Raw genomic sequence first — 71,359 nt, 5'->3', positions numbered from 1 at the left:
ATCTATTTGCCATGAAGTGATGGGACTGGATGCCATGATCTTCGTTTTCTGAATGTTGAGTTTTAAGCCAACATTTACTCTCCTCTTTTACTTTCATCAAGAGGCTCTTTAGTTCTTCTTCACTTTCTGCCATAAGGGTGGTGTCATCTGCATATCTGAGGTTATTGATACTCCCGGCAATCTTGATTCCAGCTTGTGCTTCATGCAGCCCAGCGTTTCTCATGCTGTACCCTGCATATAAGTTAAATAAGTAGGGTGACAATATACGGCCTTGACGTACTCCTTTTCCTATTTGGAACCAGTCTGTTGTTCCATGTCCAGTTCTAACTGTTGCTTCCTGACCTGCATACAGATTTCTCAAGAGGCAGGTCAGGTGATCTGGTATTCCCGTCTCTGTCAGAATTTTCCAGAGTTTCCTGTGGTCCACACATTCAAAGGCTTTGGCATAGTCAATAAAGCAGAAATAGATGTTTTTCTGAACTCTCTTGCTTCTTCGATGATCCAGCGGATGTTGGCATTTTGTTCGCTGGTTCCTCTGCCTTTTCTGAAATGAACTAGAACGTCTGGAAGTTCATGGTTCACGTATTCCTGAAGCCTGGCTTGGAGAATTATAAGCATCACTTTACTAACGTGTGAAAGTGAAAGTGAAGTCACTCAGTTGTGTCTGACTCTTCACGACCCCATGGACCCTACCAGGCTCCTCTGTCCATGGAATTTTCCAGGCAAGAGTACTGGAGTAGGTTGCCATTTCATGTGAGATGATTGCAATTGTGTGGTAGTTTGAGCATTCTTTCACATTGCCTTCCTTTGGGATTGGAATGAAAACTGACCTTTTCCAGTCCTGTGGCCACTGCTGAGTTTTCCAAATTTGCTGGCATATTGAGTGTCACAGCATCATCTTTCAGGATTTGACATAGCTCAACTGGAATTCCATCACCTCCACTAGCTTTGTTCATAGTGATGCTTTATAAGGCCCACTTGACTCCACATTCCAGGATGTCTGGCTCTAGGTGAGTGATCACGCCATCATGATTATCTGGGTTGTGAAGATCTTTTTTGTACAGTTCTTCTGTGTTTTCTTGCCACCTCTTCTTAATATCTTCTGTTTCTTTTAGGTACATATCACTTCTGTCCTTTATTGAGCCCATCTTTGCATGAAATGTTCCCATGGTACCTCTAATTTTCTTGAAGAGATCACTAGTCTTTCCCATTCTGTTGTTTTCCTCTATTTCTTTGCATTGATCTCTGAGGAAGGCTTTATCATCTGCCTTCCTATTATTTGGAACTCTGCATTCAAATGGGTATATTTTTCCTTTTCTCCTTTGCTTTTCACTTCCTTTCTTTTCATAGCTATTTGTAAGGCCTCTCCAGACAGCCATTTTGCTTTCTTGCATTTATTTTTCTTGGGGATGGTCTTGATCCCTCTCTCCTGTACAATGTCATGAACCTCAGGCACTTTGTCTGTCAGATCTAGTCCCTTACATCTATTTCTCACTTCCACTGTATAATCATAAGGGATATGATTTAGGTGATAACTGAATGGTCTAGTGGTTTTCTCCACTTTCTTCAATTTCAGTCTGAATTCAGCAATAAGGAGTTCATGATCTGAGTCACAGTCAGCTCCTGGTCTTGTTTTTGCTGACTGTATAGAGCTTCTCCATCTTTGGCTGCAAAGAATATAATAAATCTGATGTCGGTGTCGACCATCTGGTGCTGTCCATGTATAGAGTCTTCTCTTGTGTTGCTGGAAGAGGGTGTTTGCTATGACCAGTGCATTCTCTTGGCAGAATTCTATTAGCCTTTGCCCTGCTTCATTCAGTTACTCCAAGGCCAAATTTGTCTGTTATTCCAGGTATTTCTTGACTTCCTACTTTTGCATTCCAGTCCCCTATAATGAAAAGGGCATCTTTTTGGGGTTTTAGTTCTAGAAGGTCTTGTAGGTCTTCATAGAACTGTTCAGCTTTGATTTCTTCAGCATTACTGGTCAGGGCATAGACTTGGATTACCATGATATTGAATGGTTTCCCTTGGAAACAAACAGAGATCATTCTGTCATTTTTGAGATTATATCCAAGTACCGCATTTTGGACTCTTTTGTTGACTATGATGGCTACTCCATTTCTTCTAAGGGATTCCTGCTCACAGTAGTAGATATAATGGTCATCTGAGTTAAATTCACCCATTCCAGTCCATCTTAGTCCGCTGATTCTTAGAATGTCGATGTTCACTCTGTCATCTCCTGTTTGACCACTTCCAACTTGTCTTGATTCATGGACCTAACATTCCAGGTTCCTAGGCAATATTGCTTTTTACAGTATCAAACCTAGCTTCCATCACCAGTCCCATCCACAACTGGGTGTTGTTTTTGCTTTGGCTCCATCCCTTCATTCTTTCTGGAGTTATTTCTCCACTGATCTCCAATAGCATATTGGGTACCTACCAACCTGGGGAGTTCATCTTTCAGTGTCCTATCTTTTTGCCTTTCCATACTGTTCATGGGGTTCTCAAGGCAAGAATACTGAAGTGGTTTGCCATTCCCTTCTCCAGTGGACTACATTCTGTCAGACCTTTCCACCATGACCTGTCCATCTTGGGTGGCCCCACACAGCATGGCTTAGTTTCATTGAATTAGACAAAGCTGTGGTTCATGTGATCAGATTATCCTGTTGTCTGTGATTGTGGTTTCAGTCTGTATGCCCTCTGATGCCCTCTCTTAGTGCCTACCATCTTAAATCCTAAAGGAAATCAGTCATGAATATTCATTGGAAGGAATAATACTGAAGCTGAAGCTCCAATATTTTGGCCACCTTATGGGAATGATGCTGGTAAAGATTGAAGGCAGGAGGAGATGCGGATGACAGAGGACAAGATGGTTGGATGGCATCACTAAGTCAATGGACATGAGTTTGAGTAAGCTTTGGGAGCTGCTGATGGACAGGGAAGCCTGGCTTGCTTCAGTCCATGGGGTCACAAAGAGTCAGACAAGACTGAGCGACTGAGCAACAAGGAATCCATGGTATGCAAGAAGCAGTTTCTGTAATCATTCCTTTAGTAAAGGACAATTTGACTGTTTACAACTTTTTTGCTATTACAAATAAAGCTTCAATGATATTCCTGTTTGCTTTCAATATACTTAAATCATTATATTTGAAGTGTATCAAGCATGTGATACAGTTGAGTCATTTTTTTTAAATTCACTCTTCCACTTTCTGTCATCTATTTGATGTATGTAGACCATGTGGCTTAATGTGATTATGTAAATGTTGGAACTTGAGTCTGACAATTTTTTAAAACATAATTTGCTTTTCAGAGCAGTTTCAGATTCACAGCAAAACGTAGAGGGAGGTACAGAGATTTTTTTATGTATGAGTAAAAGCATACAGTATTTCTATTTCTGACTTATTTCACTTAGCAGAATATCCTCAAGGTCCATCCATGTTGTCTCCACATTTTTTTTTATCCAGTCATCCACTGATGAACATTTAGGTTGTTTTCATGTCTTGGCTCTTGTAAATAATGCTATGATGAACATATGAGTCCACATATATTTTCAAATTAGTGTTTTCATGTTCTTTGGATGGGCTTCCCAGGTGGCATTAGTGGTAAAGAACCCCCCTAACAATGCAGGAGTCACAATAGACAAAGGTTCAATCCCTGGGTCAGGAAGATCCCTGGGAGGAGGGCATGCAACCCACTCCAGTATTCTTGCTTGGAGAATCCCATGAACAGTTCAAAGGGTTGCAAAGAGCTGGACATGACTGAAGTGACTCCCCATGAACCCATTGTCTGGATAAGCCATAGTTTATGTATTCATTTACCTACTGAAGTATACCTTGGTTGCATTCAAGTTTTGATGATTAAGAGTAAACATCTATGTGCAGATTTTTTGTGGACAGAAGTTTTCTTTTTTTTTATTTTTAATTTTTTTTTAGAAGTTTTCGATTACTTTGAGTAAACACCAATGAGTATGATTGCTGGATTGTGTGATTAGGAGTATAGTTTTGTAAGAAACCTCCAAAATGTCTTCCAAAGTGGTTGTACCATCTTGCATTCCCACTGGCAATGAATAAGAGTTTCTGTTGCTCCATATTCTCACCAGCAGTTGATGTTATCGGTGTTTCAGAATTTATCAATTCTAATGATATACAGTGATATCTAATTATTGCTTTCATTTATATTTCTCTGGTGACATATGAGGTAGAGCATCTTTTCATATGCTTATTTCCATCTGTAACTCTTTATTGCTGAGGTATCTGTTCAGATCTTTAAACCATTTCTTAATCAAGTTGTGAATTTTCTTGCTGCTGAATTTTAAGAGTTCTTTGTATATTTTAGATAACAATTCTTCATCAGTTATGAACTATTGGAAAAACCATAGCTTTGACTATCCAGCCCTTTGTCAGCAAAGTAATGTCTCTGCTTTTTAATACTCTGTCTACGTTTGTCATAGCTTTTCTTCCAAGGAACAAGCATCTTTTAATTTCATGGCTGCAGTCACTGTCCACAGTGATTTTGGAGCCCAAGAAAATTAAGTCTGTCATGTTTCCATTATTTCCCCATCTAGTTGCCACGAAGTGATGGGATCAGATGCCATCATCATAGTTTTCTGAATGTTGAGTTTTAAGCCAACTTTTTCACTCTCCTCCTTCACCTTCATCGATAAGCTCTTTAGGTCTTCTTCACTTTCTGCCATTAGAGTGGTGTCATCCACATGTCTGACGTTGTTGATATTTCTCCTGGCAGTCTTGATTCTAGCTTGTGAGTCTTCTAGCCTGGCATTTTGCGTAATGTACTCTGCATATAAGGGTGACAATGCATAGCTTTAACGTTCTCCTTTCCCAATTTGGAACCAATCTGTGGTTCCATGTCCAGTTCTAACTGTTGTTTCTTGACCTGCAAACAGGTTTCTCAGGAGGCAGCTAAGGTGGTCTTGTATTCCTATCTCTTTAAGAATTTTCTACAGTTTGTTGTGACCCACACAGTCAAAGGAGTACGTCAAGGCTGTATATTGTCACCCTGCTTATTTACCTTATATGAAGAGTACATCATGAGAAATGCTGGACTGGAAGAAGCACAAGCTGGAATCAAGATTGCAAGGAGAAATATCAATAACCTCAGATATGCAGATGACACCACCGTTATGGCAGAAAGTGAAGAGGAACTAAAAAGCCTCTTGATGAAAGCGAAAGTGGAGAGTGAAAATGTTGGCTTAAAGCTCAACATTCAGAACATGAAGATCATGGCATCTGGTCCCATCACTTCATAGGAAATAGATGGGGAAACAGTAGAAACAGTGTCATACTTTATTTTTTTTGTCTCCAAAATCACTGCAGATGGTGACTGCAGCCATGAAATTAAAAGACGCTTACTCCTTGGAAGAAAAGTTATGACCAACCTAGATAGCATATTCAAAAGCAGAGACATTACTTTGCCGACTAAGGTCCGTCTAGTCAAGGCTATGGTTTTTCCTGTGGTCATGTATGGATGTGAGAGTTGGACTGTGAAGAAGGCTGAGTGCTAAAGAATTGATGCTTTTGAACTGTGGTGCTGGAGAAGACTTGAGAGTCCCTTGGACTGCAAGGAGATCCAACCAGTCCATTCTGAAGGAGATCAACCCTGGGATTTCTTTGGAAGGAATGATGCTAAAGCTGAAGCTCTAGTACTTTGGCCACCTCATATGAAGAGTTGACTCATTGGAAAAGACTCTGATGCTGGGAGGGATTGGGGGTGGGAGGAGAAGGGGACGACCAAGGATGAGATGGCTGGATGGCATCACTGACTCGATGGACGTGAGTCTGAGTGAACTCCAGGAGATGGTGATGGACAGGGAGGCCTGGCGTGCTGCGATTCATGGGGTCGCAAAGAGCTGGACACGACTGAGTGACTGAACTGAACTGAACACAGTCAAAGGCTTCAGCAGTCAATTAAGCAGATATAGATGTTTTTCTGAAACTCTCTTGCTTTATCTATGATCCAGTGGATGTTGGCAACTTAATATCTGTTTCCTCTGCCTTTTCCAAATCCAGCTTGTACACCTGGAAGTTCTCGGTTCACGCACTATTGAGGCCTAGCTTGAAGGATTGATGGGAGCCAGCATAAGGAGTCCCGCCCATGGCAAAGGTCATGAGGTTAAGGGGTCCAACAGGCAAAGGCGAGTCCGGCCTTAAGGGAGCCTCTCTGGATTTTCTCAAGCATCTACCCCCAAAACCAGAGTCTGCCTCCCATACTGCATTATGCTTTTCGCTTACACTTCTGACATTAACAGGGGGCTGTCCCCCCACCACCTTTTTCTGGAAAAAGTTAATTTAGAGCTTTTAGATAAGTCTCCTGGGCATAATAAGAGTATTGAAATCCAAAAACCCCTCTGATGGCTTTCTAGCCTGCCTACAGGACTCTTACAGCTGCACATGTGATTGTTTGCGGCCTCCTGACCACGAGAGGCACAGGAAGCCCAAAACATCCTAGGAATGTAGGGGCTTCTGAGGAGTCAAAATCATTAGAATAAAACTGATTAAAGTTTTCATTGATGAGCCAATACTTGCTGCCAAATTTTCATATCTTTTATTTGTTGATATAGTTGGTATATAGAAAAAAAAAGATGTAGCAACATAGATCTTTGAGTTAAGTACCTTCTTTGTTATAACCCACTGCACCTTTGTTCTATAAGGATGCAATGTTAGTGCTTCGAGGGTGATGCAGATTAAAGAAAAACACTTCAGGGGAAATGAGATTAACATTCATTAAGGAAGAGATCCATAAAGTGTTAACAGGCCTCTTGGCCAGAAGATAATGTAAATCACCTGATACCTTTCGTATACAAAAAGATATACAGAAAGGGTCAGGACTGCTGCCCCTGCATGAATGACTCTATCTTCCATTATGTAAAACTTAGGGTATATAAACACCTTTTAAAAATAAAGTTATGGAAAAAAAATAAAGTTATGGGGTTTTTGCACAAGCTTGGCCTCCCCTGTGTCAACTCTCTCTCTCTCTCTTTCTCCCTCTCCCTCCCTCTCTTTTTCAGGCTGAATTCCCATCTGGAGTGTGGAAGCTCACCACGTATACTTATTTGCCCTGGCTTCTAAGACCCACAGGAGAGGAAGCCCAAGGTGGAGCACCCTCCGCTATTCAAGCTGGTGCTGGTGGCCTACATAGGTGGTGCAAGTTCCTTGTCTTGGAACTTTATTGGTTTTCCACGTAAACCAAGTTATCCAGCCTCTTTTCTCCACTAATTTTCCTACTACACTATTCTTTCCTAATCTCTCTTTATATTTCTAATTAAATAATTCTTTCCTAAGACGCCAACTCTATCCACCCTTCGAATTCCCTGGATCCACCAGGGCTGGACCCCAGCAAAGGATTTTAAGCATTACCTTGCTAGCATGTGAAATAAGCACAATTGTCTGGTAGTCTGAACATTCTTTGGCACTGCCTTTGGGATTGGAATGAAAACTGACCTTTTCCAGTCCTGTGGTCACTGCTGAGTTTTCCAAATTTGCTGGCATATTGAGTGCAGCACCTTCACAGCTTCATCTTTTAGGATTTGAAATAGCTCAGCTGGAGTTCCATCACCTCTCCTAGCTTTGTTTGTAGTGATGCTTCCTAAGGCCCACTTAACTTCACACTCCAGGATTCCTGGTTCTAGGTGAGTGATCACAACATCATGGTTATCCGGGTCATTAAATGGCACTGTGTTTTAAATTTCTAACTCCATCTGGGTCTGGTGATTTCTGTTTGGAACAGTTTTTAGTTAATTGTAACAAATGTACTATGTAGTGTGGGATATGGATTGTGTCGGAGCTTGTGCATGTGGGGCAAATTGTATGTGGGAACTCACCGAACTTTCCATTCAGTCTTGCTGTGAACCTAAAACTGTTCTAAAAATAGTTTATTTTAAAAAGAAACTCTTATTTTATCAACATCATAATCCTCATTTCTGAGTAATTCCAGTGATTAAATATTTCCTCTCTCATCAAATCTTTTATATTTATTCTTTTCAAAAAGTTAGGATTTTTCCTACAGAGAAAATAATTTTTATTATATAAATTTCAGATGCACAGCATTATAGTTCAACATCTATATATGGTATAGAGTAATCAACACAAGTCTAATTACCATCTCCCTGTACAATTGACCTTCATCCATTTCACCCACCTCCAATTCCCTTCCCCTCTGGTAATTTGTTCTGTGCATCTATGCATTTGTTTTTGTTTTGTTTGTTCATTGGTTTTGTTTTGTTTAGATTTTACATATGAGTAAAATCATACAGTATTTCTCTTTCTCTTTCTGACTTATTTCACTTAGCATAATATCCTCAAGGTCCAGCCATGTTGTCTCCACATCTTTTTTATCCAGCCATCCATTGATGAAAACTTAGGTTGTTTTCATGTCTTGACTCTTGTAAATAATGCTATGATGAACATATGATTCCATATATATTTTCAAATTAGTGTTTTTATGTTCTTCGGATGGGCTTCCCAAGTGGCGCTAGTGGTAAGAACCCACCTGCCAATGCAGGAGACATAAGAGACACAGGTTCCATCCCTGAGGTAGGAAGAGACCCTGGAGGAGAGCGTGGCAATCCACTCTAGTATTCTTGCCTGGAGAATTCCATGGACAGAGGGGCCTGGTAGGCTACAGTCCAAATGGTCGCAAAGAGTCAGACATGACTGAAGTGACTTAGCAGTTTCTTTGGATAAATATCCAGAAGTGAAAGCTGAGTTACATGGTAATTCTAGTCTTAATTTTTAAAGGAATTTCTGTACTGTTTTCCAAAGTGGTTGCACCAATTTACATTCCCACCAACAGTGTGAAAATGTTTCCTTTTCTTTAATTCCTCTCCAACATTTGTTATTCCTTATCTTTTTTTTAATTTTTATTTTTACTTTATTTTAATTACAATACTGTATTGGTTTTGCCATACATTGACATGAATCCACCATGGGTGTACATGCGTTCCCAAACATGAACCCCCCCTTCCACCTCCCTCCCCCTAACATCTCTCTGGGTCATCCCCATGCACCAGCCCCAAGCATGCTGTATCCTAACCATTCTAACAGGTGTGAGGTGATGTCTCATTTTAGTTTTGATAATTAGTGATGTTTTGATAATTAGTGATGTTGAACATATTTTCATGTGCCTGTCACCATGTGCATGTTTGTCATCTTTGGAAAAATGTCTATTCAGATCCTCTGCCCATTTTAAAATCAGGTAGCTTGTCTTTTGTTGCTGTTGAGTTACATGAGTTCTTCATATATTTTAGATATTAACCTTTATCTGATATATCTTTTGCAAAAACCTTCTCCCACTAGATAGGTTGGCTTTTCACTTTAATGATTTCCTTCATTACGCAGAAGATTTTTTATCTTTTGTAGTGGGGTGCTCTCAATTTTTAATTGAAGTGTAGTTAATTTATGGTACTTTTTCCTTTTTCTTTCTTTTCCTTTTTTAAAATTAATTTTTATTGGAGTGTAGTTGATTTACAATGTTGTGTTATTTTCTGCTGTATAGCAAAGTGAATCAGTCATATATATTCATATATCCACTCTTTTTTAGATTCTTTGCCCATATAGATCACTACACAGTATTGAGTAGAGTTCCCTGTACTATACAGGGGGTTCTTATTAATTATCTATTTTATATATAGTAGTGTTATTATATGTCAATCCCAATCTTTCAATTTATCCCTCCCCCTACCTTCTTCTTTGCAACCATAAGTTTGTTTTCTGTATCTGTGACTTTATTCCTGTTCTGTAAATAAGTTCATTTGTACCATTTCTTTAGATTGTACATCTAGGTGATGTGTGTATGTGTGTGTGTGCATGCGCACTCAGTTGTGTCCCACTCTTTGTGACCCATGGACTGTCACAGGCTGCCAGGCTACCAGTCTCCCCTGTCCATGGAATTTTCTAGGCAAGCATATTAGAGTGGGTTGCCATTTCCTATTCCAAGGGGACTGCCTGACCCAGGTATCAAACTCACATCTCTTGTGTCTCCTGCATTGGCAGGTGGGTTCTTTACCAATGGAACCACTGGGAATCCCTCCATCTAAGTGATATAATATGATATTTGTCTTTCTTTAACTTCATTCAGTATAACAATTTCTAAGACCATTCATGTCAATGCAAATGGATTTATTTTATTCTTTTTATGGCTGAGTAATATTCCATTGGATAAATGCACCACATATTCTTTATCTATTCATCTGTTGATGAATAATTATGTTACTTAGATATCCTGGCTATTGCAAATAGTGCTGCTATAAACATTAGGTGCACATAACTTTTTGAATTATGGTTTTCTCTGCATATTTGCAGTAATGGGATTGCTCAGTCATGTGGTAGCTCTATTTTTAGGTCTTTAAGGAACCTCCAAATATTTGGAAAGGTGTATGTTAAGGCTATATATTGTCACCCCATTTATTTAACTCATATGCAGAGTACATCATGCAAAATGCCAGGCTGGATGATTCACAAGCTGGAATCAAGATTTCTGAGAGAAGTATCAGTGACCTCAGATATGCAGATGAAACCACCCTTATGGCAAAAAGCGAAGAGGAACTAAAGAGGCTCTTGATGAAGGTAAAAGAGGAGAGTGAAAAGGTTGGCTTAAAACTCAACATTCAAAAAACAAAGATCATGGCATCCAGTCCCGTCACTTCATGGCAAATAGATAGGGAAACAATGCAAACAGTGACAAACTTTATTTCCTTGGGCTCCAAAATCACTGAGGACAGTGACTGCAGTCAGGAAATTAAAAGACACCTGTCCCTTGGAAAAAAAGCTATGACAAACCTGTGAAAGTGAAAGTGTTAGTCACTCAGTTGTGTCTGCCTCTTGGCAACCCCACAGACTGTAGCCCACCAGGCTCCTCTCTCCATGGGATTCTCCAGGTGAGACTACTGGAGTGGCTTGCCATTCCCATCTCCAAGAGATCTTCCCAACCCAGGGATTGAACCTAGGTCTATCATATTGCAGGCAGATTTTTTACCATCTGAGCCACCAGGGAAGCCCATGACAAACCTAGACAGCATATTAAAAAGCAGAGACTTGACTTTGCCAACAAAAGCCCATCTAGTCAAAGCTATGATTTTTCCAGATGGACGTGAGTCTGAGTGAACTCCGGGAGATGGTGATGAACAGGGAGGCCTGGCGTGCTGCAGTTCATGGGGTCGCAAAGAGTTGGACATGACTGAGCGACTGAACTGAACTGAACATGTACAGATGTGAGAGCTGGACCATAAAGAAGGCTTAGCGACAAAGAATTAATGCAGCTCATGCAGCTCAATATCAGAAAAACCAAAAACCCAATCAAAAAAATGGGCAAAAGAACTGAAAAGATATTTCTCCAAAGAAGATATACAAATGGCTAATAAACACATGAAAAGATGCTCAACATCACTCATTATTAGAGAAATGCAAATCAAAACTACAATGAGGTATCATCTCACACCAGTCAGAATCAGTTCAGTTCAGTCACTCAGTCATGTCCAACTCTTTTGCGACCCCATGAACCACAGCACGCCAGGCCTGCCTGTCCATCACCAACTCCCGGAGTCCACCCAAACCCATGTCCATTGAGTCAGTGATGCCATCCAACCATCTTATCCTCTGTCGCCCCCTTCTCCTGCCTTCAATCTTTCCCAGCATGAGGGTCTTTTCCAATGACTCAGCTCTTCACATCAGGTGGCCAAAGTATTGGACTTTCAGCTTCAACACCAGTCCTTCCAATAAACACCCAGGACTGATCTCCTTTAGGATGGACTGGTTGGATCTCCTTGCAGTCCAAGGGACTCTCAAGAGTCTTCTCCAACACCACAGTTCAAAAGCATCAATTCTTCGGTGCTCAGCTTTCTTCACAGTCCAACTCTCACATCCATACATGACCACTGGAAAAACCATAGCTTTGACTAGACAGACCTTTGTTTTATGGCAAAGTAATGTCTCTGCTTTTTATTATGCTATCTAAGTTGGTCATAACATTCCTTCCAAGGAGTAAGCGTCTTTTAATCTCATGGCTGCAGTCACCATCTGCAGTGATTTTGGAGACCCCCAAAATAAAGTCTGCTACTGTTTCCTCTGTTTCCCCATCTATTTCCCATGAAGTGATGTGACTGGATGTCATGATCTTAGTTTTCTGAATGTTGAGCTTTAAGCCAACATTTTCCACTCTCCTCTTTCATTTTCATCAAGAGGCTCTTTAGTTCTTTGCTTTCTGCCATAAGGGTGGTGTCATCAGCATATCTGAGGTTATTGATACTTCTTCCGGCAATCTTGATTCCAGCTTGTGCTTCATCCAGCCCAGCGTTTCTCATGATGTACTCTGCATAGAAGTTAAATAAGCAGGGTGACAATATACAGCCTTGAAGTACTCCTTTCCCGATTTGTAACCGCTGTGTTGTTCCATGTCCAGTTCTAACTGTTGCTTCCTGACCTGCATACATATTTCTCAAGAGGCAGGTCAAGTGGTTTGGTATTCTCATCTCTTTAAGAATTTTCCACAGTTTATTGTGATTCACACAGTCAAAGGCCTTGGCATAGTCAATAAAGCAGAAGTAGATGTTTTTCTGGAACTCTATTTGCTTTTTCAATAATTCAATGGATGTTGGCAATTTGATCTCTGGTTCCTCTTCCTGATCTAAAACTCATAATAAGCCTCACTTCATAATAAGCCTCAAAATCAGGTAGTATAATTTCATCCATATTTCTTCCCTCTTTTAGTTTTTTAGCTATGGAGGTTCTATCTATTTCCATATGAAAGTTAGAATCAAACTGCCAATTTATACTTAAAAGTTTTTTGGTTTTTAGTTGGGAATTGCATTAAGCTAGCAATGAATTTGGAAAGAATTTATGTGTTAACAATATTTAATATTCTAATCCTTGTATAAGACATCTACCTGGACTTCCCTGGTGGTCCAGTTGTTAAGACTCCATACTTCCATTGCAATGGGTGTGGGTGGGATTCCTGGTGCAGCCAAAAAAAAAAAAGGATATTTAGTTTATTAATTTAAATTGTATATTAGTTTAATTAACTTATGTCTGCATCATCTGCAATGTTTTGTAGTATTCAGGGTATAGATCTACATATTTTTTGGATTTATCTCTAAACATTTCATACTTTCTAAAGCTATTTTAAATTGCATTGTTGTTTATTTCAATTTCCAAATATTTAGAATAAACCACTAAAAAAAAAAAAATAGAATGTCTAGCTTCCAAACTAGTAGGAGGGGGAAGGAATTTTAAAAAAAATTTTTAAAGAACTTCGAATAGACGACAAGAAAGAAGGACAAAGATGCATAGAAAGAGCAAGCCCAAAATAAATAGGATGGTAGCAAGAAATCCAGATATACCAATAATTACAATAAATGGAAACAGAAGAAAGGCAGAGAGCAGCGGTTTCTCCCTCGGCAAAAGCCGTGCCACTCCAGCCCCGGTCTGTCATTCTATAGTGTGCTAAGTCCTAAATCAATGTCCCTGGACACTGCTGCATGCTTGCAGGTGCCTGTGATAGATCTATGAAGGCCAGGCTGTGGGACCTGATCCCCGAAACTTGCCTCATACCTTATTCTGACTTCCACAAGCAGAAGGGGTAGAAGAACATCTCTCTTCCCTGCTCTGGGCTCAGCCTACTTGAGCCCATGATCTCCCAGGGTCCTGCCACCTTGGAAAGCCTGCTCACGAGAAGGCAGATGAACTGGGTTATATAGGCCCTCAGGTATGCCTCATGGCTGTCAGGGCACCTTTCAAGAATTTAGAGGGCAGAAGGGACACAGGTTTAGTCATGGACTTTATACTTTATTTGAAGCCTCGCTCCTTAACTGTTCTTATGATTCTTCCTGTGTCAAGTAGCAGATTTTCAATACATTTTAGTTAAACAAATGGATGAATGAATGTAACTTCAGCCTCCACTGTCTCTATTTTGCCAAATAAAGTGGAGAGCTTGCAGTCCTTTCTTCATTGCATAATTCTGCAAAATACGACGGTGATGGCCAGAAATCGAAATCACAAAACTTGGCAGATGGTGTCCCTAGAAATGCATAATTTGCACTGTAAACTGAGCCCACAGTGCTGGAGATAGGAAGCAAAGTTTCTGCAGGAAAGCCTGGGAAGACACATGAGGCAACCGTCTCGATAAGAGGGAGCCTCTTCCTGAGGGTAAGGCCACCTTAGGGGAGAGAAGTGGCAACATTTATATCTCCCCGGCACCTCCTCACTTTTAGTCACCTGATTGCCTCTGCCACTAAGGCTCTTGCCGGCCAGCACCCCTGCCCTACAGCAATCTGTCCAAGGAGGGACTCCTCTGCTTTCCCAACTGACCCTCTCAGCAGCCCCTATATATCCAAGCCCACCAGAAGCCCCCTGCCCTCCCTACGGTTACTAGTTTGCAACTGATGCCTGAACCCTGACTCCCACTTCCAAGTCAGGAGCACAAGCCCACCTGGAAGATGATGGCAGGCTAGGATCTCTGCCCACTGTGTCTCAGCTGGTGCCAAGTAAGCCCATGGGGCTGGGGCTCAGTTCTCTGAGCTGTCCCTAGTGGGGAGGGCTGTGCAAGAGCCTCACATCCATAGCCTGTATCGTTTTTGCTCTCCATACAGTCATTAGACAGATCTTAACTAAAAAAATAAATTAGATAAGATTTCTTTCCTGCTTAAACCTTCCAGTGGCTCCCTGCTTTCCTCAGAGTAAGTTCCAAATCGCTTTCCCTGGCTCACAGGGTCCTGCACACTGAGGATGTTGGCCCCATAGCCAGCCTTGCATCTTGCCACTCTCCCCACTTGTTTACAATCTGAGGCCAAGGGTCCTCTCACCCCTCAAGCAAGGCTCTTACCTGCCATGCTGGGGGCCTCTAGGGACACAACCTTTGTATCCTTGAGCTTCTGTGGCTTGTGAGAGCAACCTGGTGCAGGCACTCCACCCTTCTGATGACTCAGTTGTGGAATTTGGGGGCAATGCCTCCTGTAGCTTCACTTCTCCTGGTGTTTGGCTAAGAAGCCGATAAGGCTGTGTGGGTCTCAGCCCAGTCTGCAGGACCTGAGGAGCTGAGAATGAGAAGTGTAGAAAACCTGAGAGCTGCAAGCTATTGACAGATCCCTCAGGGCCCTCCAAAGACTTCCTTGTAGCAGGCATCCTTCTCTGATGTCCCATGAGGCAGTTGTGTTGCACAGTTCATCTGTCCCAAATACCGGCTCGCTCATCAGGTTGCAGGACAATGAAGAGATGCTGTTGATTTCCTGTTGGTCCCCTGCCAGGATTCATGGGCACCTTTTTCCCTGACAAGGTATTCTCAAATCAAGAAGGTGCCTCCTCCTTTCCCTCCAATGTTTCCAATTGTGGTAAAATATACATAACATAAAATTTGCTATCATGACTGTTGTTAAGTGTCACATTATTGTTCAGCCATTACCACCATCCACTTCCAGAACTCTTTTCATCTTGCAAAATTGAAAGTCTGTTCCCATTAAACACTAATTCCCCACACCCTCCCCCATCCCCTGAAAACACCATTCTACTTTTCTGTCTCGATGAACTTGACTACTGTAGGGACCTCATAGAAGTAAAATTATATTGCATTTGTCCTTTGGGGCTTGGCTTCTTTCAATGAGTATAAAGTCCTCAAAGTTCATCCATGTTGTAGCAGATGTTAGAATTTCCTTCCCTTTAAGACTGAGTACTATTTCATTGTATTTATATATCACATTTTGTTTATCCAGTTATCCATTGATAGACACTAGAGTTAATTTCACCTCTTGGTTAATTATGAATAGTTCTGCTAAGAACACGAGTGTGCAAATATCTCTTTAAGACCCTGCTTCCAATTCTTTGGGATATGTACCCAAAGAGAAATTGCTGGATCAGTATGATATTTCTCCACATTCTTGCCAACACTTGTTATTTTCTGTTGTTTTTTTAAATAGTTGCCATCCTAATGGATATGAGGTGGAATCTCATTGTGGTTTTGATTTGCATTTCTCTAATGACTAGTAAGCTACCCCGCGTCCGAGGTCAGTGGAGGCTGGGAGGAGGTACCCCGCATCTGAGGCCAGGGGCGGTGACCCTGAGGAGCCACCCCAGGCCGGAGGCCAGAGGCGGCAGCTGGGAGGAGCCACCCACGCCCGAGGCCAGGGCTGGCGGCCAGGAGGAGCAACATGAGGAGCGGTGGCTGCGCAGGCACAGGAGGGCCTAGAGGAGCTATCCCACGTTGAAGGTCAGGAACGGCGGTGGTAAGGAGATACACCTCGTCCAAGGTAAGGAGCAGTGGCTGTGCTTTGCTGGAGCAGCCGTGAAGAGATACCCCACACCTAAGGAAAGAGAAAGCCAAGTAAAATGGTAGGTGTTGCAAGAGGGCATCAGAGGGCAGACACACTGAAACCATACTCACAGAAACTAGTCAATCTAACCACATTAGGACCACAGCCTTGTCTAATTCAATGAAACTAAGCCATGCCCACGGGGCAACCCAAGATGGGTGGGTCATGGTGGAGAGGTCTGACAGAATGTGGTCCACTGGAGAAGGGAATGGCAAGCCACTTCAGTATTCTTGCCTTGAGAACCCCATGAACAGTATGAAAAGGCAAAATGATAGGATACCAAAAGAGGAACTTCCCAGGTCATTAGGTGCCCAGTATGCTACTGGAGATCAATGGGGAAATAACTGCAGAAAGAATGAAGAGATGGAGTCAAAGTAAAAACAATACCCAGCTTTGGATGTGACTGGTGATAGAAGCAAGATTCGATGTTGTAAAGAGCAACATTGCATAGGAACCTGGAATGTCAGTTCCATGAATCAAGGCAAATTGGAAGTGCTCAAACAAGAGATGGCAAGGGTGAATGTCGACATTCTAGGAATCAGAGAACTAAAATGGACTGGAATGGGTGGATTTAACTCAGATAACCATTATATCTACTACTGCGGGCAGGAATCCCTCAAAAGGAATGAAGTAGCCATCATGGTCAACAAGAGAGTCCGAAATGCAGTACTTGGATGCAATCTCAAAAACGACAGAATGATCTCTGTTCATCTCCAAGGAAAACCATTCAATATCACAGTTATCCAAGTCTATGCCCCAACCAGTAATGCTGAAGAAGCTGAAGTTGAATGGTTTTATGAAGACCTACAAGACCTTTTAGAACTAACACCTTAAAAAGATGTCCCTTTCATTATAGGGGACTGGAATGCAAAAGTAGGAAGTCAAGAAACACATGGAGTAACAGGCAAATTTGGCCTTGGAATGTGGAATGAAGCAGGGCAAAGACTAAGAGTTTTGCCAAGAAAATGCACTGGTCAGAGCAAACACCCTCTTCAAACAACACAAGAGAAGACTCTACACATGGACATCACCAGATGGTCAACACCAAAATCAGATTGATTATATTCTTTGCCGCCAAAGATGGAGAAGCTTTATACAGTCAACAAAAACAAGACCAGGAGCTGACTGTGGCTCAGATCATGAAATCCTTATTACCAAATTCAGACTCAAATTGAAGAAAGTAGGGAAAACCACTAGACCATTCAGGTATGACCTAAATCAAATCCCTTATGATTCTACAGTGGAAGTGAGAAATAGATTTAAGGGCCTAGATCTGATAGAGTGCGTGATGAACTATGGAATGAGGTTCATGGCATTGTACAGGAGACAGAGATCAAGGCCATCCCCATGGAAAAGAAATGGAAAAAAGCAAAATGGCTGTCTGGGGAGGCCTTACAAATAGCTGTGAAAAGAAGAGAGACAAAAAGCAAAGGAGAAAAGGAAAGATATAAGCATCTGAATGCAGAGTTCCAAAGAATAGCAAGAAGAGATAAGAAAGCCTTCTTCAGCGATCAATGCAAAGAAATAGAGGAAAACAACAGAATGGGAAAGACTAGAGATCTCTTCAAGAAAATTAGAGATACCAAAGAACATTTCATGCAAAGATAGGCTCGATAAAGGACAGAAATGGTATGGACCTAACAGAAACAGAAGATATTAAGAAGAGGTGGAAGAATACACAGAAGAACTGTAAAAAAAAAAAAAAAAAAAAATCTTCACGACCCAGATAATCATGATGATGTGATCACTAATCTAGAGCCAGACATCTTGGAATGTGAAGTCAAGTGGGCCTTAGAAAGCATCACTACAAACAAAGCTAGTGGAGGTAATGGAATTCCAGTTGAGCGGTTTCAAATCCTGAAAGATGATGCTGTGAAAGTGCTGCACTCAATATGCCAGCAAATTTGGAAAACTCAGCAATGGCCACAGGATTGGAAAAGGTCAGTTTTCATTCCAATTCCAAAGAAAGGCAATGCAAAAGAATGCTCAAACTGCTGCACAATTGCACTCATCTCACATGCTAGTAAAGTAATGCTCAAAATTCTCCAAGCCAGGCTTCAGCAATACGTGAACCGTGAACTCCCTGATGTTCAAGCTGGTTTTAGAAAAGGCAGAGGAACCAGAGATCAAATTGCCAACATCTGCTGGATCATCAAAAAAGCAAGAGAGTTCCAGAAAAACATCTATTTCTGCTTTATTGACTATGCCAAAACCTTTGACTGTGTGGATCACAATAAACTGTGGAAAATTCTGAAAGAGATGGGAATACCAGAGCACCTGACCTGCCTCTTGAGAAATCTGTATGCAGGTCAGGAAGCAACAGTTAGAACTGGGCATGGAACAACAGACTGGTTCCAAATAGGAAAAGGAGTATGTCAAGGTTGTATATTGTCACCCTGCTTATTAAACTTATATGCAGAGCACATCATGAGAAACGCTGGACTGGAAGAAGCACAAGCTGGAATCAAGATTGCCGGGTGAAATATCAATAACCTCAGATATGCAGATGACACCACCCTTATGGCTGAAAGTGAAGAGGAGCTAAAAAGCCTCTTGATGAAAGTGAAAGAGGAGAGTGAAAAAGTTGGCTTAAAGCTCAACATTCAGAAAACAAAGATCATGGCATCTTGTCCCATCACTTCATAGGAAATAGATGGGGAAACGGTGGAAACAGTGTCAGACTTTATTTTGGGGGGCTCCAAAATCATTGCAGATGTTGACTGCAGCCATGAAATTAAAAGATGCTTACTCCTTGGAAGAAAAGTTATGACCAACTTAGATAGCATATTCAAAAGCAGAGACATTACTTTGCCGACTAATGTCCATCTAGTCAAGGCTATGGTTTTCCCTGTGGTCATGTATGGATGTGAGAGTTGGACTGTGAAGAAGGCTGAGCACCGAAGAATTGATGCTTTTGAACTGTGGTGTCGGAGAAGACTCTTGAGAGTCCCTTGGACTGCAAGGAGATCCAACCAGTCCATTCTGAAGCAGGTCAACTCTGGGATTTCTTTGGAAGGAATGATGCTAAAGCTGAAGCTCCAGTACTTTGGCCACCTCATATGAAGAGTTGACTCATTGGAAAAGACTCTGATGCTGGGAGGGATTGGGGGCAGGAGGAGAAGGGGACAACAGAGGATGAGATGGCTGGATGGCATCACGGTCTTGATGGATGTGAGTCTGAGTGAACTCCAGGAGATGGTGATGGACAGGGAGGCCTGGCGTGCTGTGATTCATGGGGTCACAAAGAGTCAGACATGACTGAGCGACTGAACTGGACTGAGCGACTGAACTGTACTGAGCTGAATGACTATTGATGTTCAACAACTTTTCATGCATTTATTTGCCCTTTGTATATCTTTTTTGGAGAAATTTCTATTCAAGCCCTTTGCCTATTTTCAAATTGGGTTGTTTGTTTTGTTAATATTCAGTTGTAAAAGTTCTTTATATATTGTGAAGAGTAACCCTGTAACACATATATGATTTGCAAGTACTTTCTCCTATTCCATGGGTTGCCTTTTCATTCTGTTGGTTGCTTCCTTTGTCGCACAGAAGTTTTAATGTTTTATATAGTCCAATTTATCTATTTGTCCTTTTGTTGTCTGTGCTTTTAGTGTCATATCCAGAAAACCACTACCATATCTTATTTCATGAACTTTCTCCTCTATTTTTTCTAAGAGTTTTAGTTTCAGCACTTATGTTAGGGTTTTTGATCAATCTTGAGTTAATTTTTTATTTAGTTAAGATAAGGGTCCAACATTCTTTTGCATGTAGTTACCCCATTGTTTTATTCCAAGCCATTTGTTGAAATTCCTTAGCTCTTAAAGGAAGCAGGGTATCTGAAGGTAAGTGGGTCACTGTGCTAGTCACTTGCTCAAGGAACCTGGAAAATTTACTCAGCTATTTTTTTATCACCTGTTCATGCATTCATTCATTCATACAGCATGTAGTATCAAAAATTAAAGCCCACAGCCTGGTAAAATTTAGGAAGTTCTGTGGTATTAGATGGGGAAAGAATATTCTTTATTTTCACTAGTGCAGGCAACCAACTACAGGAAGATTAGCAACTTTGTCACCAAGAGAGATACCTGGTATTTTCATATCATGTCTCCATGGCAGCAGCTCTCTCCAAACATTCTTTACACTTGTCACTACTTCCTAATTACAATAATTACTAGACCTGCCATTCAATCATATTATTTAATGCATCAATGAAAATGCACTTATATTTTACAATATCACAATTGTGTTTTTTAATATTTTGATAACTGTATTTCAATACAATTGCTTTCCTTTGTAACCCTTCTTATTTTGTTTAATACATTCAGAAACATTATTCTGAGACAGGCGCTACAGGCTTCCCTAGATGAGCAAAGAGGTTAAGATGCCCTGCCCTATGTAGGGCCCTGGGGACACAGTCTCAGTAAGATCCAGCCACTAGGAGTGGGAGGGCACACAGATGTGTAGATGCAACATATTATGGTGGGATCCCAGCAGACTACTTAACACCAAGTTGAGCATCATTTTTTGGAGGTCTGTGTAAAAAGAGAGATCAGCCATTTGTCAGTTTTGAGGAGTGATCCTGTCCCTGCTGATGATGTTTTCGCTCCTCTTTGTGCAGGTAATGAGATTCAGAAGAACCAGCCCAGCCCCCCCTTGGCAACAGAACATCAGCTCTCCTTTCTCCTCTTCTGCTGACACCAAATATATTCAGCTATGGAAATGGAGATGCTCACAGAGCTCTTGGTAACTATGGAAATCCCAGGGTTTCCCTAGCAACAGCTCTGGTTCAGCCTTGTTGCTAGGGAACACTGGGATTTCCCAGGCTGCCACAAGAACAAGACTGCTCTAGCCCAAGGGCAGAGGCATGAGCACAGCTGTGAATCTGAGCCCCAGGAATGGATGATACGTACCCCTTCACTCTGATCCTTTCAGATTGAAGGACCTGGCCAATAGCCAAGTGAAAGGGGGCTGCATACTGGGCAAGAGATCTTGAGAGGATGATGAAGAAAGAGTGCAGTAGAGTACACAAACTAATGAGAAAAGTCCAAAATGAGCCCCAAAGATACCAAGAACTAGATCATAATGGGCTTCAGGAAGCTCTTCAATCTTCAAGCCCAGAACTTGGCAGTTTGTAAAGCAGTTTCCCCAAGATGATCACATAGTACACACCTGCTTGGGTTAAGGAGCAGGCCCAAGGTTAGAACCAAGCTAGTCTCATGGATGAGAGTGTACAATGTAGGGAGTCCCAAAGGGCCCTATGCTTAGAAGTGCTCTGCATGCTTGGTATAGTGCTCTGTTCTCACCATTTTGAAATTTAATTTTTAAACAAGCAGCCCTGAATTTTTATTTTGCAATGTGTGTGTGCATGCTAAGTCACTTTAGTCATGTCCGACTCTGTGTGATCCCATGGACAGTAGCCCGCCAGGCTCCTCTGTCCATGGGATTCTCTGCACAAGAATACTTGAGTGGGTTGCCATTCCCTCCTCCAGGGAATCTTCCTGACCCAGGGATCAAACCCACGTTTCTTGCATCTCCTGCATCAGCAGGCAGGTTCTTTACCACTAGCACCACCTGAGAAGCCCCTCACATACACACACATACATAAACATATTTTCAGAGTCTTTTAATCTACAGGTGTTCCCTCTCTCTTTTATTCCCTTCCATAATTTGTTTGTCAAAGGAACCAAATTCTTTGCCCTGAGGAGTTTCCCTTAGTAGCATTCCATCAATTGCATACTCATATCGTGGTTTAACAGGCCCAAGTATCCTCAACATGTGTTGCACATTGGCAGTTGGATTTAGAGGTATAATCAGACTCAAGTTTGATATTTTGTGGGGAAGACTACATTGTAGGTGGGACAGCATTCTTCATCAAGAGGCACATTGTATCTTTTTGTCTGTTTTTGTATTGTCAGTACCCACTGATTCTTAATGCTTAGATTTTTAATTTATTAGAGGTTGTAAATGGTAATAATCCAAGGCTATCTTACTCCTTCATTTCTTTGTTGGAATACTTCTATAAAGACACTCTTTCCCTCATCTACAGTTTGTACAAGAAAGGACTGACAAATGCTTGAATCTTTCCCTTTATTTCCCAATTTCCAAAAGAAAATATTAACCTTCTAGCATCCTCCCAAAATTGTCATTTTAAAATATCATTTTGAAGAATTAAAGATTTTAAAATTAAAAAAGTTAAAAAATAAATAAAACATAAAACATAAAAAATAAAGTAAAATATCATTTTGAGCTTGTATATTTAGACAAATTTTATCTGTCTTAATCAATTACAGTTTCATTCTTACTGATCATGAAGTGGTCTCCTCTATGGCCAGTATGAGTCCCTTGCAGGTAGTTGGGATCCTAAGACTTTTGAACACCACCCTACTAATCTTCATTTTGCAGTATGACAAGATGTTCCATGCTTATCTGTTATATTCCTTGCCCCACACTTGGAACAAGCTATATTCTCAAAGACCTCCATTTTTGTTTTTGCTGTTGTTTTATTTTAAGTGGGAAATGAAATTTCAAGAAGGCTCATTGCTGCTGGGCTGATTTCTAGATCATGTCAATGTTTGGTGCTAGGAATTATATACACACAAAGGTTAAAAATAAAATATCTCATAGTTCATAGTGATAATTTCCATTCATATTCAAGATTACAGAGTAAGTTTGTTTAACACTTTTTCATGCACACACACATACACACATTGAATATGATTATAACATACTTGCTCGTTTCTTTTATTGTACACTATACATTTAAGCCAGAGAAGGCAATGGCAACCCACTCCAGTACTCTTGCCTGGAAAATCCCATGGGCAGAGGAGCCTGATAGGCTGCAGTCCATGGGGTCGCTAAGAGTCAGACACGACTGAAGCGACTTAGCAGCAGCAGCATACATTTGAGAAAACTCAGGGAAATAGTGAAGGACAGGGAAGCCTGAAATGCTGCAGTCCATGGGGTTGTAAAGAGTTGGACATGAGTGAGCAACTGAATAACAACAAGGTGTTTGTCAGACCCTGGGATGATATATGCTCAAGGCTGAATTTCAGTCCCCCAAAATTCCTATGTTGAAGTCCCAACACTAGTACCTCAGAATGTGACTGGATTTTCAGATAAGATCCTTAAAGGGGTTAAGGACCCCTTAAGTTAAAGGAGGTCATTAGGATGGGCCCTAACTCAATATGACTGGTGTCCTTATGAGAAGAAGAGATTAGGACACAGACAGGCAGAGGGAAGACCACATGAGGACACAGGGAAAAGGTTGCCATCTACATGCCAAGGAGAGAGGCCTCAGAAGGAACAGATATACTCACCCCTCTCAGACTTCCAGCCTTCAGAAGTGGGAGACAATAGGTTTAAGCCCCTCAATCATTGGTATTTCATTATGGCAGCCCCAGCAGATAATAGGGGGCTTCCCTGGTAGCTCAGATGGTAAAGAATCTGCCAGCAATGCAGGAGACGCAGATTTGACCCCTGGGTCAGGAAGATCCCCCGGAGAAGGAAATGGCAACCCACTCCAGTATTCTTGCCTGGAGAATTCCATGGACTGTCCATGGAGTCACAATGAGTCAGACACGACTGAGTGACTAACACACACACAAGAGACTAATGTGTCCTTCAGTGCTCCCACTTGTGTGAGGTACAGACCACAAGTATCTCACAGAGCAGGTACCTGCAATTTGGAGGGATTAAGTACCTTGCTTGGGGTCATGCAAGCTACCAAGCAGCCCAAGCCAGGACTCGGATTCAGCTTAGTCTGACACTCAAGGCTGTGTTGATATCTCAGGCAGCCTGAGTGGGTTGCGCTGAAGCTTATCCAATTCAAAACATCTGGATCTGTTTCTCTCTGCCGTCCCATAGGCTAAGGGACGTCTCCTGTCCCAGGGCCCATGACCAGTACATTTCTGCCCAAGATTCCAGTTTCTCAAAGCTTCCTGGTCATTGGCACCTGTGCTCCAGGTTGAGATGATCACCCTGGATAGATCCTTTCACAGAAGGACAATGAGGCCATATTGACATTTTCTGTCCAGAATACCAAACAAAAGAGTGGACATGAAAGGCCTTTGAAAAGTGTCAGTAGCAAAGTAGCAGTCACATGGGGTCCCTAAGCCCTTCAACACTAGAAGATACTTTTCTTTAGTGTTAAAGTGACTGTACCAGGAAAATGCAAATTCTGTTGCCTTCATGCGGGGGTGGGGGTGGAGTGAAATTCTCGTCTCTGTGATTCTCCCCTTTCATCCCCAAGACAGCCAAGTATCTCCCTAAGAAAAGAACTACCTACCCAGAGAAAACCATGGCTCTCCCCTGGAAAGCAAAAACAACTGCAGTTGGTTAAAAGGATGGATTTTTTTGTTAACAGTGCTTCGTCAAGGTACAATATACATACAAAACCACAGGAAAAAACATTGCACAGATATGGCAGCCTGGATGGAAGGAGAGTTTGGGGGAGAACAGATGCATGTATATGCATGGCTGAGTCCATACCTGTTTACCTGAAACTATCAGAACATTGTTAATCGCCTATACCCCAATATAAAATAAAAAGTTTTTAAAAATAAAGAGAACCAAAAGAGTGCACAAATCAGAAATGTAACACTTGAGAAATCTGTGATCATCATGCAGGTCAAAATGATAGTTGTGACTGTTAAGTGCAAATCCCTGTCTCTCTACAACAAAATTTCCATGCATAGTGTGACAACTCTGATTGTGCCAGGTATTAGGCCCCAAGGATGCAGAGTTGAAGGTCAGTGGAGTAGATGACTTGCTAACCTAGTAGAACCAGAGCGATGACAAGAGATCAGGGGCTAGGGAAACACAGAAAGGAGCATAGATCCAAGTCAAGCCATCATGAAAGATTCCCTTTGAGTATGTGACAGATAAGCTGGATCATGTAGGATGACAATGAGTCTGCTGGGGAAGAGAAGAAATAAGCGGACATTGTAGACATAAGAGTATGTGGAGGCTTAAGGGTATCAAGCAGTTTAGGAGAAAGACTTCAGGGTAAATACAGCACAGGATGGCTGACTTGGGGTCAGAAACAAGATATAATTATAGAGAAATGAAAGCAAGGTTCTTGTGTGACTTAGAAGCTGTTTCTGAAGTCAGAACAGTTAGCACCTAATGTTCATGTCAGATTTTATTGCTGTGGTCAAAGGCTGTTACACAATACACAGGGCAAAGAGGAGGGACTGCAGGATTCTCACAGCAACATTCAGAATAAATGTGAGTCTCTGCCTGACAAGTGATACTGCAGAGCAATAAATGGAATTTATTGGAATATATAATGGAATATATAAATGGAATTACTCATCTAATCGATTACAGCACAAATTGATCAAGGTATCTAAAATCAGCTCAGCACTGATGTTTAAAATGGTCAAAGATGTTTAAACTCAACAAACCCAAATGCATGTTTCACCTCATTGTCCCAGCATATCATTTTCTCCTTCTTTAATCATTTGTTTTATGTTGCCACCAGAACATATCTTTTTAAGTGTCCTTAAATCCTTTCTGAAAAAAAGAAATATAAAGACCTAGGTAACCACATACATATGTACATCAAAAACGGTCCATCCTTTCCCAGCATCCCTGACACAAACCAAACTGTTATATACACTCAAGTCTGTTTCAAGACCATTTCTTCTGTTCCAACAATCAATTTTTTTCTTGGTCTTATACCACACTGGTTTTATTTACTATGGTTATTTCCCTTTAAATGTTCAAACATTCTCAACTCTCTCCCATTAAAAACAAAATAATTAAAGTTCATTCCCGTGACACTTCCACATGACCACTAGGTACTATCCTTCTCTTCTTATCCTTTTATAGTCAACTTTCTCAAAAATGTTCTACATACATTTCTCTACTTACCACATTTCATCCTAGGCCCCCACATTTTGGTTTCCAGAAATCTTGCTAAGGTCTGTTTCCTGACACACCCTCCCCTTGCTTTTATGACATTTCATTCCCTTAAATTTTCTGCAGTCACTTTCCTTATTTTCAGTCTCTTTACTTTGCCTCTCCTCCTCTTTCCATTTCTTAAACACCAAAGCTCTCAGGACTTTGGTCCTGGGCAGCCTGGGCTCCCTACATATATATTATCTATTTTATTGCTGTGGTCAAAGGCTGTTACACAATACACAGGGCAAAGAGCAGGGACTGCAGGATTCTCACAGCAACATTCAGAATAAATGTGAGGCGATTCTACATGTTCATCAAAAACCATTTCTTTTTCCTACTTTACTTGTGGTTGGGATACATTTCCCAGAGTCCCTTCTGATTCAGTGTAGACATGTGACTGATTTCTCACCAAATGAATGTAGGGGAAAGAGACTATGAAACTTGCAGGTCTGGCCACTCAAATCTCACATGTGGTCCTCCAAGATCTGTCTCTTTACTCATCTTCCAGCCATGTGCAAAGAAGTCAGTGGAGATTTTGAAGTGCCTAGGGGCCTTTGGAGCTACTGGAAAGAAGGAAGCTTGGTCCCTGATATCCTGTATGGAGTCAAGCCTAGGCAGCATCCAAGCCATTTCCAGTGATTTGAACTATGACATGAGTGAAAAATAATCCTTTCTTGAGTTAGCTCACTGAGACACAGAGATTGCTTGATACAACAGTTAACTCTCATTAACTGATACACCATCTTTATGCTGCAGCTGCTAAGTCACTTCAGTCGTGTCTGACTCTGTGCGACCCCATAGACGGCAGCCCACCAGGCTCCCCATCCCTGGGATTCTCCAGGCAAGAACACTGGAGTGGGTTGCCATTTCCTTCTCCAATGCATGAAAGTGAAAAGTGAAAGTAAAATCGCTCAGTCGTGTCCGACTCTTCGCGACCCCATGGACTGCAGCCTACCAGGCTCCTCTGCCCATGGGATTTTCCAGGCAAGAGTACTGGAGTGGGGTGCCATTAACAACAACCAAATATATGAATTTCAGGCTTGTATTGACACTTCTTATTGTGCATCAAATAATTGACAATTGACAGTGGTTGCCCAAATGAGAAGACAATTTTTTAAGTTTATTAGTCATTTATTTTTCATGCAACAAGTATCTATTGAGTACCTACTGTGCACAAGGCACTGTACTAGGCTCTACATTTGCAATGATGAACAAACACAGGTCCAGGCCTCACTCTTAAGAATTGTTCAGGTTGCTTTACTGCAGTGAAATATACATAACATAATATTTGTCATTTAAACTGTTTATAAGTGTACAATTTCATGACATAAATAGTTACCATTGCAACTACCTATACTCAAAAACTTCATCATCACAAATGAAAACTCTGTCCCCATTAAATAATCTCTCTCCCTCCTCTCCCCTCAGCCCCTGGTAACTTGTATTCTATTTTTTCATGCTTGTGCTCAGTCACGTCAGTCATGTCTGACTCTTTGCAACCGTATGGACTGTAGTGTGGCAGCCTCCTCTGTCCGTGAGATTCTCCAGGCAAGAATATTAGAGTGGGTTGCCACGCCCTCCTCCAGGGAATCTTTCTGACACAGGGATCAAAGCTGCATCTCCTGTATTGCAGGTGGATTCTTTACCACTGAGGCACCCAGGAAGCCCATTCTACTTTCTATCTCTATGTATTTGTCTATTCTAGGTACATGATACAAGTGGGCAAACACAGTATTTGTCTTTCTGTATCTGATTTTTCTCCCTAAACAAAATGTTTTCAGAGTCCATCCATATTATAGCATATATCAAATTTTCATTCCTTTTTACAGCTGAATAATATTCCATTGTATTATATAAACCATGTTTTGTTTATCCATTCATCTGTTGATGGACACTTGAGTTTCCACCTTTTGGTTATTGTAAATAATGTTGCTATGAACATGAATGTGTAAACTCTTTTTAGGTCTGTACTTTCAGTTCTTTTTGTGATACATCTAAGAGTGGAATTGTTGGGTCATATGGCAGTTTAATGTCTAATCTTCTGATAAATCACCAAACTGTTTTCCAAAATATCTGCACCATTTTGTACTCCTGCCAGCAATGAACCAGGGTTCCAATGTTTTCACATCCTCCCCAACATTTATTTTCCATTTTTTTCTGGCCATCCTAGTATGTGTGAAGTGTTATTTACTAACATTTTAAAATAGAAAAGTCATATAAGATTTATACAATCTTGTTTTAAGAAATTCAAGCCCAAAGCACGTTAAAAGGAAGAAGTCCATTTCACTATAGCCCCCTCCTTCTTCTCCCCAGAGAAAACCAGTGTTAAAAGTTTGGTGTGCATCCTTTCAAAACTTGTTCTCTGTATTTATATTCTTATATAGGCATGAATGTAAAATTATATATAATGAATATACACATTATGTAATTAATATCAATTTCCATCCTTCTTTCCACCCCTTCCACTGTTCTTTCTGTTAGAGAAATTCCACCCCTGAAATCTTACCTTATAGTTTACCCCACTGGTTATAATGTGGTCATTGATGTCTTGGAAGAATAAGCTGTATTGACTAGTTCTATCACTAGCAGCAGAATTTTAGTATTTTTCTCATGGAGAAGGAAATGGCAACCCATTCCAATATTCTTGCCTGGAAAATCCCATGGATGGAGAAGCCTGGTAGGCTACAGTCCTTGGGGTCGCAAAGAGTCCTTGGGGTCGCAAAGACTGAGTGACTTCATTTTCACTTTCATGCAGAACATATCACCTAGGAAGTCTTGGTTCTGTTTTGGAATGACCTTACCCTATCACATATACTAACAATTCTTTATGCTCTTTTCCCTCTTTGAAATTGCTTCCTTTTTCTGGGGGAGGGGGGAAGAAGAATCAGAAAGAATTTCTCCCTCTTAAAGAAAACAAATGTCCAACAGTTTCAAATGGGTAACAGGTAGTGTTTGAGAAGACATTGCCCTCTGCTGGCTGTATTAGTTGAGGTTCTCCAGAATAGAAGGTTTTATATATATAAATCATCTCTTATTGGTTTTGTTTTACATGAATATACATATGCATGTATATATATAGAGAGAGAAAGAAAGATAAAAAGACAGACAGGGACAGATTAGCTGGCAGGATTACAGAGGCTGACTTGTCTCAAGATCTGCAGGGTGAGTTAGCAAGTTGGAGACTCAGGAGAGCTGATGGCATAAGTTTCAGTCTGAGTGTGAAGATCTAGAAATGAGGACAGCCAGTGGTGTGGTTCCAGTATGAAAGCTGGCAGACTCAAGACCCAGGAAGAGCCAGAGTTCCAGTTCAAAGAAGAGATTCTTTCTCTGTGACTCAGTGGAATTGTCAGCCTTTTTTGCTCTACTCATGCCTTCCACTGATTGAATGAGACCCAACCACACTAAGGAGAGCAATCTGCTTTTCTTAGTCTATAGATGTAAATGTTAATCTCATCCAAAAAGATCATCATAGAAACACCCAAAATAATGTTTGACACCCTATGATTCAGTCAAGTTGACACAAAAAATTAATAGTTGGACTGGTCATATGAACTGCTTTGGAGACCAAACCCATAGCAGAAAGCTGTGGTGTATTTAAGCGATTTCCTTGATAGGTGTTATAAAAAATCAAAATTTTAAGTAAGAAATTAAGAATAGAAAAACATGTTAATCAACCCAGAGAGAAAAAGAATAGGTTCAACCATCTAGTTTTCACTTAAAAGTATTTAAGCTAATTGAAACAAGGAGCATGTTGTCTTAGACAGCAGAGTGATAAGAGTAGAAAGGTCATGAACTCTAGAGCCAGAAACTCTGAGCTTGAGTCTTAGCTGCTGTGCTTAACCTTTCTGAGCCTCAGGTATTTTATCTGTAATATGGGGCAATAATAGTTCCTGCCCAATGCTGATGATTCAAGGATCAAGATTGCCCCAATTCTTTATGGATTAGAAAGGACTAAGAGTTTGGGAAATCGTGGGTCTGGGAGTTATAGACCACTGCATGTAGAATGATTGATTAAACCTGACTATGGATGAGGAAATGACCAGAATTTGGGAGAAAAATAATAATGACATTTTGAGGTTTATAACAATGACAGTCAAGCGTGGGTGGACATCAAACATGAACTTAGATTAGAGGAACTGAGAAAGCAGACTCCAGAATGAAAAAGGCAGAAAGCAAAATAGCACACAACACAATTTGCAGCACTACTGCTAAAGACTCTAGAAGGGAAGATGACTCTGAAAAAGGAGGATTGTAAAAAGGGGAAATCTGCCTTCATTACTTCAAATTCCACAGCAAATACTATCCCAGAAATTTGCCAATCTCAGATAATCCAAATGAGACTTTTAAAAGTCAGCCATGTGGCTATGCAGGGAAATGAGCTCATATTACAGAAAGATATATGCTTCCACCCTTGCTCCTATACGCAATTCTCAACACAGCTACCAGTGTGATACTTTTCAGTACAATGCAGGTTATCTTCCTGCTCAGTTCTCAGTGATGACAGTCCACCGTCTGCAAAATATAACCCTTACTTGTGGGGCCCTAAATGGGAAACCTTGAAAAGAGAAGGGCTAGCTTTGTGGTTTAGAGCTAAGATGGCGCCTGGCGGAAGAGATGAGGGTGTGGCCTAAGTTGTTTGTCAAAACTTTTCATTGGCTCTCTTGATTTCCCTGCACATGGACAGCGCGTGATCACCATAGACTCTTGCTACATGAAGCGCATGACGACTTGACCTTTAATGTGATTGGTGCAACTATGGTATATTAAGATTTGACCTTTAACGTGATTTGTGCAACTATGGCATATTACAATTTGACCTTTAATGTGATTGGTCCAACCCTCGCAAAACCCCCTTGCTTGCCTATATAAACCAAGAGTTTGTGGCAATAAAGCGGAACTGCTTATACGGAATCCCTGTCGTGTCTGATTGTCTCTCGCTTGCGGAGGGGCTGGGTTGGCAGACAGCAGGCTCATCTCTCCTCAGGCGCCTCGGCTTTGGTGAGGGAATTTCCACTACCTCTCTCTTTCTGCGGAGCGCCCCCCGCACTTATGGGGTTTATGAGGCCTTACCTTACCCAACCCCTGCCTTCTGCAACCTGACATTTTTCGCTTTGTTCATTTTGCTGCAGCCACATGGACCTCCTCACTGTTCCACCGGTCTTTGTACTTGTCATTCTCTCTGCTGCAGTACTCTTTCCCCAGATCTTCTCATGGCTTCAGGTTTTTGCTTGAATGTCATCCCCACAGTCAATCCTACAGGAAATCACCCTGAATATTTATTGGAGGGACTGATGCTGAAGCTGAAGATCCAATACTTTTGGCTACCTGATGCAAGGAGCTGACTCATTGGAAAAGACCCTGATGCTGGGAAAGACTGAAGGCAGGAGGAGAAGGGGATGACAGAGGATGAGATGCTTGGATGGCATCACCCACTCGATGGACCTGAGTTTGAGCAAGCTCAGGGAGATGGTGAAGGACAGAGTAGCCTGGTGTGCTGCAGTCCATGGGGTTGCGAAGAGTCAGACACAATTGAGCAACTGAACAACAACATCCGCACAGAGTCCTTCCCTAACCATCCTGTCTAAAATAGCAGCCTTCCATCCTTTTCTATATTTTCTCACTTTATTTTATTGAGATTGTTTTTCTGTCTCCTTCATCAGAATGTAAATCCCATGTGTCTGTATTTTGTTTACTTAAGGGCCTGAGTCAAAATAGATGCTCATTATTGCTGAATAAATGACATGCTGTGCTGTGCTGTGCTGTGCTTAGTCACTCAGTTGTGTCCGACTCTTTGCAACCCCCATGGACTAAAGCCCACCAGGCTCCTCTGTTCATGGGGATTCTTCAGGCAAGAATACTGGAGTGGGTTGCCATGCCCTCCTCCAGGACCTTTCCAACCCAGAGATCAAACCCAGGTCTCCCACACTGCAGGCAGATTCTTTACCGAATGAGCCACCAGGAAAGCCCAAGAACACTGGAGTGGGTAGCCTATCCCTTCTCCAGCAGCTACCAGGGAAGTGAAAAATGATAAATAATTTGAAAAGATAGAATGAAAGAAAAGAGATACTGCTTGATTTTTTTTTTTAATAAAAGCAATGGTATGAATCCCAAAGAACCATTTCAGGAAGGCTAAACCTGAAAATGGATTGAAGCTTTCAAAAATTGCTGAAGATAAATAAGTAAAAGGCCTTTTAATCAGCATGGCGAAAGAAAAACTTCTTAAAGAAAATAAATCATCTTTTGTTAGTATTTTCCTTCAAGAAGATTGACTTTCAAGCTAATAAAGGCTAAAAGGGTTGGGAGAGGAGGTCTAGACAGGGACAGAGACCACATGGCAGGGACTCCCAGACCCCAGGGTGGCAAGAAAGCATCAGTCTCAGGCTCTGCATGGAAATGATGCTGGGGCTCACCCATGTAAATACCAGGGCAGAGCCAGGGAAGAGGCAGATTTCAGGGAATACCTGTGTGGACAGAGGACCACAAATCAGGTCTCACACACTATAACTATTACTACTACTACACAATTAAGGATTAAATATTCCAATATATATAAAGAACAGTGTATAGCACATGGTATGGATTCAAAAAACATTTGGTGACTGAAGAAATTCAACATAATGTTACAGGTTTATGTATTTCCCTCCACACACCAAATGGCAATGCCCAATTTTGAGGCAGTGTGTCAGAAACTCTTTAGTTCTGATGAAAGTTGCCCATCTGCCTGTACCTACAAATCATGCGTGCTATTTAAGAGGTTTAAGAACCTCCTTGGGGTAATTCATGGACCTCTGAAGCAAAAGTGTCCCAGGTTAGGAATTCTTGTTCTAAAGGTATCTCCATAAATTGTACCATAAATGCTGTAACTACCAAACCCTATAGTTGAGGATTTTAGCCAAATTCTGAATTTCCTTGTTCACCAAATGTTTTTTGAATGCCTACTATGTGCAATGTATTGTTCTAAGCTCTTTAGATATATTGGATTATTTAATCCTTACAAGTGCCCTTGAGGTAGATTCTATTAATAAACCCTCTCTGAGCCTTCCTACACTGCTATTGGGAGTGTAAATTGGTGCAGCCACTATGGAAAATATTATAGAGGTCCATTAAAGAATTAAAAATGGAACTACCATGTGATTCAGTAATCTCATTCCTGGGTCTATATCTGGAGAAAAGTATAATTTGAAAAGGTACTTGCACCCCAGTGTTCATGGCAGCACTATTTACAACAGCCAGGACATGGAAGCAATCTAAATGCCCATCAACAGAGGAATGATATGGTATACATATATGGAATATTACTCAGCCAATAAAAAGGAACAAAATTGTGTCATTTGTAGAGACATGGATGGAGCTAGAGACTGTCATACAGACTGAAGTAAGTCAGAAAGAGAAAGATAAACATCATACAATACCACTCACACAGGGATTCAAATTTTTAAAAAATAATATAAATGAACTTATTTACAAAACAGACTCATAGATTTTGAAAATAAACTTATGGTTACCAAAGGGGAAACATGGAGCAAAGGGTAAATCAGGAAATTGAGATTGACATATACACACTACTACATATAAAACAGATCACCAACAAGGACTTGTGTTAAGCACAGAGAACTCTACTCAATATCCTGTAAGAATCTATGTAGGAAAAGAATATGAAAAAGATGAATACATGTATATGTATAACTGAATCACCTTGCTCTACACCTGAAACTGAAACACCTGAAACAACATTGTAAATCAACTATACTCCAATAAAATAAAATAAAAACCTTTGACAGATGAAACCAGTGAAGTACTGATGCTCTAGATAACTTGCCAGAGGTCACATAATGGAATTTCACTTGTCCAGCTCCAGAGACATTTCCCCACTACTTCACAGTACCCATCATGAGGTTTGTGTCTGTTCTCCAGAGAGCCAGATTCATCCTGAAAGCATTGTTCTTAAACTCTAGATACCAGGTGAGAATCAACAATCCCAACCACATCTGAAATTCTGTCACACTGTCTCTGGTCATTCATTTTTCCGATGCTTTTCAGGCTGTTTGTAATCATTCGACCTATTTCTATGAGGGATTGCACAAATATTCATCCATGTACAACATCTCCCAAGGAGATGGGCTCCCATCCATGTACAAGCTTACACTCTAAATTAAAGGGGGGGCGCATTTCTGCAGGTGGGGGGTGAGGCTGCATACCTCCATGTCCAATTTCTGTTTCCTTGATACCACCATGTGCACTTCTGGTGAAGATACTTGGAGGAATAAAGGAAGTTTTTCAGTGAGAGAGACACGTTTAGTTTGCTGGGGCTGAAACAACAAAGTCCCACAGATTCTGGGCCTTAAACAATAGACGTTTATTGTCTCCCAGTTCTGGAACCTAGAAGTGTAAAATCAAAGCTTTGGCAGAACTGCTTCTGTCTAAGGCTGTGAGGAAAGGATCTAGTCCATGCTTCTCTCATTAGCTTACAGATAATTGTCTCTGTCTCATTGGCTTCCCTCTATGCATGCCTGCATACAAATTTCCAAATTTCCCCTTTCCAGTCAGATTGGATGGGGGCCCACCTTAGAGATATCTCCAAATATAGTCACATTCTGAGGTCCTGAGGGCTAGGACTGCAACATATCTTTTAAGGAAAGACAATTCAGGCCATAAGAAGGCACAATGAATAGAAAAAAGCCACAGAATGTTGGAATCCTCAATCAGTTAATAAACACTTGCTACAGGATCAACAACACTGGCAAATGAGGAGGACTGATCGTGAATAGAGCATCTTACTGGGCACAAAGCATGGCTATGAAGAAGTCAAAAGCACATTTGTACCCTTCCCTTGAGAAATGTTCATTGTAGCTGGGATCTCAATAAGGCCATGTAGTAGATAAACAATTTTCCCCTGCAAACACTCAGAAATGCAAACATGTCATTTTATTCTCTTTTAATTAAATTTACTCAAGTATCCAACCAGACAAGCTATCATTCCATCAGTGTTCACACCTGGTAGCTTTTCTGAGGGGTCCTCAGCTCTGCCAGGATTCCAGACACTGTGGCATCCTCTCCATCACACTCCAAGGCTGGGTGGAACCACAGCCCTCTCAAGGCACCTGAGAATATCTAGCTTAAATCACTGTGCTCCACATAGCTTTCCTTGGAGCCTCTCTGTCCTGGGACTTCACCTAGTGGCAAGGGACATATCTGCAAGGCTGTTGTCTAAGAGTTTTATCTAGGAAGCAGCCCACAAGTCCTCCTAAATTCAGTTCAGTTCAGTCACTCAGTTGTGTCCAACTCTTTACGACCCCATGGACTGCAGCACACCAGGATTTCCTTTCGCCCCCTTCTCCTGCCTTCAATCTTTCCCAGCATCAGGGTCTCTTCCAATGAGTCAGCTCTTCGCATTAGGTGGCCAGAGTATTGGAGCTTCAGCATCTGTCCTTCCAATGAATATTCAGGGCTGATTTCCTTTATGATTGACTGGTTGGATCTCCTTGCAGTCCAAAAGACTCTCAAGAGCCTTCTTCAGCACCACAGTTCCAAAGCACCAATGTAGGAACCCCTGCTCCCTCCTCTTCCCTCTTTCCCCTCCGCACAGCTCTCAAACAGCTCTCTAGTCCATCCTCCTGTGAACTGGTCTCTGTCAAAATCTTGTATCATGAAAATTCCACACCCACTCTTCCACAGCTCTCTGGTCCAACACGAACTGAGCTCTGTGCCCTATCCCTCCCCATCACCTCTGATCGCACTCTAGTTCTCTGTTCCAGCTGAACATGATCTCATACCTTCCCCTCAGCACCTCCAAGCTCCTACAGCCCTGATCCATGTGCACAGAAACCAACCCTTGCTCCCTCTCCCTCTCCTTTCACCTCCCATCACTCTATCCTACTCACATGGATGGACCTCAGTCCCTTACTTCCCAGTCTCCCTGGAGTCCCCAATATCTTTGTGACCCATCCCCAGTTGACTTGACCTCTGCTACCCCTCCCAGTCTACTCTGTCCTAGTGCCCCTACGTCTCTCTGGTCCACTCACAGGACAGACCCCTGTTCCCTCTCTTTCTCTGCCCATCCCCACTATCCCCCTCCAGCTCTGCAGACCATCCTCAGGAACTGAGCCACCTTGTCCCTCCCTTCCTATCCACCCCCATACTGCCCAGAGTTTACCCAACCACTCCCCCTACACCTCTTGGGCCAGCCTTGTATCAACTAACCTCTACTCCCTTCTCTTTTCACTGGCCTCACCTACCATCCCCTCCAGCTAACTGACCCCAGGCTCCTCTCTGTTCACAGCTCCCTACCCCCTTGCAGCTCTCTTCTGCCATGAACTGGCCTCAGATCCTCCTCCGTCCCCATCTTTCTGACCCTCCACTGAGCAACTGCACAGATTTGGTAAGAACATTATGTGTCCTTATCCTTTGGGCTTCTCTGATGGCTCAGAGGTAAAGCCTCTGCCTGCAATGCAGGAGACCCGGGTTTGATCCCTGGATCAGGAAGATCCCCTGGAGAAGGAAATGGCAAGCCATTCTAGTACTCTTGCCTGGAAAATTCTGTGGGCTACAATCCATGGAGTCGCAAAGAGTCAGACATGACTGAGCAACTTCACTTTCAGTATCCTTTGGGATAACATGTTACTTGCCACTCTCCCTTCCTCCAAGAAATTCTGACTTTATTTCATTTAGGATAACATTAGACAGGAGATAAGAATGTTTCCAGGGTGACAGTTAACAGTGAAATGGCAAGTGGGGCCTACTTTTTTCACTCCTTTCCAATACTGTATGTCTTTTATCAGATCATATGCCTGTTATTAAAAAACATCAATATGACGAAGGTCAAATCCTCACAGGAAATGCTGTCAACTCAACTGTGGGGACAGTAATTAAAAAAGCTTCACGGACCCACATTTAACAAAAAGCTTGTGACAAACACAACAAAAGAATGAGTGAGAATGAATACTTCTGAAATGCCTCCTTCCCAGACACTGTAAATCTAGGCCTTTGTTGTTAAGTTTTCATTGAACCCCCCAGTGATTTTGAGTTAAGCAGAACTCTTCTCCCTACAGACAAGAAGCCTGGGGTGCCCAGAGAAGTAGCCTGCAGCAAATTACACAGCCAGGAAGAGGTGAAGCCCACGTGAGAACCCTGCTCCAAGGCTCCCCCACCTCAGCGTTTCTCAAGGAGTAGTCCCTCCGGGATGCTACTGTGCAGAGACAAAGCCTGGGGTCACTCTTTAACACATAGCACACATAGGGTTGCTAGTTCAAATATAGGACACCCAGGTAAATTGATCTAATTTCAGATCAATGATGAATAAACAACAAAATGGCCAAATGGGATATACTTATACTAAAAAAAAATTGATCAGAAATTCAAACTGACCCAGGTGTCCTCTTTTTATTGGCTAAATCAGGCAACCCTCTCTAGGATCAGAAATTCAAACTGACCTAGGTGTCTTTTTATTGGCTAAATCAGGCAACCCTCTCCAGGATTAAGGATGCCCTACCAAAAGTCTGAAACCCATGTACGGGTGAATGTTGGGTCATTTTTCATTCCTCCTCATCCCTTCTTGCTCCCCACCTTCAGTCTGGGGCAGACACTTTAATGGCATCTGCCAGGATTTCTCTTGTAGTTCATCCCAATAGGGCCAAGAAGGAGCTGGACAAGGTCACTGGACCCAATCTACACTGAGATTCTGAGACACCACACAGCAAATCAACTGACAAGAGGCTGGCTAAGCTCTACCTACTGTCATAATCACCTGGCTCTCACCAATTTGCCCTAAGCACAAATTACCAGTAAGACCCTTTTCCAGCTGTACACTTTGCCAAAACTATTTTTAGGACATCATTTAGGCTGATGCAAAATGATCAACTAATTTCACAAACTGACAGGTTCCCAAGGCAAAAACCAATTCATGTCAGTAGGAAAGGGTTATTTTGTTTTCTGTTCTCGGGCTGGCAAGGAGTTTGGGATCTACCAGGCTACCTTCGACAAAGTGATTTAGAAGGTGAACTCATAATCAAGGCTAAAGAACTCATCCTTAGAGAATAAGAGCTCAAATAAGAAAGGCTTTATTTGAAGATAAAACAAATAGCCCATACATACACACACACACATCCAAATGCAAGGAAGAGTTCACTGGGTTTTATAAAAGAGAAAGCTGCACTCAGGTGTCAATTAAAATTGGAACCATTGAAGAGATGCTCTCTGCTTGTGGTGACATGGGTACAATGTGTGCTTGAGAAGAAGTTGTTTGGCGGTGGCATAAATGTGGGAATGCAGGACAAGAGTTAAGCAATACAAGGCAGAATGGCAGGTGGGTGAAAGCTCAAAGACCCTTTTCTCCATTCTAACATGCTTTTGTTCTGCCCTGGGGAATTAAAGCAGTCACCCAGTAACCTTACAAACAACCTCAATTTCAAAGAACACTTTCAAAAGTTGAAAACAGATTTAGAGTTGTTACTAAAGTTATACCGAGACGTCAGTGGGGAAAAATAATTTACATTTTCAAAAATCAGGCTTCACACAACGGCAGGCACTAAACCGAGTTCCCTGTGCTCATGGTAGAAAAGCTGAGACTGATTTTAATAAAGGCTCGTCTTCTTCATAATGCGCAGGAACTCCTGCTCATTGACTTCTCCGTCTCCATCTCGATCAGCTTCATCAATCATTTCCTGCAGGACAGGAAGGATTCCATTTAGAGCAATTCATAAATGTAACGAAAGTGTGACTAAGTAATTAGCTTTCATAATGATGCACCAATAGACAATATGGTCCACCTGCTGCAAATGGGCTGACTTTTATATTAAGCTTGGTTCCTGAAAAGTCATTTGAAAACCAAGTCATACTTTGCCACATGTGCATCGCCTAGAAAGCAGCTCAAAAGCCTCCCTGACTAGGGAAATTCCTAAAACCTAAAACTATCCATGTGTATATTTTTCTGGGAGCAGCATCCATAGGTTTGTCTCACTAGGAAAAGAGAAATTAAGTAGTCAGCAGAGTGACAAGAGAACACTCATTTTTCTTCAAATATAACCAGAGAAAATGGAACTCAAAAAAGTCACATGGGGCTCCAGGCTGAGTATCACAAACCTGCAGCTCCTCGTCAGAGAGGTTCTCACCCAACTCCTTGGCCACACGTTTGAGGTTTTTGAATGATATCTTCCCAGTCTCATCATCATCAAAGAGCTTGAAGGCTTTCAAGATTTCTTCTTTGGTATCCTTCTCAGACTTAACAAGCAGAACATAAAACACATGACAACAGGGAGACACTCGCGATTCATATTGACTTGTGTCCTGCAGCCCACCACTGCCCATCCCGTCTGCCCTGCCTGGATGTCACATGGATCTTGGTGACAGCCTCCATGACTACCGGTGCTGTGTCACAGAAGATCACACAGCAACCAGAGCAGAAAAAGAAAATAAACAATGAAATTATTACAAACCCAGAGGCTAAAAAGGAAATGTAAAGGTTTGCATTTAGAACATTTTCTGTACAAACCAAAGAGAAAGTAGATTTGTTTTTAAGTTATGGGAACAGAAGGTGGAGTTAGACTTAGGGGAAATATACTGTTTAAGCTGCTAGAAGAGGAAATCTTCTTGGTGGGGATGGAGGAGAAGGAAGGAAATAAAAGGCTATTTCACTTGTTATGAGATCACAAATTGTTATTGGGATCCCCAGTACTCTAACAGAAGAAAAGAGTAAAATTTCCTCGAGCTCCAACTTCAAATATTCCTGAAAGCTAGCTAAAGATAGTGAGAGCTCCTAATAAGAGCAATCTGGGAACCAACTCTGAATGCAGGACAGCTTTACTAGGTTATTACAGAATGTTAAACTTCCTGAACTCTTAAATCAGTCCCTAAAGAAAAATACAGATGTGATTAGATGATTTCAAAGCAACAGGATTATTAAAGGAGGAACACGCTTGTGCATTGGGAGGCTCACCTGACACATTGATGGAGCTACTTTTCCACAGGTCAGTAGAATGTAGATGAGCCAAACTAAGGAGGAGCCAGGAGGCCAAAGAGAAATGGACCAAAGGGAACACCTTTCTTATGTGGGACACTCAGGGGACTGAGGGTGACAGGTGAGGTGACATCTTAGCATCTCTCTGGACCATTTGGAGACTAGAGAATGGGTGAATTCAACCTTGGAAGTGGTGAAAGACCAAATCCTCACTGCGGTAAAGAAACACAGCCTCAGGCTGAGGCTATCCAGAATACTAACAGATGGGAGAGGAAAGAATTTCAAACTTTAAAGTTCAGGGACTTTGCCTTGTCAAAATGCGTAATATTACTGGTACTATTAAAGGTTTTACTGCTTGTGCTTATCACACTGACATACTTGTTGGAGAAAGAGTAAAAAAAGTGACAGCCCATCCCATCTTCCCTGCCAGGATGTCACATGGTCTCGGTGACAGCCTCCCTGACTACAGGTACTGGGTCACAGAAGATCCCACTTTTACTTCTTTGCAGAGGGTAAAATGACTTTGACTTTGTGGCCTTGAAAAAAAATCAAGTAGACCCTAAACATCCTAGTTCTCAGTCACAGCTACTCTCTTTTATCAGCTGAACTCTCCAGTCTGCATTAACTTTTTTTCAGTGAAGACATTTTCATATCTAGATTCAAATTTGTCCACCATTATTGGTGGAAAATATGCTGATCATCTTAGCTAACTTACCATTTTCTGAGTCATCACAGTTAAAAAGTCACTAAAGTTCATTTTTCCTGTCCCTTCCTTATCAATTTCGCTTATCATTTTCTTGATCTCTTCTTTTTTTGGTTCAAAGCCCAGGGCCCTCATTGCCACCTACAATGAAAATAGGATCATCTTAACATGCACATCTAAACCCAGGAGCAGAACCAATGACAGTGCTGACAGCAGTAAGCCAGCCTCTGCTACAGTCCTGTTAAAATGAACAGGAATCACTATAACATTAAGCAAATTGATATGTGCAACTTAATTTTATTTAATAATTCTTGAGGTAAATAAAGACATGAAAACACAGCACAGAAGACAAAGAGGCAGAGGAAATTCGAGGCAGCAGAGCGGGAATATACAGAGCTTGCCTTAAGTTCCTTAACATCAATTGTCCCAGTTCCATCAGCATCAAAGAGATCAAAGGCTTCTCGAATTTCCTGTTTCTGCTCTTCGGTAAGCTCAGGTTTAGGACTCATCCTTTTTCGCTGGGTAGTCGATGCCATGTTTGCCTTCTTAAAGTTAGAGGCCTTTATAAGTTTTACAAACACAGAAGCAAAATATTATGTAATAAGAGTCCACATTTTACCAAAAAATAAACAGCTACAACCACATCATTTAAAATAGTTTATACCAACAGATTTCAAAACTTAACAGGAGAGATATCAGGGTTTACTGGAAAGAGCAATGAATCTTTCTATGCATGGTCTGTCCCTCCTTCTTTACTATTGTTTGTGTAAGCAAGGAGATCCCTTGTTCTTTTGGACCTCTTATTGAAAATCATCCCCAAAGAGAGCTAGCCAAGGAGCTGACTGGGGACAACTGCATACGGATAATCAGTTCTCCCAATTTGAGGATCCTTAATTTTAAAAAGGTCCTAGAACGCTGCTCTGCTTTGCTCTAATTTCTCCAATTTTCTGATTACTTCTAGATTTGGCCAAATATTACTAAGGTAAGATGTATATTCTGTCAATATAGAATAATAAAATTCAATTCTCTTAGTACACCTGCTGCTGCTGCTAAGTCGCTTCAGTCGTGTCCGACTCTGTGAGACTCCATGGACTGCAGCCTATCAGGCTCCTCCGTCCATGGGATTTTCCAGGCAAGAGTACTGGAGTGGGGGGCCATTGCCTTCTCCGTAGTACACCTGAGCCTTCTCCAAGAAGCTCAAAGTGTTTCCCTAAGTCCCTATATTTAACGTTTTAAATACACATTAACAACCAAACATTATAAACTCTCCCTCCCCACCCCCCCCGCCCCATCTCCGTGCGTAAACTTTTGGCAGAGGCGGCCGGGAGGCCACATTCTGAGAATCCGAGTCTTTTTTGCCCAGGGACGGTCTACGGAGGGGCTGGAAAAGGCCAGGGGAACCCGTGGGGGCGGGGGAGAGCGGCTGTGGCTGAAGGGGAGACGGTGGCGAATCACAGGCCCAGCAGGACGGCAGGCATCCCTACCCTGCCCTTCGGCAAAAGCTCTCAGAGAAGCCAAGAACCGCGCAGGAGAGGCGGCGGGGCCCTGCAAGGCCTGAGAAGGGCTCAGCCTCTGAACGCGAGGCTTGAGACCGAAGCAAGCACTCACCATCCCGGATGGATTCCACTTCCCGTTGTTACGGCAACCGACGTACACACCGACTCTGCGCAGTTCCCACCGCCCCGCGCGCGTGGCCTCGCTCCCCATTGGCGGACCGCTAGCCGCCGCTCCCCATTGGCCCAGGGCTGGGGTGGGTGGGGCTAACCCGACGAACTCTCGGCACAGGGCGGGGCGCAGTACCGTCGCGGCCCGGCCTCATTGGGCAGGACTATACCGCGAGCGCAGATTAGCGGAGCCAGCACCGAACCAAGCCAATCCGCTTGGTGGAGGAGCCTCGGCAGATCCTCGCCTCACGCGGGCGGGGAGAAAAAGGTGGCTACCGGCAGCTCGAGCTCTAAGGGTGCAGGCTGTGGACAAGCTGGGGCCAAGCAGCGGGGCGCCTACGGACGGGTAAGGGTTGCGACCTCACCCTTGTGTCGGCGACAGGACTAGAAGGCAAGGGGTTGGGTGGGACGATCCGGGACGAGGACTTCCTGGTCTGACCTGAGACTTGAGTTAGGGTCCGAGGGGCCAGAGAAGACCTAAGCTTTCGTGTTGGAGCAGACTCTGTACCCACGGGGCATCTGAGATCCAAAAAATGGAAGGGATGTGCCGAGCCTTGTCTCGGAGGTTCGAACGTCTGGGACTTAGAAGCCTAATCCAGCTGCGGCTCGCTCTTTGAGCGTGTGCGTTCAAGAGCACTCCTCATCCCCAAAGTAGGTTCTAAGACAGGATCACTTTAGTTCTTACCTGACTAAAAGCAGCCCGGGAAGGTGACCTGGGGGCCTGAGAATGGACTTTGAAGGGAGTGAAGGAAGCATGAGTGCTCGTGAGAGGGTAGGTCTCTCAGCGCTTACCTGCATCCCATCTGGGCGTTGGCACAGTATTTAGGGAGACAGCGAACCAGAGCAGACGTTTCTCAGGCTGAAAAAAAGCCTGAGGTTTATTGACATTTATTAAACGAAAGTGTTCTCTGACCTGCCCTTTACCCTCTTGGAGCATAAACCAGGTTCACAACCTTTAGGTCATATTTGACTCTTTTCGTGCCCCTTTCCCATTTACCAGCCTTCAAGTTCTATCCCTTTTTTCCACCTCTGCTGCTCCTCTCCCACTTAAGGCCTTCAGCAGCAACCACTCTGAGTGCAGAGCAGAGTTCTGACCGTCATCTGCAAGGCCCTTCCTTATGGGCTTCCTCTTCCCTGGCTCCCTTCAGCCCCTGAGTGGATTCAGATGTGCAGACTCACTCCTGCCTTCAAACTTTTGCTCTACCTGCCCCTTATGCATGCTTCCTCCACTTCTTTTCCTCCTGTAGGTCTTTGCTCTACTATCACCTTTCTCAGTAAACCCCCACTGAGCACCCTCTTTAGCATTGCAGCCCCCAGGACACCCAAACTCCGCACCTTGCTCTACATTTATCCTGAAAAATGAAATATTTCCTGCCATATCAATAAACAAAGGATGTCATGGGTTGGTGAACCGTGAGGGAATTTAGGAAAGAAAGAATACCTGCCATCTAGCAGCCATCAGACTGCAGCCACCCTATGGTGAGCCTTGAGGAAACAGGAAACCAGCCCCAGATATGCTGAGATGCAAATCAAAAGAATGATTTCAGTGAGCCCAGACTCTTTCATGTCTTGCATATTCCCATACACAGAAAAGCACTAAATTCCTTAACTTGAGATGTCTAGTTTTCTTTAATTAACAATAATCTTTTGATATTCAGACTACCTGCCGTTTATTGCAGAACTTTTATATAACCTGGCTACCCTTCTCGCCTCCTAGGACCAGTTCTCTCAGGGTTACTTGAGGTGCTGTCCTGAGGCTTGAAGTCCTAAATATTCCCACCAAATAAAACATAACTCTCAGCTTTTAGATTGTGAGTATTTTTTGAGTCCACAATCCCATACTGCTTGTCACTGTGTATTTTACTTGTTTATTTTGCTCTTTACTGCCCATCCACTAGAAGAGAATCTGTGAGTGCAGGCATCTCTGTTTTATTCACTGCTGACACTCCAGGACATGGAACAGTGAGGGGACACACATTAGGTACTCAGTAAATCTTGGTTGAACAAGTGGTGAGTGGTCCCCCTGTTTCCTGCTTCTCACCTGTCTAGTCCACCCTGCTTCACCAGGTTAATCTGACTGAACAGTTCTGGTCAGGTCACCCCCATGCTCTTAAACCCTCAGAGGTTTCCCATGACTGCAGACTGAAGTCCAGACTCAGCCTGGCATCTGAGCCTCCTGCCCAGTTTTGCCCCTGCTGGACCTTCCAACTCTGTGTCATTCCACAGCCTGTTTCCCAGTGGGTCTGCAGGGTGACAGCCTGGCAATGTAGGAGCAATCACAAGTTCTGCCCAGCAGTGTGACTTTGGGCAAGTCACTTGACCTCTCCAAGCCTCAGTTTCTTACCTGTTGAATGAGACCAGTACTGTGTTCCCAACTGGTTGCTTTTGGGATCTTAGTGGTATAATATACAGTTAGTCCTTCATATCTGCAGGTTCCATATCCATGGATTCAATTGTTGTAACCATGCATTCCAGGAAACAAACTCACTCAGAAGGACAGTGTAGATAGTGGAGTGCAGTTTATTACACCGGTGGGCCCAAGGCAGAGTCTTCTCTTAGCCAAGGACCCCGACCAGTTTTTGTGAAAACCTTATATACCCTAATTGTACGTGCTCAAACCCACCTCCCCAAATTCTCTGAAACTAGTCTGAACAAAGGAAAAGAAATATACAATCAAAGTTAACCCGTGATTCTATGCCTGTGCCTTAAACCCGTGATTCGTATGCCTTAAGCCTAGGTAGTTAACAGTGGGCAATTATCAATAAGCCTGTGGTCATACCCCAATAAGCATAATAGAATTTATGATTATATTCGGTTACACAGACAATTAGGGTATTCTTTTAGGTGATGGAGAGTCTGGGTATGAGCCCTGGAACTCTTCCATCCTTCCATAGATACTGGGCATATAGCTCAAAGTCCACAGTTCTGCCCAAGATGGAGTCCTGCTTTCAAGATGGAGCCTGTTCTGTTTCCTCCTTCACAACCATCCATGGATTGAAAATATTGGGAAAAAAATTCCAGAAAGTTTCAAAAGCAAAAATCAAATTTGCTTCATAGGCAACAATTTATATGGCATTAACATAGTATTTACAGCTATTTACATAGCATTGACATTGTATTAGGAGTAATCTAGAGATTGTTTGAACTATATGAGAGAATGTGCACCGGTTATATGCAAATACTGTGTCATTTTATTTAAGAGACACTAAGTCTCCTTGGATTTCGGTGTCTGCGGGGGCTCCTGGAACCAATGCCCCATGGATACTGAGGAACTGCTGTGCTCATCTGTAAAAAGTTCTGAAATTTAGCCAGTTTTCAGGCATTGTTAATTCTTTTATCTGATTCACTCTTGTCATTCTCCTTATATGACACATGCAGAGCCTCAGACTCTGTGTTAAGTCTTCTCCACACTGTAGCCAGAGTGATCGGACACTCACCCTTGATTTCAACTTCCAAAGCCTCCCACATCTCCCATAGGATGACTCCTTAGACACACAGCACCTGCACGTTCTGAACTTTGCCCCCAATCTGACTTCGATCTCACTTTGTCACAACTTGTCGCAGAACAGGCTGGCCGTGCCAACGCCTCATGCTTCCCACCCCTGGCCTTGGAATATCTCTCAGGACACCCACCTCTTCTTTGACTCACGCCTCCAGGGTTTTAGAACTTGACTCAGGGATTGCCTCCCTGCCTGGGCTTACTCTCATCAGAACTCACAGGCACTTCTGCAGTGTTCTGCTAAGCCTGTGTCCCACCCCAGATGCTGGGCTCCCTGAAGGTTGGTGCTGTGCCTTCTGCAGGTTCTATTTGGCAGTGGCCTTGTAAGGGTGGAGGAGTGAGCTGGCACCAGAGTGCTTTTCTACAACATTTTTTTTTACAAGTTGCAGCTCCCTTTTTATCCTTGGGGCGTGTACCTACAGCCACTGAGGTCAGCAGGATTCCTGCTCTATGGTTGAGGCCTCTCAGACCAGCTGCTGCAGCACAATTCCACCCATATTCCATTCTGGACTCCTTGCTGGCCCTCCAGGGGCTCACCTCCACCAAGCCAAGATGGACATGGGGTGGGGGCTGGGGGGAATGAGGAGCCTACAGCTGTGTACAGTGTTAGAATGAAAGCAGAAACCAATGCTGAGGTGCTGAGGAAGCTGCTAGTCTTGCCTGGAGAGGGGGAGGAAGTTTCCCAGAGGTGACAACTGAGCAAGGCCTTGAAGGCTGCAGAGCTGCTCACCATGGGGAGGACAGGGAGCAGCACCTCCAGGTAGAGGAACAGCATAAGCTGAAGCTCTCAGACAGGCTGCTGATTTTGTCAGCAGATTCAAAGCCAGGGCCTTTCTGTCCTAAAAGTCAACAGACTAGTGGAGAGATGAATGAGTGACAAAAAGGGCAAGATGGAGCTGATTGAGTCCTTTGGAGAAGTAAGGGGAAGCCTTCAATCCTGTTGGCCTTTTTCTTGTGCAGACAGACGTCTTCTTGCCACAGAGGAGGGTATCGAGCTTATGGCAGCCACATTGGAGCCTCCTGCACTGACCAAGCACAGGAGCAGGCCAGGCCCTGACTACCCCAGCGCCCTCCTCTGAGCTGCTCTGGGTTTCCCCTTTACAAAGAGCCTGGTCTCTCATGTTTGTGAAGGAGAGAGCACTTGTCTCTCTCTCTTCCTGATTGGAAATGGACAGACTCTCCTGTCCTTTTGTCTCCAGGACTCGGTGGCTGGGGACTGGCCCCAGCAGGAAGGCAGCCATGGGCTTACTCCCTTCTCTCTGTATTTATTCCTAGAAGTAGAGCCAGGTGCTTGGATTTCACTCTTAAAAGGTGAGTCTCTTTTCGTAGATGCCTTTTAGCCTAAGACTTTGTCCCAGTGTGTCTAGAGGAATAAAGGCATACATACTGGTTTTAATTCTGAGATCTGCAATTTTAAAGGATGGTTTTAATTCAGAGACCTGCAATTTTAAAAGAAAAAGACTTGAGGCTTTTGTGTGATCTGTAACAATCCCAGCTCCTAGAATGTTGCTCTTTAGGTTATTTTCCCATTCACAGTATTCTTGTGAATATATTTATAATAAAGTAGACAGAACTGAAAATTTGCCATTTTAAACATTTTTGAGTATACAGTTCAGTGGCATTAAGTAGGTTCACACTGTCATGCAACCATCCCAGCCATTCTTCTCCAGACCTCTTTTCATCTTGTAGAACTGAAACTCTATACTGACTTAGCATCACTCCCCAATTCCCTGCTTCCTTCCAGGCCTTGACACCCACCACTGTACTTTCTGTGTCTAAGAATTTGACTACTCTAGGGATATCATGCAAGTAGACTCCTATTGTAGTTGTCCTTTTGTGTCTGGCTTTCACTTAGTATAATGTGTCCAAAGTTCTTATTTCACTTAGCATAAATTCATCCGTGTTGTAGCTTATATCAGAATGTCTCTTTTTTAATTGTTATTTTATTGTTGTAAGAACAGGGCTTCCTTGATGGTTCAGTTGGTAAAGAATCTGCCTGCAATGCAGGAGACCCTGGTTTAATTCCTGGGTCGGGAAGATCCACTGGAGAAGGGATAGGCTACCCACTCCAGTATTCTTGGGCTTCCCTTGTGGCTTAGCTGGTAAAGAACCTGCCTGCAGTGCAGGAGACCTGGGTTCCATCCTTGGGTTGGGAAGACCCCCTGGAGAAGGGAAAGGCTACCCACTCCAGTATTCTGACCTGGAGAATTCCATGGACTCAGTCCATGGGGGTCGCAAAGAATCAGACACAACTGAGTGACTTTCACTTACAAGAACAGGTAAGATGAGATCTACCATATTAACAAATGTTTGAATGTACAATAGATTATTGATTGTAGGTACAATGTACAGCAGACTAGAGCTTACTCATCTTGCTTAACTGAAACTTTCTATCCACTGATCAGTAGCTACCCCTCTTCCCCTCCCCCAGCCAGCCCCTGGCAACCACCATTCTACTCTTTGATTTTGTGAATTTGACTACTTTAGATACTTCATATGAGTGGAATCACAGTATTTGTCTTTCTGTTGCTGGCTTATTTCACTTGGTATAATGTTCTCAAAGTTCATCTGCGTCTCATATTGTGGAATTTCCTCCTTTGTTAAGGCTTCATAGTATTCTGTTGTATTTATATACCACATTTTCTTTATCCATTCAGCCATCAATGAAGACTTCGTTTCCATCCTGGCTATTGTGAATAGTGCTGCAAAGAGTTTAAGAGTACTCATATCTCTTCAAGATTCTAGCTTCAGTTCTTTTGAATATATACCCAGAATTGGAGTTGCTAGATCGTATGTACTTCGGTGGTTCTATTTTAATTTTTTAAGGAACCTCCATACTGTTTCCCACAGCAGCTGCATTGTTTTTGCATTCAGTGTACAGAAGTTCCAATTTCTTCACATCCGTGCCAACACTTATCTTTCGACTTTTTGATAATAGTCATACTGACAGTGGTGAAGCGGTATCTTGTTGTAGTTTTGATTTACATTTTCCTGATGATTAAGGCCATGGAGCATTTTTTTTTCATGTACCTGTTGGCCATCTATATGTCTTCTTTGGAGAGGTGTCTTTTCAAGTCCTTAGCTCATTTTGTAACTGGAGGGTCATCACCATACTCTGACCAATTCCCAGGGGGTTTCTGATGGCCCCACTCTGAGTTCTTTCTATACGTGGTCAGGATAGCTTTAATTCCACAAAGGAGGAGAGCTCTATCTCCTCTTATTCTTCTTCTTCCCAGCATCCCACACCCTGGCATCATGGAGATGAGCAGTGAGTCTGTTTTATTGAGCTGCAACAAAGAAAAATGGCTTGATCAGATTGATACGCTTTCTGGCAGTGCCGGGACTGAAATCTGAGCCTCCATTTTGTGCATTTCTCTACTGATCGACACTAGAGAAATAGAGAGTGAAATTGAAGCGCATGAGTGCCCTGGGAAAAGCTGTGATGCCAGAGATAGTCTTTTCATTGTAACTGATGAATGAGGTTATTTAAGTGGCTTCCCATTCTGCCTCTAGTCCAAGTATATGGTAGTGAATTATGGGCCCACCCAGGCCCATCTCAGAGGACAGTCTGAATCCCAGGAATGTTCCCTGAGTGCTTCTTCCAGCAGCTGCAGCTACAGTTGAGCACTCTGAAAACTCAGGGTTGGGGGGGATGTTATCCACACAACACACTAACAGCTAAAAGATGTTTCAGTTTATACAACATAAATGTCTGCCTCTAAATATGTTTTTAAGGAGATAAACGTTGATTGCAGACAGGGCCACATTTGGAGCGAAAATGGAACAAGCAGCTGGTGAGCCAACAGAAGACATTCCAAAAGTGAGTATTGACACAAAAAAAGGTTAACCAAAACCAGATAAGGGGAAAGTCTAGCACATACATAACAGCGTGCCATTGAAACATAGCTCTGGGTTACCCATATTAAATTAATTAGTATCGAGTAAGTGTTTCTTTACAGAAGATATGTCCTTATTTAAGGTATCAATTACTGCTCTGTAACAAACCCTATCAGAACTTAGCAGTTTAAAACACCACCTGTTTCTTTGTTCACAATTCTACAGGTTGGGCTGGGTGCAGCTTGTGGTGAGGAGTGGGGGTTCCTTCACTGGTCTGCCCTGGGCTCGCACACACAGTTACAGTGCCAGGCAGCCTCACTCACACAAGTGGCAGTAACTACTGCCTGTCACCTAGGTGTCCTCATGTGGCCTCCAGCAGGTTAGACTGTGCTTCTAGGTATAATTGCAGAAGCCTTCCCAGGGCCAGCAAGGGCACTAGCAAGGCCTCTTAAACTCTAACCTCGCCAGTGTAAGAAGGGACTTGAGGGAATTGTCAGGCCTCCCAGAGACGCTTTACAAAGATCTATGAAGGGAGGGTTCATTACACTTTCAATGAACTAACACTTCAGACATGAAATCACACTGAGGTAAAATGTGTTCATGTCAGATGTTACTTAATCAAAGCTTCCCAAGAGGTTGCCACAGGTCACCAGATCACATTGGTTTTAGTTCAGCTCAGAGTAAGGCCTTCTCTGTGCCTCTGTAATTGAGGATTAATCTGAGATTCTACTGCTCAGACAAACCACCAGAGGTCCTTGCTGTCTGTAGTTCATTTGTGTGCATCAGGGTTTTACTGATACTCAGCAACTAAAAACAGTCTGGATTAGGATGATGGTTTTTTTCTCATCAATTGACTTTATAGAATAAAGTAAAAGTTACACGTTTAAACTACTATAATAAAAAGAACAGTTTCATCCTAACTTACACATACATTCTGTGTAAGACTTCTCTAAGAAAAGGGCCCACTGCTAATGAAAAGGGAAATCAGGAAAGATTGGAAGAAACCCAGGGACCTACAATATTCTGTTATCTCCAGATGATTTTGCAATGAAATAGTTTTTCTAGATGGCTTTCTTCCCTATTCTTAAAACTGTCTCCAAGGTGTTGATTGTTTAACTCCCCGCAATAACCCATTCTTGAGTCTCACTACCTGTTTCCAATCTGGAATTTCATTTTTATTTATTAGTACATATTCCTTCTTGTCTGTTGGACCCACTTGAACTGCATCATCTTTCATGGCCATGAAAAGTAAGTGATAATTTCACATAATCTCCTGTAACCGAGGACCATGGCCCCATCCCACTATGACTTCTCTGGGGTAAATGCCAGCTCTGTTCTCATCATTATAAAACGCTCTCTGGCATAGCCACTGACCCATGCTTTCCAGGCAATATGGGTGCAACATTTCAATATAAGAATCCACATCACTCTGTCAAAGAGAGACTTACTTTAAAATCATGAAATGAAATTGTACTGGACAAACACAGCATTGTAAAGCAACTGTACTCCAATAAATGTTTTTAAAAAAGAAATTACACTAGATATGATAGCAAGGTTATTTGATTTTTCTTAAAGTAGACTGTCAACATTTTGAAGCAATTTGTAACTTTTGACTCCAAATACTATAAACAAGAGACTCTGAACTCCTTTGGAGTTATTCTAAAAAGCTGCCTTTCCCTATGCAGCTGACTTGGGGAGAGCAGGAAGGGAAGGAATTGCCAAAAGGGAGATTGAGTGGAATTTGTGGATTTCATTTGCCTATGCACTGGGCAAGTGTTAGAAATTTTAGTAAAGGTGTAAATAATGTAGCATGCTATGATATATGGCAGTCATCTAAGCATAGACAACAGTGGGCTTAAAAGATACTTTGGTGGGGAAGGTAGCATAGTGAGGCTGACTGTCAGGAGATTATGAATACCTGAAGAAATGATGCTGAAGCTTCAGAGCCATCTCCATTGCAGGTGGGATGCCAGGTTGAGAGGGGCAGATTTATCAAAGAGGCTCTGGCTCCCCTACAGTCTCCTGCATGTCTCAATTATATAGGTACTTAAGGAATACATAGCAAGTTGGTTGGTTGTTTTTTTAATCAGCAGAATTTCTTTAAAATCTCTACTTTCTATCCCCAACTTTGATTTACTATACATAAGTTCAGAGAAAATGGGGGTTTGTCATCTTAAGGAAGCCCAGATATGGTTTTAGAAAGACCCCAAGGAGGAGAGGTATAACAAGTCCTCCTCCGGGGCCCCTTGTACCCAGCTTCATCAGCGTGCACCAGCTACAGTTTTGCATCAGCTCCCTGGAGTCAAAATATTTAAGTCCTGTATGTGGTGCTCTGTCCTTCCATTATCACCAGTTAACAGAGTTGGAATTTAGCCAAAAGAGTACATGGGTTGTTGTTGTTCAGTCTCTCAGTCATGCCCGACTCTTTGTGACCCCACGGACTGCAGCATGCTAGGCTTCCCTGTCCTTCGCTATCACCCGGAGTTTGCTCAAACTCATGTGTACTGAGTCACTGAGGCCATCCAGCCATCTCATCCTCTGTCGTCTCCTTCTCCTCCCACCTTCAATTTTTCCCAGCATCGGGGTCTTTTCAAATGAGTCAATTGTTCACATCAGGTGGCCAAAGTATTGGAGTTTCAGCTTCAACATCAGTCCTTCCAATGAAAATTCAGGACGGATTTCCTTTAGGATTGAGTGGTTGGATCTTCTTGCAGTCCAAGGGACTCTCAAGAGTCTTCTCCAGCACCACAGTCTGAAGACATTTTGCATGATGTACCTGTGTTGCAGAGCTGAAATGCAAGCATCATAGCTTTCACCTGATGTGTCAACTTCCTCAGAGCTCAGAGAAGGGAAAGCAAAGCCCTGGGCCTGGCTGATGAACAGCTCACTGATCCTCCCTGCATCCCCACCAGGAGATCCCGTCAGGCAACAGCATAGTCTTAGATGGATGTGCTAAGGGGAGAAGGGTTTAGGTGATGAACCCAAAGCCACAGAGCCCAGCCCTGTAGTGGTTGGAGAGCAAAGGGGCCTTACTTTCCTCTGCAAGTATGGAAACTACTTTCTTTTTTCTGATGTTCTAAGTGCACACTGTCAATTGAGCGGATGGCATGTTTGGATTGTGTGTGTGTGTGTGTGTGTGTGTGTGTGTGTGTGTGGTTTGTTTTTTTCTTTAAAAGTTCCCAATGATCAGCTATCAGGAGCAAGAAGGTATCAGTTTGGTGGAGGTGGGGGGCTGGGCACACCATGCAGCTTGTAAAATCCTAGTTCCCTGATCAGGGAATGAACTCAGGCCACCACAGTGAAAGTATCAAGTCCTAACCACTGGACAGCCAGAGAACTTGCCTCAGGTCATCCAGTGTGATCAAAGTCTGCCTCAGTATAATTTGCTATCTCTTCCCTCCTTACTAATCCCAGGAGAGAAGGTTGCCATGGGTGATAAAACACCAGAATTATTTGAAACTTCCAACTTGATTCAAGAAAAGTTTCAAACTAAGAGATGGACCTGCTATTTCAGAGGCTCATGGTATGTGGATCCAGGTTCTTAGAGCTTCCAATTCTCAGCACACCCTTACCCCTTGCCATTCCTCTCTTCCTGCAGGCCAAGAGGTGCACGGTGATTGGAGGCTGTGGGTTCCTGGGTCAGCACATGGTGGAGCAGTTGCTAGCAAGAGGCTATGCTGTCAATGTATTTGATATTCGGCAAGGGTTTGACAATCCTCGCGTGCAGTTTTTCCTGGGTGACCTTTGCAGCCAACAGGTAACAGACCATTTAGCCTTGCCGATTACGCCAGGCCCCTTGAAGGGAGACTACCAGACTTCCCCTGCTCAGAGGCCAGCCAAGTTGTTTCCAAAAGATAATTTTTTTTTGAAAAATTGTGAAGTTATATGAAAGAATTTAACACACACACCTATTGTTACTAGTGAGAATCAGTAACTGTTATTTCTGTCACTACTACTGCACTCTACACAGATAGTTCAAAAGCAACCATGGCCAGTACATAAGTGAGTGGTGGCAGCTGCATACCAATAAAATTTTATTGACAAAAGGTCCACAGGCTGTAGTGTGCCAACTGCTACTCCAGAGTATGTATCCAAAAGTGAAATTGCTGGGCTTTGTGTTTCTTTTTATTTTAAATAATTTTTATTTGTTTGTGTGGTTAGTTATTTATGACTGTGCTGGGTCTTCACTGCTGCTTGGGCTTTTCTCTAGTTTTGGTGGAGCAGGAATTACTCCTCATTGTGGTGCACATTCCTCTCATTGCACTGTCTTGTGGAACAGGGGCCCTAGGGTGCAGGCTTCAGGAGCTGCAGTTTCGGGGCTCTACAGTACAGGCTCAGTAGTTGAGGCCCACGGGCTTATTTGCTCCACAGACATGTGGAATATTCCCCCAACCAGGGATTGAACCTGTATCTCCTACATAGGCAGGTGGATTCTTTGCCATTGAGCCACCAGGTACTCCCTGGACTTTGTCTTTCTGCATAACACTTGGCATAGCTGATATATTCTGTGTCAACTTAGGTATCTGTGCCCCCACCCAGAGAACATGCGCTCCATGAAGGCAGCTCCCCTTCAAACCACTCCCCCCAAATCCCATGCTATTGTTGCTGTTTTCCCCTCACTCACAAATGTTAGTTTTGCTGTGGGTGGCATTTTAGGGTTACAGTCCTCCTCCCCTACCTCCTCCCCCATTGCTTAATCTGAGCATTTTTTTTTTTTTGGTTGCTCTGCAAGGGTCACAGAATCCTCATTCTTAGGCCAGGAATTGAACCCAGGCTCCCTGCCCTGGACGCACACAGTCCCAACCACTAGACCAGCAGGGAATTGCCTCTCTTTACTTTTTTAATGTGTATGCTACAAACTTAAAACTCGTGTCTATGCTTTGTATCATATTTCTAGTGAAATAAAGGGGTAAAGGCTAGATCTAATTCCGGTTTGGTTTTTTTTTTTCCTTTGGGGCATCATGGATTAATACCCCAATAACAATAAGCACTTGTAGTACTCAGATTTTACTTTCTATACACCATTGCCCATAAAACGAACCAGGGGTCCTTGGGAAAATATCCTATTCAGGAATCTGGGGCAGAGGTAGGAGGTACAAGGTGAGCCCGGGACATATTTTTTTATGAAGAATCTAACAAAGTACTCAAAAACTAATTTCAGTTCAGTTCAGTTCAGTCACTCAGTCCTGTCCCACTTTTTGCGACCCCATGAATCACAGCACGCCAAGCCTCCCTGTCCATCACCATCTCCCAGAGTTCACTCAAACTCATGTCCATCGAGTCGGTGATGCCATCTAGCCATCTCATACTCTGTCGTCCCCTTCTCCTCCTGCCCCCAATCCCTCCCAGCATCAGAGTCTTTTCCAATGATCCACTCTTTGCATGAGGTGGCCAAAGTAATGGAGTTTCAACTTTAGCATCATTCCTTCCAAAGAACACCCAGGGCTGATCTCCTTCAGAATGAACTGGTTGGATCTCCTTGCAGTCCAAGAACTCTCAAGAGTCTTCTCCAACACCACAGTTCAAAAGCATCAATTCCTCAGCGCTCAGCTTTCTTCACAGTCCAACTATCACATCCATACATGACAACTAGAAAAACCCTATAGCCTTGACTAGACGGACCTTTGATGGCAAAGTAATGTCTCTGCTTTTCAATATGCTATCTAGGTTGGTCATAACTTTTCTTCCAAGGAGTAAGTGTCTTTTAATTTCATGGCTGCAGTCACCATCTGCAGTGATTTTGGAGCCCCAAAAAATAAAGTCTGACACTGTTTCCACTGTTTCCCCATCTATTTCCCATGAAGTGATGGGACAAGATGCCATGATCTTCGTTTTCTGAATGTTGAGCTTTAAGCCAACTTTTTCACTCTCCTCTTTCACTTTCATCAAGAGGCTTTTTAGTTCCTCTTCACTTTCTGCCATAAGGGTGGTGTCATCTGCATATCTGAGGTTATTGATATTTCTCCCAGCAATCTTGATTCCTGCTTGTGCTTCTTCCAGCCCAGTGTTTCTCATGATGTATTCTGCATAGAAGTTAAATAAGCAGGGTGACAATATACAGCCTTGCCGTACTCCTTTTCCTATTTGGAACCCGTCTATTGTTCCATGTCCAGTTCTAACTGTTGCTTCCTGACCTGCATATAGGTTTCTCAAGTGGTAGGTCAGGTGCTCTGGTATTCCCATCTCTTTCAGAATTTTCCACAGTTTATTGTGATCCACACAGTCAAAGGCTTTGGCATAGTCAATAAAGCAGAAATAGATGTTTTTCTGGAACTCTCTTGCTTTTTTGATGATCCAGCAGATGTTGGCAATTTGATCTCTGGTTCCTCTGCCTTTTCTAAAACCAGCTTGAATATCTGGAAGTTCACGGTTCATGTACTGCTGAAGCCTCGCTTGGGGAATTTTGAGCATTACTTTACTAGCATGTGAGATGAGTGCAATTGTGTGGTAGTTTGAGCATTCTTTTGCATTGCCTTTCTTTGGGATTGGGATGAAAACTGACCTTTTCCAGTCCTGTGGCCACTGCTGAGTTTTCCAGATTTGCTCGCATATTGAGCATCATCTTTCAGGATTTGAAATAGCTCAACTGGAATTCCATCAACTCCACTAGCTTTGTTCATAGTGATGCTTTCTAAGGCCCACTTGACTTCACATTCCAGGATGTCTGGCTCTAGGTGAGTGATCACACCATCATGATTATCTTGGTCATGAAGATCTTTTTTGTACAGTTCTCCTGTGTATTCTTGCCACCTCTTCTTAATATCTTCTGCTTCTGTTAGGTCCATACCATTTCTGTCCTTTATCAAGCCCATCTTTGCCTGAAATGTTCCCTTGGTATCTCTAATTTTCTTGAAGAGATCACTAGTCTTTCCCATTCTGTTGTTTTCCTCTATTTCTTTGCACTGATCACTGAGGAAGGCTTTCTTATCTCTTCTTGCTATTCTTTGGAACTCTGCATTCAGATGGGTATATCTTTCCTTTTCTCCTTTGCTTTTCACTTCTCTTCTTTTCACAGCTATTTGTAAGGCCTCTCCAGACAGCCATTTTGCTTTCTTGCATTTATATTCCATGGGGATGGTCTTGATCCCTGTCTCCTGAACAATGTCACGAACCTCAAGAGGTCCATAGTTCATCAGGCACTCTATCTATCAGATCTAGTCCCTTAAATCTATTTCTCACTTCCACTGTATAATCATGAGGGTTTTGATTTAGGTCATACCTGAATGGTCTAGTGGTTTTCCCTACTTTCTTCAATTTAAGTCTGAATTTGGCCATAAGGAGCTCATAATCTGAGCCAGTCAGCTCCCTGTCTTGTTTTTGCTCACTGTATAGAGCTTCTCCATCTTGGGCTGCAAAGAATATAATCAATCTGATTTTGGTGTTGACCATCTGGTGATGTCCATGTGTAGAGTCTTTTCTTGTGTTGTTGGAAGAGGGTGTTTGCTCTGACCAGTGCATTTTCTTGGCAAAACTCTTAGTCTTTGCCCTGCTTCATTCCACATTCCAAGGCCAAATTTGCCTGTTACTCCAGGTGTTTCTTGACCTCCTACTTTTGCATTCCAGTCCCCTATAATGAAAAGGACATCTTTTTTTGGGTGTTAGTTCTAAAAGGTCTTGTAGATCTTCATAGAACCAGTCAACTTCAGCTTCTTCAGCGTTACTGGTTGGGGCATAGACTTGGATTACTGTGATATTGATTCTTTGCCTTAGAAATGAACAGAGATCATTCTGTCGTTTTTTAGATTGCATCCAAGTACTGCTTTTCGGACTCTTTTGTTGACTATGATGGCTACTCCATTTCTTCTGAGGGATTCCTGCCTGCAGTAATAGATATAATGGTCATCTGAGTTAAATTCACCCATTCCGGTCCATTTTAGTTCACTGATTCCTAGAATGTCGATGTTCATTCTTGCCATTTCCTGTTTGACCACTTCCAATTTGCCTTGATTCATGGACCTAACATTCCAGGTTCCTTTGCAATATTGCTCTTTACAGCATCAGACCTTGCTTCTGTCACCAGTCACATCCACAGCTGGGTATTGTTTTTGCTTTGGCTCCATCCCTTCATTCTTTCTGGAGTTATTTCTCCACTGATCTCCAATAGCATATTGGGCATCTACTGACCTGGGGAGTTCCTCTTTCAGTATCCTAGCATTTTGCCTTTTCATACTGTTCATGGGGTTCTCAAGGCAAGAATACTGAAGTGGCTTGCCATTCCCTTCTCCAGTGGCCCACATTCTGTCAGACCTCTCCACCATGACCTGCCCTCCCTGGGTTGCCCCGTGGGCATGGCTTAGTTTCTTTGAGTTAGACAAGGCTATGGTCCTAGTGTGATTAGATTGACTAGTTTTCTGTGATTATGTTTTCAGTGTGTCTGCCCTCTGAAGCCCTCTCGCAACACCTACCATCTTACTTGGGTTTCTCTTACCTTGGACATGGGGTATCTCTTCATGGTTGCTCCAGCAAAGCACAGCCACTGTTCTTACCTTGGATGAGGGGTATCTCCTCACCACCGCGCCTCCTGACCTTGAATGTGGAGTAGCTCCTCTAGGCCCTCCTGCGCCCGCGTAGCCACTGCTCCTTGGATGTGGAGTCGCTCCTCTCGGCCGCTGCCCCTGACCTCGGGCGTGGGGTAGCTCCTCCTGGCCACTGGAGGTGGTGAGAGCCCTTTAAAGAGGGGTTTTCACTAAGTGCCGGGCAAAGTCCTGAGATTCCACTCCATAGGAGAGATGTTGGGTCACTTCTGACAGAGTTGATAAGGACTTCTGCTTACCACACGAAAGACCAGTACATCGGGAGGCAAGTTCCTGGGGCAGGAATAACGGCTTTAATCAGAAAGCCATCAGCCTGAGAGGTCAGGGGACTAATGCCTCAAAAAACCAGCTTTCCTCAGTCCTTTTGTACAGAGGATGAGGAAGTTGTGGGCAACCACTGTGATGCTGACCAACCATTGGCCAAGCCAATGAACATGTTAAAAGGCCACAGGAACCAATTTGAAGAGCTTCTGCTGGCCAAATTTGGGACATTTTGAGCCTCACAAAAGATAATATTAGTGGATTGTAATGAATTGAACAAGAATCCCTGCATTCATAGAATTACTGAAAAAAGATACAGAGGAATGCCAAGTAAAGAAGTAAAAATGAAAGCTAAGATTAAACGTTCGCCATTCTTATTTAGTCACTAAGCTATGTCCAACTCTTTTGCAACCCCAAGAACTGTAGCCTGCTGTGGAGGTCTTCATAGAACAGTTCAACTTCAGCATTACTAGTCGGGGCATAGACTTGGATTACTGTGATATTGAATGGTTTGCCTTGGAAACGAACAGTAGTTATGGACGCATGTGAGAGTTGGACTATAAAGAAAACTGAGCACCAAAGAATTGCTGCTTTTGAACTGTGGTGTTGGAGAAGACTCTTGAGAGTCCCTAGGACTGCAAGGAGATCCAATCAGTCCATCCTAAAGGAGATCAGTCCTGGGTGTTCATTGGAAGGACTGATGTTGAAGCTGAAAGTCCAGTACTTTGGCCACCTGATGCGAAGAGCTGACTCCTTTGAAAAGACCCTGATGCTGGGCAAGATTGAGGGCAGGAGGAGAAGGGGACAACAGAAGATGAGATGGTTGTATGGCATCACCGACTCAATGGACATGAGTTTGAGTAAAGTCCTGGAGTTGGTGATGGACAGGGAGGCCTGGCATGCTGCGGTTCATGGGGTCACAAGGAGTTGGACACAACTGAGCGACTGAACTGAACTAAAACTATGGTGGAGGTAATGAAGATAATGGTGACCTCCTTCAAAAGGTCCCATGCAAGCACTGCTACACTCAGTGCCTCCAAACCTGCAGCAGGCCACTGCTGATCCTTGCTTCCACCAGAGACTCCTGGACACTCACAGGAATGTCTGGGCCAGTCTCTTGTGGGGTCACTGCTCCTTTATCCTGGGTCCTGGTGCACAAGGTTCTGTTTGTGCCATCCCAGAGTCAGTTTCCCCAATCCTGTGTAAGTTCTGGCAGCTCTATGGTGGGTTAATGGCGACCTCCTCCAAGAGGGCTTCTGCCATACCCAGGTCTGCTGCACCCAGAGACACCTGTTCTGTGGCAGTCCACTGCTGACCCATACCTCCACAGGAGATGTTCAAACACAGTTCTGTCTCAGTGTCTGTGGGGTCTCTGGGTCCTGGTGTGCACAAGGTTTGTTTGAGCCCTCTGAGTATCTCTGGCAGGTACAGTGTTTGATTCTAAATGCAGTTTTTCCCCTCCTACCATTTTGCTAGGGCTTCTCCTTTGCCCTTGGACGTGGGGTATCTCCTCACAGCTGTTCCACCGCCATGCAGCTGCCACTCCAGCACTTTTTTTCAATGCTTGACTCTATTTGCCACTTTGCAAAAGGAATTCTTATTCTTCAGTACAGTTCAGTTCAGTCGCTCAGTCATGTCTGACTCTTTGCGACCCCATGGACTGCAGCATGCCAGGCCTCCCTGTCCATCACCAACTCCCAGAGTTTACTCAAACTCATGTCCATTGTTGCCTGAAAAATCCTATGGATGGAGGAGCCTGGTAGGCTGCAGTCTATGGGGTTGCAAAGAGTCAGACATGACTGAGTGACTTCACTTTCACTTTTCACTTTCATGCATTGGAGAAGGAAATGGCAACCCACTCCAGTGTTCTTGCCTGGAGAATCCCAGGGATGGTGGAGCCTGGTGGGCTGCCGTCTATGGGGTCATACAGAGTCAGACACGACTGAAGCAACTTAGCAGCAGCAGCAGCGGCATGTCCACTGATGGGTGATGCCATCCAACCATCTCATCCTCTGTCATCCCCTTTTCCTCCTGCCTTCAGTCTTACCCAGCATCAAGGTCTTTTCAAATGAGTCAGCTCTTTGCATCAGGTGGCCAAAGTATTGGAGTTTCAGCTTCAGCCTCAGTCCTTCCAATGAACGTTCAGGACTGATTTCCTTTAGGATGGACTGGTTGAATCTCCTTGCTGTCCAAGTGACTCTCAGAAGTCTTTTCCAACACCACAGTTCAAAAGCATCAATTCTTTGGTTCTCAGCTTACTTTGTACTCCAACTCTCACATCCGTCCATGACTACTGCTGATCAGCTTGTCCCATCTTTCTTTTGTCAGTGGGCATGTCTTCAAGTTGGCTCTGGAGTCCTTTTCATTCTTGTCTGTTTCCAGCCCCAGATCTGCAATCAACCATTTCTCTCAGGAGCTCTGCTTCCCTGTAGCAATCCATCTCCAGTTATTCTTTGTTGTATGTCTTGTTTCACAGAAAGGATTACTCCTGTGTATAGGATATTTACACTGTTGAAGTATGGGACCTTCATATGGTGCAGAATCTGTATCTATGGGCTCATCTTTCCCAGGAGTTTTAACTCCAGGTGCCCTGGATTTTCCCACCCACCTGGCACCCACCATCCACCACCCATGAGGCACAAAGGCACAGATGTTGACTTTTCCTGGATCCCACAGGCTTCTCATGCCCCAAACCAATTTTTATTGGGGCAATGGTAGTAGGGAGGGAGGTGGTTAAAGGGACAGTATGGTTTCTACCTAATATACTTCTGTGTCTTTGAATCTTTTACAGTGAGAATGTATTTCTGTGTTGATTGGAGATTTATAAAAGGGCAAGACACCTTCATGCCCCAGATTGGACACTGGGAATGTAAGGAGGCTGTTTACTTGTATAAAGCAGGAGTGATTTTTTTTTTGTCTTTGTTTGCTTTCCAGGACCTGTACCCAGCTCTGAAAGGTGTAAGCACAGTTTTCCACTGCGCATCGCCCCCACCATCCAGTAACAACAGGGAACTCTTTTATAGAGTGAATTACATTGGCACCAAGAATGTCATTGAAACTTGCAAAGAGGCTGGGGTTCAGGTAAGGGGAAAGCTGGAATGAGTGCTGTCAAGAACGTGTGATGGCTTTTCCCAAGTGCATGGGGGCCAGGGCTTTTGTTCACTTCCTGGGCTAACCAAGCCTGCTTCCTTAAGTGTTGCAAAGAGCCTAAAATTTCGACCTGGGAGCTGCTGAGCAAACCATATGAAGACCCTAAGCCTTATTAGTCTTTGGTTAAAGGGTGACAAAATTTAGAAATCGCTGTGTTTTTTGTTATGCTTTAAAAAACATGTTTTTAATATAGATAATATATATAAAACATAAAATTTACCATTTTAACCATTTTTAAGTGTACAGTTCAGTGGTATTAAGCACATTCACACTGCTGTCAACCACCACCATCATCCATCTCCAGAACCTTTTCATCTTCCTATCTTCCTAAGGAGGCTGAAATCTATACCAATTAAATACTAACTCCCCCTCTCCCTGCTCCTGGCACCCATCATCCTGCTGTCTGTCTCTATGAATTTGACTCCTCTAAGGACCCCACACAAGTGCAATCATACAACACGTGCCCTTTTGTGTCTGACTTACTTTACTTGGCATAACACCTTCCAGGTTCATTCATGCTGTAATAGGATCAAAATTTCCTTCTTTTTAAGCCTGAATAACAGCCTATTGGAGGGCTATGCTGCATTTTGTTTCTTCATTCATCCCTTGGTAGATTCCTGGGCTGTTTTGACTATTGTGAATCATGCTGTTGTGAACATGTGTATGCAAGTAATCTGCTCCACTTTCTGTTTTCACTTCTTTGGGGTAAATATCCAGGAGTGAAATTCCTGGATCATATAGTAATTCTGTGTTTAAGCTTTTTTAAAAAAAATAAATTTATTTATTTTAATTGGAGGATAGTTATTTTACAATAGTGTGATGGTTTTTGCCATACATCGACATGAATCAGCCATGGGTGCACATGTGTCTCCCATCCTGAACCCCCCTCCCACCTCCCTCCCCACTTCATCCCTCTGAGTTGTCCCAGAGCAGCGGCTTTGAGTGCCCTGCTTCATGCATCGACCTTTATTGGTCATATGTTACTTATGGTAATATACATGTTTCAATGCTATTCTCTCAAATCATCCCCCTCGCCTTTTCCCACAGAGTCCAAAAGTCTGTTCTTTACATCTGTGTCTCTTTTGCTGCCTTGCATACAGGATCATCGTTACTGTCTTAAGGAACTGTCATATATTTTTCCAGACGTTGCCTGTTCTTATTGTGCCAACTGATGACACCAGAAGCTGGTCAACAGCTTTCTTCTCTTGTTCGCAAGGCATCTGTGGCGTATGTCACTGTCACTGCCCCAAGCATCAGGGGCTTGGCTGATAGGGGCGCTGTTTTGCTAGTGGCTGGTACCCATTATGATGATCCAGAGAACCAGGGTTTATAACAATGCAGCAAGCTACATTATGGTGGAAATTGTTCCTTCTCTGGTCTGAGGTACTAGCAGAGAGGCATCACTTAGTTCTCCAAATCTGGTTCCTCACCTATTAAGCAACGTTAGTAGCCCCTGGTTACTTGTAGAGGAGCAAATCAAGTGACAGTTGTGAATCTCACTCCTTACTGCTTTCTGCTGTGCCTGTATTAACTGGAGCTCTGTGAATTACACTCTGCTGTTTTTCATTCGACCATCCTGGGCATGCAGAAAAGATCTGAGAATAACATAGCGCCCATATACTCATCACAACATTAAGGTGACAGTATTACTAGTGATGCTGCAGTCCCACCCTTACCCATCCTCAGTGTAGTTGCTGTCCTGCATGCTATGTGGCACAGCCAACACAGAAATTCTAAAACTTGGTAAAAATAATATACTGAATATATCTTCCTGCAACTTGCTTTTTTTTCCCCCTCAACATTATGTTGTTGTTGTTTTTACCACAAATTAGATCTTTTATATGTCACCATTAAAAATCTGCGTTTTAAACAGATTCTTGAACTGGTGGCTCGTATCCATCAGCTTATTCAACTTTAGCACCTGTCTTGTCCCCAGTAGCTTTTCCAGAACTCCTACCTTTACCATGTATCTCCATGAGTTTTCCCAATTCAAATTTGGGCTTCTTCAGCATTTTTACTTTTCTAACAAAGACATCATGGAGCGGATAAATAGATTGGCAAGCCTTTTCTATGTCTTTTCCAATGCTATCTGGAATCAACTTATTGACCACCTCTTTCAGGTCATTTGCTTGCACCTCTCAGGTCATGATTTCTATCATTTTCTTCCAGATGGAGTAATAGCAAACAGATGGGGGGCAGCTAGTGCTCAGGCCATGCAGGGAAACTCAGGCCAATTCAGTGTTAAGCTTTGCTTCCATATGTACTGGCTATGAAAGGAAACCTCAGTGGGTGCAGTCCACTACCAACACCTGGGAGAGTCACTCACAGCTGCCCAGCTAAGGTAAGCACCCTGCTGGTGCTGGGCTTAAGAGGTCTTCTGAATCTAATTGTTGCATTTTTTAGTACAGCCCACACTAAACAGACGAAGCAAGTAACCATCAGTAGTCTTGACATCAACATGAGCTTCAGTCATGGTCTGCCATTTTTTGACCATGGAGCACGTTTTGTCACAAGTAAGATCCATAGCATGGAAATTAGGCAGTTTTTGCCCTTAACATCCTCAGTAATTAGCTTGAATTTTTTAAATGCTACTTTGTCATTCTGCAGATCAGCAAGACTCACTTCAAAAACATGACCTTTGAGGCCATCAGATGCGATTTGGTTCCTTGACCACTGGTTCATGACCAGTGTTTTCGCAATATTCCTTATATTAAACATAGCTGATGTTTTCACGTCACACCAGTCTTTTTTAGAAAATGGGTCAACCACTTTCTTCTTGATTCCTTTTTTGCCTTCTTTCATAAAGCACTTGTTCTTGCCACAGCATTATGTTTTTGAGATTTCTTTGTCTTGAAATACAGTACAGTCTGGTATAGTCACTGAAGTGGCAGGATAGCTCGGTGGGTAGCTGTGTAGGAAGTGGGGGTTTTATGTGGTATTTAGGGAATCTCTCTCAACAGAGATGAAATGATCATTGACTGCTTTTCTTCTCAAAGGCTTAAAGTGTTACTTCCCACATTTACGTCTCTAATCCACTAGGAATTTCTGTCTGTATATGTTCTGAGGTAAGCAGAGGATGTTTGGGTGCTCAGCAGCATGTACTGTACCATCGTTCCTTCCCTGATGATTAGAGCCCTATCCAGCTTGTCTCTGCGGGCCTGTTCCCGGCTCTCGTGCTTCGTGGCCCTGTCTGTGCCCTGCCCTAGGATGAACCTCAGTATCTAGTGTAGGACAAGTCACTCCCCAACTCTGTTCTGCTTGACTATTCCTAGCCCTTTGCTCATTCATACACATTTTAGAACCAGCTTGTCAAGTTCTTGATAAAGCCTATTAGAAATGTTAGTGTAATTGCATCAAACCTAAAACTAATTTGGGAGAGAATAGACATCTTTTCCAATATGGAGTCTTGCTATGTATTTCTCTCTCTCTTTAATGCCTTTCAGTAGACCTTTGACTTTACTTCATAAAGGTTCTGTACATCTTCTGTTAAATTTATTCCATATACCTCACTTCTGGTGATTGAAATATCTTTCATTTTCCACTGCTACTGCATAGAAACACAGTTAATTTTTGTGTATCAATTTTGTACTCTGCAATTTGCTGAAGTCTAACATTTTCTGTATGTTTGTAGTGTTTTGTATATAGACATTTCCAACACTTGCAAATAGTGATAGTTTTGTTTCTTCTTTTCAAATCAGTATGTTTAATAGTTTGTTGTTTGCCTTATCCTACCATGCTGGCTAGGACTTGCAGGACCATGTTGAATAAAAGTGATAGAGATGTGATTTGCACTAATGTTGTTCAATTTAGGATGGCCTGCCCTTAACCAGATAGCTGAAAGCTGGGGACCCTCATAAGTAAAGCACCTTCCTGTCAAACAGCATTTCACCATGCCTGTGCATGTATACTGATGTGCCAAAGTTGGGAGCAGAAGTGTCTTCTGTCCCTCAGTTGTGATAAGATTAGGGAAAATGTAAAATCTACTGTTTTAGAATGTCATACCATAATGCGTCTCAAATCCTCATACCTGCAAAAGATAGTGATCTTTGCATTGTTTTAAGAAGGCCTGAAAAGGGAAGGCATCATAGTAAAGAAAGTGAATATGTGCCGTTTGATTTCCTTTCCTACATGACCTTCATGGTGTTTATATAGTGATCATTCCTGACTCATTTTTTTACATCTAATTTTCTCCTCTACTAGAAACTCATTTTAACCAGCAGTGCCAGTGTCACCTTTGAGGGTGTTGACATCAAGAATGGAACTGAAGACCGCCCTTATGCCATGAAACCCATTGACTACTACACAGAGACAAAGATCTTACAAGAGAGAGTACGTACCTGACAGTTGGTTGAGTCAGTGACAAAAGAGTTCCATGAACATCTGCAGGATTTAGATTCTTAAGAAAAATGTTTATAAACATAGAATGTTAGTATTCTGAAGCCTAACTACATAACTTGTGAAATAAAATTTGTGGATGAAATTCAGTTCTAAAGATGATAACAGAAAAAACAGTAACAGAATATGCTAATGTGGCCAGACGCTACTCTGTGTGTTTTACGGGGAATTGCTTCATTTAAGTTTCATGATGACCCCTTAAGGCAGGTACTGTGATCTTCACCAGGTTACAGAAGACAGTTGAGGACAGCTGATACACAGAGATTCAGAAGCTTCCTGAGGCCATGCAGCTCTAGACGCCTGCACTCAACCTCTGCTCCAGAAATCAGACTTTATGATAATCCAAAGTGGCAGGCAGAATTCAGCCAAACACTCAAGTGTGTTTTCATTTGAATACACCTTCCTAGTACTCTTGCACCCCCTCCTCTTTAAAAAAAAAGCAAACAATAGAAGGATCTTGCTTTATTTTAAGAGAAAGTGGTTTTCCACTTGGCAAGTCAGCTTCACTAGGGAGCTCCTGATTTTAGCAGTGGTCTGGGCCACATAACAGGGACTCTTGACATTCACCAGCTCCAGGACTAACATCCAGGAGAATTTTACCGGGTGGACACCCTACACTGCGGACTGTGGGTGTCATCAGCCACGGGCAGCTTACCTTAGCTGGGCAGCTGTGAGTGACTCTCCCAGGTGTTGGTAGTGGACCGCACCCACTAAGGTTTCCTTTCATAGCCAGTACATATGGAAGCAAAGCTTAACACTGAATTGGCCTGAGTTTCCCTGCATAGTCTGAGCACCAGCTGCAGCACCACCACCCCCCCCCCCCCGCCGCCCCATCTGTTTACTATTACTCCAGTTTGGAACATCCCAGAAGAGCTCATCTGCTGGGAAACCCAAGGGCCTTTCAGTGTAGAGGTGGAGGCCTCGCCATTTGCAAGCTCCAGTCCTGGGTCTGTCCCCTTGCTCCTTGGAGCACAGAGAGCCTCCCAGAGGCATTTAGAGGCTTACCTTATTTCCAGCAGAGTACCCAACGAGTCAACACAAGTGAGACCCCTTTGGGTAACTCCGATCATTGTGAACAGTCGGCAAGTAATTTGAATTTGCTCGGACCGAAACATGAGCAAGGATTTTGCCACCATAGAGTAGAAACCCTCAGTGAGGCGGTAGAATGAGTTGACATGGGCCATGTCATTTCATCACGATCTCCATTTTTAGCAACAACCTAACAGATCTTTGGGAACTTTTGTTCCTTTTGAGACAAACCCTGTTTCTCTGTACTTTAAGGCCAATCCTTTCTATTGGATCTTACTGGCTTTGACACAGCTCTCTGTCCTGTGTCTTCAGATGTGGGTGTTGGGGTAGAGAAAGGGACAGAGAAATAGTGTAGAATTCTTCAGTGTCTGCAACCCACAGACTCCCTTTGCTCTCTTGCAGGTAGTCCTGGGTGCCCATGATCCCGAGAAGAATTTCCTGACCACAGCCATCCGCCCTCATGGCATTTTTGGCCCAAGGGACCCCCAGTTGGTCCCCATTCTCATCGAGGCAGCCAAGAAAGGCAAGATGAAGTTCGTGATTGGGTAAGTTGGCTCCATGCCGCCCTCCATGCCCACCGGCCCCTGAAACAAGGGTCAGTCACCATCGGCCCTTTTCTCCTGTGGCCTTGTCTTCTGCCTGTTGTCCGTTTCCTGTGGCTGCCACAGGAAATGAGATGGAGAATAACAAAAATGGATTCACTCCCTGTGCTGGAGGCCAGGACTCCAAAATCCAGATGTTGGTGGGGTTGGCTCCCTGTGGAGGCTCTGAGGGGGTCTGTTCCAGGCCTTGCTCCCAGCCTCACATGGCTGCCAGCAACCCTTGGCTCATAGACATGTCACTTCAATCTCAGCCTCCATCTTCACATGACATGCTTTTCTCTGCATCTCTTTCCCAAAAGATCCCTCCTCTTATAAGGACACCAGTCATTAGGTTTAAGGCCCACCCTACTCTAGCACAACCTTATCTTAACTAATTATATATTCAAAGACCTCATCTCCAGATAAGGTAGTCACAGGTTCCAGGGAGACATGGATTTCTTCCCCATGAACCCTCTCAGGCAGGCTGGAAAAATATTTGTGTCCGTATTGGGAAATTCAGGAAACTGGCTCAGAGGGGAAACAATTGTCCCAGGGTCAAGGGCTAGGCCCTCCACTTTCCTTGCATCTAGGAAGGCAAGAGGAGGTGTTAACATTCCTCCTCTGGGCCTCTGCAGGTGATGAGAGTGGTTTGTGTCCCAAGTACATCTTTCCTTCCCTCCTTCCTTCTATTCATCTATCCATCCATCCTTCATTCTCTTTTCTTCCTTTCTTTCCCCCCTTATTCCTGTGTTTTGCCACCTTGCCTCCCTGCCTCTCGCTCAGCCACCCTGCCACAGGACTAGAAAGAGATAGTAGAGAAATCTTGAGGCCAGAGCAATGCATTAGCCCACAGTGCCCTGGAGGGAGTTGAGAGCTGCTGTCCAAACTGGAGCCCAGAGAAGATACCACTAGCATAGGCCATGCCAGGAAGGGGCAGGCAGGGCTAGGGGCTTTCAGATTCATGGGTTGGCCCCTAAATATCCCTCTGGCCCTGAAGGCCCAGGAGCCCTGGCCTCCAGCACATTTTCATGGATGCCCAGGTGTACCTGGGCTGGTATTGCTAAGGTGGGTCGCAGCCCTGAGTCCATACCTAGGGGCTCTGCTAGGTGTGCAGCTGAGTGCTCCAGGCACAGGGGACTCATTCCTTGTGCACCTGCAGGAACGGGAAGAACTTGGTAGACTTTACCTTTGTGGAGAACGTGGTCCACGGACACATCCTGGCTGCAGAGCACCTCTCCCGGGACACCGCCTTGGGTGGGAAGGTAATTCACCTGCTTCCACCTGCTCAACAGTGGCTGGCCCTCCTGCTCCTGTGTGTCCCTGTGATGCCGTCTGTTGGCACACTGCTTCTTTGACCCTGCTTCCTGGTAGACCTACCTTAGGATCCCACTGGGCCATGGTCAAGCCCTCTGACAAGGGATGGTCAACTCTTACACAGAGATGGGAGAGCACACTCCTTGGTCCCCCTTCCTTGTTTCTCACTCCCACTTTTGGAATCCCCTCCCCATTGGGGTCTCATTTTTCTCTCCTGGATTTCGGCCCTTTTCTGACTCAGAACTCTCAACATGGCGAGAGGAGAGAGCACATTTGAGATAGGTCATATGATCCATTCATAGCATCTGAAGATAAGATCCTTTACCATGGTACCTTCCCAACCAACGTACCTTCCCAAGTACAGTCTAAGCTTCACTTGAAATCCTAGCCCACAGCTAAACTTTCATTACCTTCCCCACTACGCCGGAAAGTTGCCTGTAGCTGCAAACCCAAAAGGCCTGTCACTCACTGGCTGACATTTGCAGACTTGAGGACCATGAGAAATGCTGCACTCTGTGTGGGCTTAATCTCCACCTTACTTTTAAGCTTCCCTGCAGAGGAACTGGGGTGGGCACCAGGGAGCGGCCTCTGGCTTCTCAAAATATTGGTCTTGGCTAAGCCAGCAGGCTGCAGCTGAGCTCCAAGCATGGCCCGCTACCCACACTGCTGGGAAGCAGTTCCTAATTTCTGTTCTCTCTGCAGGCTTTTCACATTACCAACGACGAGCCCATCCCCTTCTGGACTTTCCTGTCCCGAATCCTGACAGGCCTCAATTACGAGGCCCCCACATACCACATCCCCTACTGGCTGGCCTACTATCTAGCCCTCCTTGTGTCCCTCCTGGTGATGGTGATCAGTCCTGTCATCCAGCTTCAGCCCACTTTCACACCCATGCGGGTCGCACTGGCTGGCACGTTCCACTACTACAGCTGCGAGAAAGCCAAAAAACTCATGGGCTACCGGCCGCTGGTCACCATGGATGACGCTGTGGACAAGACCGTGCGGAGCTTTCATCACCTGCGCAAGGTCATGTGAGGTGCCCCCAGCCCTGGCCCTTCGATGCATTCCCTAGCTGATAACTCTCTCCCCTGGAGACCAATAAACTAACCTCCTTCCAGTGATTGTCTTCTTAGCTTAGGTCTCCCCCAGCCAGTTTGATGACAGCACATCCACCCTTCCATGACCAAGAGGACAGTTAAATTAGCAGACACATCTTCGTGGGACCGGATATCGATTTCTTAAAACAGGGCAGCAGCTTCCTATTCGAAGTGTTTTGTGTTCTCTCCGCCCCTGGGTTCCTTAATCATTCCAGTGTCCCCTGTGCATAACCGAAGAAGCTGTAGGGAAGAAACAGCCATTTGCTGATTGAGGAGGGGGTCCTAGATTTATTTCCATGCAGACTGTTCAAGGAGCCACAGATGACAAATACCCTAGAGAAAAGCAGAAGTTATGTGAGGCATCAAATGTACGTTTCAAAGAGACACAGGGTTGAGAGAAAAAGCTTAGAAAGCTAGAACAACTATAAACCCCCAATCCCCATGGGGGAAAGACTGCTGGTTGTTCACCTCCTTGCATGCTCCCGAGTTCTCTCTCAGGTACAGCTGCTGTGCCTGCTTGCGTTATTTTTCATAAAGCATTCTTTTGTGTACGCCTTTCTTATCATCCACAGAGCCTTCTTGTCCTTTTAATGGCAAGGTGGGACACAGGGCAGGTGGACAGGAAGCCATGGGAAAGGTCAGAGAGAAGAGCCTCTCCTTTATCTGCTTGGAGATGATACAGAAAGGGCTATTTCCTCACAGCTCATGCTCACAGAACCCTTTAGGACAGTTCCCAAAAATCAGCACATAATCAGCGTTCTTTATTTTCTGTTGTTCTTGCAGAACCTGGTTTCTTCTTAGACTCATTGAAATATAATCTTAAAGACATCTGTTTTGTTTTGTTTTGTTTTGTTTCCTCTACCTCTGTCCAAGGGTGGGGAGGCACTTAGGGAGATTGGAATAAACTGAAGGTATTGTACATGCCGTGCAGTGTGTGATACAAACTTCATCCAAACCTAGGGGGAAACTGAACTGCTAGGGTGAGGGAACACAGACAGAAATAAGACAGATCTTTGGCCTAAGGCACTTAGAATAGAGGAGTTAAGATACATTCAGAAGGCCCTGTAATACAAGGCAGGAAATAAGACCAGGTGGTGTAAGTTCTGAGGAAGGATACATGGCTTCCAGCCAA

General features: G+C 43.2%; 2 protein-coding genes and 1 pseudogene across 8 annotated transcripts; 1 reads left to right on the top strand and 2 right to left on the bottom strand.

The window, feature by feature from the left end:
* Positions 1-38,252: 38,252 nt before the first annotated feature.
* Positions 38,253-42,601, bottom strand: CETN2 (centrin 2). 2 transcript variants are annotated; one of them, XM_070290573.1, is made up of 5 exons: positions 42,475-42,601; positions 41,268-41,426; positions 40,879-41,007; positions 39,290-39,427; positions 38,253-38,871 (listed from the first exon to the last, which is right to left on the bottom strand). In XM_070290573.1, the coding sequence occupies exons 1-5, from the start codon at positions 42,571-42,573 to the stop codon at positions 38,782-38,784; spliced, it is 615 nt and encodes a 204-aa protein (XP_070146674.1). In that variant the 5' UTR covers positions 42,574-42,601; the 3' UTR covers positions 38,253-38,781. The 2 variants fall into 2 exon arrangements, with proteins under 2 accessions (XP_070146674.1, XP_070146675.1); XM_070290574.1 differs by having other exon boundaries at positions 42,351-42,497.
* Positions 42,602-42,633: 32 nt separating this feature from the next.
* NSDHL (NAD(P) dependent 3-beta-hydroxysteroid dehydrogenase NSDHL) lies at positions 42,634-71,146 on the top strand. 6 transcript variants are annotated; one of them, XM_070290569.1, is made up of 9 exons: positions 42,678-42,876; positions 47,305-47,340; positions 49,765-49,849; positions 53,465-53,623; positions 61,596-61,742; positions 66,012-66,140; positions 67,638-67,780; positions 68,976-69,078; positions 69,833-71,146. In XM_070290569.1, the coding sequence occupies exons 3-9, from the start codon at positions 49,808-49,810 to the stop codon at positions 70,163-70,165; spliced, it is 1,056 nt and encodes a 351-aa protein (XP_070146670.1). In that variant the 5' UTR covers positions 42,678-42,876; positions 47,305-47,340; positions 49,765-49,807; the 3' UTR covers positions 70,166-71,146. The 6 variants fall into 6 exon arrangements, with proteins under 6 accessions (XP_070146668.1, XP_070146669.1, XP_070146670.1 ...); XM_070290570.1 differs by having other exon boundaries at positions 42,699-42,876; positions 47,229-47,340; XM_070290571.1 differs by having other exon boundaries at positions 42,705-42,876; positions 49,785-49,849.
* Positions 63,677-65,570, bottom strand: LOC138930097 (small ribosomal subunit protein eS1 pseudogene; annotated as a pseudogene).
* Positions 71,147-71,359: the final 213 nt, after the last annotated feature.

The sequence above is a fragment of the Ovis canadensis genome, chromosome X (genome assembly GCF_042477335.2).
Source record: "Ovis canadensis isolate MfBH-ARS-UI-01 breed Bighorn chromosome X, ARS-UI_OviCan_v2, whole genome shotgun sequence".
Classification (NCBI taxonomy): domain Eukaryota; kingdom Metazoa; phylum Chordata; class Mammalia; order Artiodactyla; family Bovidae; genus Ovis; species Ovis canadensis.
Note: the sequence above shows the minus strand (reverse complement) of the source record. Positions and strands in the feature narration are given on the sequence as shown.

Bases quoted from the DNA above. Each gene is read 5' to 3' on its own strand.
- CETN2 (XM_070290573.1), bottom strand. From the start codon at position 42,573: ATGGGGAGCGAGGCCACGCGCGCGGGGCGGTGGGAACTGCGCAGAGTC. The intron at 41,427-42,474 runs GTGAGTGCTTGC...AAACTTATAAAG, and splicing joins AGTGGAATCCATCCGGGATG to GCCTCTAACTTTAAGAAGGC. The intron at 38,872-39,289 runs GTTTGTGATACT...CCTGTCCTGCAG, and splicing joins TCTCTGACGAGGAGCTGCAG to GAAATGATTGATGAAGCTGA.
- NSDHL (XM_070290567.1), top strand. From the start codon at position 49,808: ATGGAACAAGCAGCTGGTGAGCCAACAGAAGACATTCCAAAA. The intron at 53,624-61,595 runs GTAACAGACCAT...TTTGCTTTCCAG, and splicing joins GTGACCTTTGCAGCCAACAG to GACCTGTACCCAGCTCTGAA. The intron at 67,781-68,975 runs GTAAGTTGGCTC...GTGCACCTGCAG, and splicing joins AAGATGAAGTTCGTGATTGG to GAACGGGAAGAACTTGGTAG.